We start from the raw sequence: 53,486 nt of genomic DNA, 5'->3' as shown, positions 1-53,486 counted from the left end.
AATTAATAGTTTAAATCCTTAACATTGTGATCTTTTAAGCGTGTTGAATCTAAATCTACTACAGAAATAAAAGATTGTGTTCCTTTCACACCCCTCCACGACAATTCTAAGAAGAAATCAACATCTAGTCCATCTTATCAGTGTTTAGACTTTAGAAGTAAATTCCCCTCCTCAACAAATGGCAGAAGGGTATAAGGCAAATACAATAATCTTTGGATTTGTGTTTTAGAACATAAAAAATAATTTTTAAACATTTTTGAACTTTTTTTTTTATTTTTAAGCCTTCATCTTTTGAAGTTTGATTGGATAAAGGGGTGTTTAGGATCGGACTATATACATTATTCGCAAAAGAAAAAAAAAATCTCCAAGAGCCAGATAATCAGGAGTCTTTGCAGGTCCAGGTAATATGAACAATAACCATAATCAACATTTCCAAAAGTACTCCCTTCACTAGGTTAAGACAACAGAACTGCAAAAAGTATAACCAAGTAACTGAACCAAAACAAAGCAAAAAAGGGGATAAGGATTACAGAGTTTCCCAATCTCGAACATTGATGCATCAACCTGACTTACTCCCTGAACTCAAGCACATCAACATTGTATGGGGAAAAAAATAATTCAGAATGATATTATTCACAGGTATTGCATGAAATCCCTACATTACAACTTGCTTTAAAAAAAGCTTTGATAAATCTCCACCTATGAATTTAATATTCAGTCTCCAAGACACCATCGATGAGACCAAACTCCAAAGCCTGCCCAGGAAGCCAAAGAATGAGTACTGAGTATCAGTATAACCATTTAGAGAAAGAAATATCATGCAGTAACCATCAGGTTCACGTTAAAAAACCTACCAAGTGGTATAAACCATAAAGACAGATAGGAGACCCCATTGCACAAGTCCCACATAGGACATCTTCAGGCCCAAATAATCATCCTAAGTGGCCAGTTTTATGTACCAAGGAAATCCTCTGGATGGGTTCCTATCCAAGGCTCCCCAATGGATTCTACCACGATCAAGTCAGGGGAATGTGATCCTCTAAGATGCTTCTTACAAAATTTGGTAAGCAACAAGGCAAATGTTGATATTCCAAATAGACTCAGATCTGATTGTGATTCTGTGAACAAGGTGAGGAGGAATTCTGGTGGTGCATAACGTTTAAAATTGGAATGATTTGGATATACCATGCCCATGAATCAAAAGCCTCATCTAACTCAGTAAGGATCATCATATGAGCATTGACTGTTCAATCACCCATTATTTTATCATCCCCATCACGACTAGCCAAATCAATAACTATAGCCGAGCTCATGCAATAGAGGGCCCTATTCCTATTTCACTGGTCAAGTTTCATCCCAAAACTCCTCCATCCAAATATGAGTTATCGCAGCTTGAAATAGAAGCTTAAATGCAGTGTCACAGATTGCCCAAAGGGAAAAGGTCGCCTACTTCTAAACCAGATGGAATCTGAAGCTTTCTTCCAAATAAGAGGGAGAGTGGATGGGAAGGAATAAGTGGTCAACGGCCTCAGTATAATTCCAACAAAGGACACAAATAAGGGAAACAAGGATATGGGTGTGGAAGAGAACAGCTGAGTGGGAAGGCAAAGGATAAAAAATCCCCAAACCTAAAAGCGGTGGTGGGAACTCGACCTTTGAACCAGATAATAGAGGACCAAGCGACAGGGTGCTGGGTTTTGACAAATTCCCAAGTGGAGGTGGAGCTGAAAACCCTCTTCAAGGGAGAGGGCCACAAAAACTTGTCCAAGAGGGAGGGTTGTTTCTTTATTTTTTTATATTATTATTATTATTTTAAAGTGGAGATGAAACACCTTTATGAAGAAACCCGGGGGGAGGAGGAGATGTTGGCAACAAAAGCTTGTCCAAGACGGAGTGTTATTTCTTTTCTCTTTTCTTTCCTGGGAGAGTGGGTAGGGCTGGTGTGTGTGTAATCTGGGGGGGGGGAGAGCCTATAGTTGAGACTTGAGAGAAAGTGGAAAAGGGGAGGGAGGAGACCAAGGGGCCAAGGGTGGAGAGGGCAGCTCTGGGAATGCCAGAAGAAAAAACTGAGTGGGCACCCAAAAAATTTGTAGAAGATCCCTCGGGGATGATGCCAAGGATCAAGCCAAAGGGAAATGGAGGTCCAATCAATGATCACAGAGGAGGCAGCTCTGAAGGCCAAGGGAGAAGAGAAGGATTGTGCACCACAACGAGGATCCAGTGGTTGGGCAATGTTCCAGATGGATTAAAAAAATTTTGAGGAGATAGGAGTAGACCTAGTTGCCTGAGATAGAATCATGCTTGAATGAGATTTTCAAAGTAGTTTGAGGAGGCCAGCAATACTATAACTGCAGATTCTGTGGATTCCAAGGCCTCCTTCCAATTTAGGAAGGCCTATGTTTATGTTTTATTGATGATTGATATGTCATTTAATGCTCACAACAATAGAAGGGTGTACACCATTTTATCAGGCTTCCACCAGTTTGGGGTCTAAGGAAAGTCATATTGTATGCAGCACAAAACCTGCTTTTGCAGAGAGGCTGTTTCCCAATTAAAAACACACAAACACTATGTTGCAAAGAAGCAACCTTACCATTGCATCAAGGTCCACCTAAGTGTTCATAAACAAGTAAATCTAACTGAAATCATACCTTTGATCCAAATCCAATTTACAGCCAAAACTTCGGATGTATGTGGTAAACATGTATCACTTGCCTTAACAGAAACCTCAAATGTACAATGAGAAAACACATGATATTATCATCAGGTGCAGAACATGATTACCTCCGAAGATGAGAGAAAACGGTCCCGCTCAGTGTATTGCTGCACTTTCTCAAGAGGTTGACCGGTAAAAGCAGCATACATCATGTCAATTTTCTGCAACACAATCAGATAGAAGCTAAAGCAAGACAGAAAACATGTTAAGAGATATTAAGAAAGGTTGACAGACGAACTTAGTAAAGCATTGTTTGGGCCAACAACTTTGATTGTGTAACTAACTCTTTTTTTTTTTTTTTTGGGTGCAAGGGGGGGGGGGAGGGGATACTTCCAAAGTCAAAATTTGACAAGCAACATGAATTGTTGGAAAAAAATATTGACTAGCATGGTTTCATCAAGAAACCTCAAGTTTCCAAGTCATCTCAAGATAGAAAGACCAAGAACAGATTTTGACAAGCAGAAGAAATCATAGGAGAGCAAGTAAAATCAATTCACAATGATACTTCTAAACTGGGACTAGAGTCAGTGACTCAGTCAAAACAAGTTTGAGCTAAAAAAAGCTGGGGTATCGACTTTTAACCAAACGATTGTGCAATAAGAGCTTCCATGTCAACTGAAGTTACGAAAAAATAGAATAAAGTTGCTTAAATCAACAATTATTACAAGCATACAACTAAAAAATATTTCAAAGTGCAATAACATCTTACATGACGAGATTGAACAGCTTCATTGACTTGGCGTCTCACATCCTCCACATGACCCTGCAAACAAGCAACAATTCAAGATGTGAAGTTAAAAACAGAAGGTGTGAATGAAGTAAATGTCCCTCTGCAACAGGAGAAAACTGTATCCCAGAGGCATGAGGCATAAACAAACGACTTTGAAAACGAGAAAAGAAAGATCAAAGAAGTCTGAAGCTGCTTTGGAGGTTTTAACATGGATTTATAAGAGCTGTAAGCTGGAAGGGAAAGGAATTTTGGAAAAGAGACCCTCTCCAGGATTTTCATACAGCAGGAGAATATTGATATCAAGGGTAAAGTGAAGACAAAGATGCAGCTTGACACATAGCTGGAGGTTAAATTTCTTCCTATTCTTGGCTAAGTAATAGATAGTGGAGCTGTTGTTTCGACTGGTATTAACATGAACATTGATGTACAATAACAAATAGAGTTTAGCTAGTAAAAGCAAAGAATGGGATATATGAGGACAAGATCAGTAACAAAGATGGTTCCAGAAAAAATGCTTCTGAGTATAATAATCCAGTTCAAGATGAGAGTGTGACTTCTACATTTTACAGAAAGGGGACACCTCAGTGGCAAGGCAGAGAAGAAGATTTTCAGATATCTAATGGGTCTACATGACAAGCTTGGATTTAATTGGATTTTGGTCTTTAGTTAAAGAAAGGGAGAGTCAGTTTTAGTTCTAGAGAATTCTAAATTTTTAGTTTACTTGGATAAGGGTCTAGGTATGTGTAGGAATATTGAGCAAGGAAATCATTTCTTAGTTCTAGCATATATAGTGGAGTGTCCCAAAACTGCAAGCATACAAAATGGAGGAAGAATGGCTTGTTCGCATATTTGCAATAGGCACTTGGCACGTTAGCACACAAAAAGATACACATATCCATGAAAAATCTATATGAACCACATATCCATGACCACTAGCCTTATATAGGTTGAACCAGTGTCCATTTACATGCATAACAATCAATCAGACCAGAGAGTGAATGTTTACCCCACAGCCGCTCTGTGGTTGATGAATCATTATACGTGCATTTGGCATTGCATATCGCATGCCCTTCTCTCCACCTGCAAGAAGAAGTGCTCCTTGGCTTGCAGCAACTCCAAAACATATTGTGCCTACTCTAGGCTTTATCTGAACATTAAAGATGGACAGCCAGAAGATTGTATTAGATGTACAAGAAACAACTTTTCCCCCTAAATACAACAGCAACAAAAGTTCATTATGGTAATGAAAATTTTTTAAATTCCAAACCCAACATTCCCCCACCCCCAGGCCCCCCAAAAAAATTAAAAAAATGAAAATGAAAAACTGTCCCATAGACCAAAATGTTAATGCACACAATATTTTATTAGATGTACAAGCCCCAAACCTGGCCTGGTCCCTTCTCTTCATAAAGTAACAGTAATGGGTTTCATTAGGTTAATCTCAATTTTTTAAGAAAAAACCCTCCCAAGTAAAAATTGTCAACAAGTAGCAAATACATTAAATCCAATACTATCCAGCAACATAATCCATACTTATATTAAGCCACCTCTCAAACTCTCAAACAGCGGAACTCACTAATATTTAGCAGAAGGCAAAATCTAATGTTCCATCAGCTGGGACGACACATTCCCTGGAGTAAATATAATTTGTTTGGGTGTGTGGAAGTAGTTTCAGGCCACCATCTATAAGGTTTTAAACCCAGGCAGAAGCTTATAAAATATTCTGGCATCACTGGAAGGATTGGAACTGCATACATAGGGCAATGATTTTTCCAGATACGCAATAGTAGATGTGTACAAAGCATTGGAAGCAAAGGAACTGGAACAACGAGTGGGATCAAAGAAGACAGAGGACCGATCACTAAAAGATACAAATAGCTGCAAATTCTGACATCACCACAGCCAACTTTGTTCTCTCACTCTGCTCATGGAGTGCAAAAATGAGCACCCTTTTAACATTCAAAAATCATCAAAAAGGCCATCATGAACCAAGATCCGATTTGTTGAAGTGCGTATATTGGTTAGTTTTCCATGAGTATTCCATTACCAAGAGCTTTTTAATTGTTAATACAACAAAAGGAGAGATCTCCTCCATCATTGAGGTGTTGATTCAGTTTCATCTCTCTTTTTCATTACTGGTACTTTAAACTTTGATTCCATTACATGGTATCATACCTTGACTCAACTGACAAACATCCAAATCCATTCAGAGACAATGACTTATTGAAGCTTAGTGATCTTCTGAAAATACTTTATCTCATCTACTACAGCATTTCAAAGACTGCATGATGCAAGGGATTTGACTCAGCATAACCTTCACAATCATTGAACATAGCCTCAAAATCCTACATAAATACATGTCATTTACATATAAAAGCATTTTATGTAAATACTCGAAGTTTAAGCAGCAAACCTACGAAATCCTAATTTTTCTAACCAATTTTAACCATCTAAGAACTTTAGAAGATAATTCCCAGTATAAAAACCCTCTTTGAACCAACTGAATCAAACAGCTACAATTTCTATAAATCTGGCCAACTGACTAATTGGTGGTTCTTACAACGTGGTTTAACACCCTTCTAACATCCTGTTGGAACATCATCAGAATATCCCATGCAACCTAAAATATGAACTAAGGAGGGAAAATTCTTCAACTCTAGGATTTTGCCTCGTTTGAAGAGGTAGGCTTTAAGCATTTTAATCTTAAATCGAACAATCAAAATAAGCATTTGTTTCACCAGCAAAAGTTTTGACATATGCCTTTAATGCAATGCAACTCAGAAACCAGCTCAAACCATCCCACTCAATAGACATTCAAACATCACCACATCAGCAATGAATTTCAAACTGGTGGGGATTTGACCCCTATGAGAACATAGATATCTAGGAGAAATGGCCAAAATTCCACCAAAATTTAAGCCAATTTTTTATGCATAAATAACCATTTCAGCGAAAACACAGAACGGTCATTGTGGTGCTCCAAGTGGGGTTTTCCATGAAACTTCACAGAATGCCTCTTTAAGCATGACTACACATGCAATATTTGGCACTAAAGCGGGGTGCTTGGAGTTTCACCCCCACTAAAGTGGGTCACCTGTTAAAAACTCATCAAAATCTTGCTTTTGTCAGAATTCAAAATTTTGTACAAGCATTTCATTCAGTTGTTTGTGTAAACCAAATTATTTTGAACTCTAACAATGGTGAATTACATACTTTTCAGTTTCTGTGCATGGCAGTTTTGAAAGAACTGAGATATCACAGAAACCCCAGAAAGCCAGATCAAAAAGAAAGATTGGTAATGGTTACATAACAGTTACTGTCCGAATATCAACAATGAGAATTTCATCTACCGTGTTGCAATAACACAAGGAAAGCATACTCAAAGATGAACTTAATGAGTTTACCCATGACATGCAGTCATAAATTGCCAAGACAGAGTAAGTGCTTCCACCAGGACAGTTCAGGTAGACCTGATAAGAGATAACATTAAGCCATAAGAAGCAAAACTTCATTAAGAGAATGCACAAACTGAAATTATGAATCTAACTTCCTCATACTCTGGTGTATGTAATCCAACATACAAGATACAGAATAAAATAAAAAATTTTAAAAAGGCAAAAGAAATATGGCATGCTAAGGAATAAAACTACACGAGGATATCTGCATCTTCATCAATAGTTGCTAGTGTCACAAGCTGTGATATAACCCGTTGAGCCACTTGTGAATTGATAGGCTGTCCAATAAATATTATACGGTTCCTGAATAGCACAGTAGAAAGATCCAAAGGTCCTCCTGGAGTCATTACAGCTGGCATTATAGGTGGGTTCCCCTTTCTGGCATTTATTGGAGCATGGCTACTGTAATTACATGAAATGCAACTATTCAATAGGATATCAATGATTAAAAGAATGAAATTCGTAACATGAAGTCTAACATTAGAAATTGAAGAAACACAATAACCGGAAGTTTGATATCAACAATATACCGTAGACAAGTGCACTGTTTCTCTTGCAAGTAATACAAAAGCGAACCATCATCTTTTCATTTTTATATACTATAAGTAGTTAGCATCTATTTTTATCATTTTAGAAGTATATGAAAGTTTGTACTATTATGTTTTAGTCAGTTGAATTTTTTTATATTTGTCAAACATAGATGTGAGTTTATCAGTCCCAACTCCCAAGGATAAAAAGTACAGGAAAGCACCTTAGTATTCCAATTAGTGTACTCTTTGGAATATTTATTTACAAACCAGCAGATTTGATTCTTACCATCAGCTTGAGATGACTTTTGAGGACACTTAAAACCATTAACAGTGTCAGAGAAGCCATGCAGCCTTTAGAAGTCCTGGCTTTAAAGATAAAGGCAGATAACAAGAGGCAACAGAAGAAAGCCCAAGCTACTTGTATGTACACTAAGCCTGGCAAGTTGATGGATATGAAGATGATCCAAATGAATATGCTATAACATTCAAATGTGACAGACGAAACCAAGAGGAAGAATTTCATTTTGAAATCTAGAATTTAATAGAGCAACTCAAAACTAAACCATACTTAAGGAAATACAGCAGGAATGTGATAAAAATCAATGAACTCTAGGTGGAAGAATATATAAACCACACAATCTAAATTTCGAAAATCTGGCATAATAGGCCAGATAAAATAGGTGGATTACATCGCCAATAACAACCAAAAGAAGAGAATGAAATAGTGATAGTCTAACAATTAGCATCCTTATTTGCTCTCATTTAAAAAAAAAAACTGATAAATCACTTCCACAATGAATATAAAATAACACAAGTACGTCTATACAATTAGTAGAAGGCCATAAAGAGTACCTTGGATCACTTGGAGAGCATATCTTCTCATTTTGCTTCAAAGACAATCCATGACTGCTTCCAAATGGTCCTGGTAAAATGTAGTAGTTTATATAACCAATTAACACTAGGAGTCTGTGTATACATGCCAATATAAATTTATCCAAAAACAAAAAAGATAATAACTTGGTTTTGGTAAGCATTGCTATTATCGCTAAACACGTGACCAGAACACTTAAGCAAATGCTAAGTCAATTAAGAGCAGCTCCACGAAACCTCCCCGACGCACTAACAAAAAACAGTCGAGAGTTATACATTCAAATTGCAGGCCGGGTTTCCCGTTGAGGGTTTCCTACTTCTTTGGTCTAAGGAAAAGATGCATTCGTTAAAAACATGGATAGGTAACCTACAGAGAAAACCAAATCGAAAAAACTTACCAGGATGATTTGGTAGAGCAGAAACAGCTAGTTTGGATGAGCTTCTGCATAATAGGAGGAGCATTAGAAGAAAAATAAATTCAAATAAAACCTACCAACGGAATTGGATTAATCGACAAGCGAATTCAGGAAAGTAATACGTTGATGGAAAACAAGAACAACCTCCGAGTAGAGTGTGAGAGAAAATTTGTGTTCCAAGACGAAGCTAATGAGCCTGAAGGCGCAGATATCGCCACCGAAGCTACCATTCTCGATCTCTCTGAATCAGAAACACCCGGAGAGGCAAGGAAGAGAGAAGAGAAGTAAAATTTAACAGTCGAAGCAGATAATAATTATTACTCTTTCTCCTCTTCACATATACGGAAACGTAGGGATGTATCTCATGGAGATGCTAAAATACACTAATCTTTTTTTTTTTGGTAAAATCCCTAATAATTCCAAACAGTCTTAAGGCTCCAAACATTTTTTTTTTTGTTGCCAAATTTAACTTTTTTTTTTTTAGATTTTTTTTATGAGGTTCATCCGGGCCAGCTTGCGCGCACCACGATTACATCCTCAAATTAATGCCGCCGAATGGGTGCGAACCCAAAACCTCCCCGTGGGAGGTAGAGTCTTTAACCGCTTTACTAACCGCTTTACTAAACAGATGAGAAAGCGCTTATATTTGGACCTCGGGAAAAATTGAAAAGAATTAATAAAGAACAAAGAAAATATGATAGAAAAACAATAGACATACTGACAGTATATGGTATGCTAGGTTGACCCAAGAAAATGGACCTTGCTTGGGTCATGCGCATGACCATCAAGCCAAGTATTTCAGGAGTTTAGAGTCGAAATTTGATCTCAACCGTCGAAATTTAACAGTCGAGATCGAAATCTCAACTGAAATATCGGATCGGACGGTCGAAATTTCGACTTGATGGTCATGCGCATTTAAGGCACATGACCCAAGCAAAAGTAAAAAAAAAAAATGGTATTGCTTGGCAAGGTCTACCTCTTAACTCCTTTGAAGGAAAATTATACATCTCACATTTCCATCATTTTACACGGTGGCTGGCAAGTCTAGATCCTCTATCCTTAACCCCTCTTGATGATGTATGATAGAGAAGCGTGAGAAGAATATAGATGTTTACCCTATCAGATAGAAGTTTCCTAGCTCAATGCCCTAACTTAACTATAAATCCTCTATTTGTGTTTTTTTTGGCATTTTAAGTAATGAAATTTCAATGTTGTATGCATAGAGTTATCGTAGAGTGCTTGAAGATAATTCTAATTTCATCCCAAATAAAACAATGATACATCTTTTTTCTGTGTCTTAGTTCACCATGCTTTTCATACAAATCAGTATTACAAACTTTTTTTTAATATCATTTTAGGCCAGTCACCAGGAGTAAGGCCCATATGCATAGGTGATGGAAAGGGGAAGGAGGGGGAGAAGGTGTAGAGAGATGGAGTTTTGAGACCAAGACCTTCTTGGACTTTACCGTCACAAGGTTGTTTGGTTCGTAAGACGAACGCTTCTAAGTAAAAAGGTCGTGAGTTCGACTTTATTTGTTCCAAAAAAATGAAGTTTACTTGCAATCCCTTCACAAGAAGCTTATTTCCGCACAAGTGACAGAAAGCAAAATTCGCATTTTTTCACTTGTATTAGTTCAAGATCACCCTCATCCTTTATAAGGCAAATGGATTTTCACTTATGGCATGCTAACATCATGAAAGAATTAGAAGAGCTAGGCACATACGACCAAAGATAACATGCATAGCTTAGACCTTATATCTAACATGGCCTCAAACAGAGGTGATTGAAAAGCAAGAATCATATAGCTAACGCCATTCAGCTGATACAAAGCTTTTTATCTAGCATGCTAACATCATGATTCACCATTACTTTTGCTGACGGATCGAGTAAAGTTGCAGATAGAAACTTCAACTTCTTAATGGTGCAATCGGAAAAAATGAAAGAAACAGCCAAAGAGAAAAGCAACTTCAAAACAGAACTGGGTCTAGTCTTGCAGTTTGAGACGGGTTGGCTAGTAATCTGGCTTATAAACCTTGACAAAACCACAACAACTTTCTTCAATCATCGTCTCTCGTGCATAGAGCATTACTTAATAACCTACATCCTCCTATGTGACATCATTTCATTGATAGTTAGAACAAACAAGAAGTAGGGGCGTAAATGGATAACTAAAATCCGCTTTTTGAATTCGCATCCGCATACATTTAGGGGCATCCAAATCCGTTCAATTACTAATAGGATGCGGATATGATATTATCCTTTTCATACCAATTATTATCCCCGACCAATTATTATCCCCGATAAAATTATCCGATGAAGTTACTTATTTAAATTTATTTTTCTTATTTTTATAAATTTGTTATCAGAGATAGATAGCTATTTTTGTAAAAAATTTAGGAAAATAGTCACTTAAGTATCTAAATTCTTAAATTTCAAACTTAACCCTAAAAAATAAAGTGATAAAGATGTAAACATGTAGTCAAAAACTTGTACCCAATATATATTCATGTTCATTTAGAAGAATCTATTTAAGAAAATAATTATCCAAATTCAACTGAATCCGTCCGAAAACCAAAACCCATAATGTATTATCCAAATCCTGTTCGAATATAATAAAATGCAAATATAGTATTACCAATATCCGATCCAAATCCGGTCCGTTTACGCCTCTAACAGGAATACTCAGTGCAGCCTCGTGAATTGTAAAGCACCACGGAGTTGCATGGTTGGTCTTTAAGATTCTATTTTAATACTACGGGAGAAAAGTAATAAATTGAAGAATGTTGGAATATCAGTCAGAGGAAACAAGAAATAAGCTATGCTTCGACTTCAAATTGAATTAAACCGGCCGTAGGCCTTTCTCTTCGAAATAAGTGAATCACGGGGAATGGATCTACTGCTTTTGAAGTATTACTCCACAAAACCGCTTTAGCTGACACACTACTGCCTGCCGCTGCAACTCTATTGAAGAGAAGTGGTTGGGGTGCGAGGATTTAAAAAAAAAAAAAAAAAGAAGAAAAAAAAATCCAAAAACTACATTTACAAAAGTGCCCTTCAGACAAATGTATATACAACCTTTTACTTCAAACATCTTCTAATCCTCCAGGGTTTGAATCTCACCCATCATGATGCGGTTGCTAACGACGTTGAAACCCAGAACCGCTGCGCTCACCTTCTTCCCCTTCTTCCCCTTCCTCTTGCTTCCTGATTTGGCAGACCCATCTGCTACCATGTCTGAATCAAAGTCCCCAGCACCTGCACTCTCGGTATTTACATTTCCAACACCAAAACCTTCCACCCTTCGATCATTTCGAGACCGGAAGGCAATGTCAATCACATCAGCTGGCAACAGTTCCTTGTAGTTGAGAAACATGTCAATGAACTCATGATCAGGATCAAATGAGCCAAGATTCTCTCTCAGAAGTGTCTCAGCCTCGGATGTTGACTGCTTCAGACAAAATTCTAGGAAACTTGTATCTGGGGAAACAGTAGACCAACAAGATTCATGTTTGAGTCAGTACTAATGAAATATGAGAAGAAAAATTGACCAAACAAACCCAGGTATCAGGGTTTAGGTAACAAAATTAACTCCACAAAATAGTAAGAACATCAAAGCTTCTAAACCCTCCCATCTAGATGACCATTGTTAACTAGAATTCCATCACTTTGCACAGCCGAGAAGAATAATGAAAATCCATGCATCAGTGCCTCAGGCAGTCCAGTGAGGCATACCATGGACTTCCAATTTTCAATTTGACTCAATGAGCCCGAAAGGCACGTGAAGGCAGCATTGCATCAAATCCCCACAGGGAAGCAAGGGATCACACAAAATTATTCTACCTTCAACTCCAGTTTGCCGAGGAGACGTGATTTTGGATTAAAGTAACCCCTTGAGAACTGAAAACTAAACACACATGCCCATGCACATGTTCATGCACGCAAACAAGAGAAAGGACCTAACTTATCTATTCCAAGAAGACTACATAAAAATTTGTCAAGATGCAATTATTTAAAAATTAAAGATAATGCAACAGTACAGTACCCTTTGTCCCAGTAAGCCTCACAGATTCACTTTCACACCAATCTCTGAAATCCATGGCCTCTGCAGAACATTCAGTAACATTTAAAAGTCGTTAGAACAAAAACATTTATGAACATCTAGGGAAAATGGTTTATGGTTTCTGTCCAGGACTGTAACTCCTGCACAAATGGAGAGAATGGGATAAACTGATTGCCCAATGAAAGGCAGAAATTCGGCCTTTGTTAAGGCTTCCTCACACAATCACATTGCATCTCCCCCCACCACCACCTAACACCCCCCCCCCCAAAAAAAAAAAAAAACATGAAACACTTTACAGCAGAAAGGAGAAGGCTAACCTGACTGTTTGGATACGGTGTCCCGTTTTCCTCGTACTGAGGACTGGGAAACAGCAGAAGACGAAACAGAATAATCAGCTGATCTGCTACCTGCAGACTTTTGACGACTTGTGGATCCTGCTACAGTTCCTTTAACAGCTGTAGCTTTGGATCCCCAGCTGCTCTGCTTTGCAAGAGATGGAAAATCTGACCTGTTTGTAATGAAAATCTAAATCAATGGATAAAAGATAAAACAAAAAGAACCAATAATGAAGAGGGGGTTTCTTTGAAACAAGAATTATTATTCTTTCATAAGAAGTAAATATCATCCAGTAAACCATCATAACTTCTCCTTCATATGGTATGGCATAAATATAAACATTTCCTCAACTAATCCAGAGAATTGGTGCATCAATTCCTCTTTAAAAAACTTCAGCTCCTACAGGTTTCTACTGAATAGCTTAAGGATTAGGCCCCAAGTTGGTCCATGATCTCCTAAAAATTCTCATTTCTTCCCATGATCACCTCAAAATTCTCGTTTCTTCCCATCTGTTCCTCCCAGAAAGAGAGCCCCTTAGATGTGTATCCAAAGTTCCGAAACTGCAAGCCTTACATGCAGCAGTCATCATGTAGGAGCGAAAAAGACAGGCTACCAAGTCTGAGCATCCACGCAAACTCCAAAGCAATAATTCAGAAGACCTTAAAATTTTCGAGTTAAATTCAAAGCACAATAGGTCCTTCCAACCCAAAATTTCATAAATCCCCCCGCACCACCTCTCTGAGACAACTCATTTGCACATTAACATGAGGAAAAGCACATGGTGCATCAGCGATACAAATTACCTCCATTGGTACAGACACATTATTCTGCAAGGGGGGCCGATGAACCTTGGTTAAATAGTTTGAAGCATCCACGAGAGAATAAACTTAGAAGAGAACAGAAAAGCCAAACTGACAAGAACTCAATGCTATCAGCCCGCAAGGATTGGAGCATAGTTAGCAATATCCAGAGCTACTAAAGCACTTGATGCTCTGGTCTCCGGGAATCATAATATAAATAAAGAAATCTATGGGAAATGGAAGACAATTGGTTTCACGGGGAAATGGAGGTGGGTAAATTTTGAGCACCACCCTGAGTTATCCCCTAAAATTAATGCCATCCCCTGAGTTATCCAATTTATAAGTCAGGCCTCCTATTACTAACACTTTTAGTCTTAGTTTTTATTTATTCATGTCCAGTATAACCCCTACATTGTAAGGGAAGAAGATGGAGAAAGAGCTGAAGACGAAAAAAATATTCATGGGAGAACAGAAATCGGAAGAAGACAAGATGCGTCAAGCGTAAGATTGTTCGTTCAAGGCTATTCTTGTCTTTTTGAAAAAATTAACTTGCTTACATCAGCACTTAACTGTGATTCCTAATGACAAGGGGTGTCATTGACATATTTCTTTTCCTATAGGGGGTCTGATTGATATATTGGATGACTAAAGGGGTGGCATTAATTTAGGAGGTAACTTGGGGGAGTGCCAAAACTTTCCCAATGGAGATGGGACACAATTTTGTTTTCTTTTTCCATTCCTTGAGAGAGGATTACCACAGTTGAACTTTTAGTTTTTTCCTAGGGATTCTGTCTGATGGTGGACAATTACTGATGAAGAGTTATTAGCGATGCAGTTGGTGATTCCTTGATGTTACAAATTATGAGAAAAACTGCAGTGTTGGTATGAACCTTACCTAAGATGGAAAACGCACAGTAGAGCCGCTAGCAAAGGATGTGCTTCCAGGGATACCACAGAAGATAATACCTAATTCATGTAATTGTTGTACGTAATAAAATTATAAAAAGATTTGAGGTAATTCTTTCATCTTTAACACACACCCCCCTCCATTGCTTGTTCTTCGCTCCATTCCCGCTTTTGGTAGGGGGGGTTGGATGCGGGGGGGGAGGTTTTCCTTCCCTTGTTCCATCTCCACCCTTCGTTCCTGGCCGTTCGCCTGGTCGCTGTTCCCTGCCAAGATTAATGTCCTCTGGAATTGTTAAATCCTATGTTAATGAATATCAGTTCACCGCCAATTCATACCGATATGATCACACGGTTTGAAACCCCATTTAGGCTTGCAATGGAAACACCCAATTCAACAATAACCAAAAGAAAGAAAATGGCAACTTTGGAAAGTATCTCAAATTTAGTAGGGAGGAGTGGCAGATTCATAATAATCAGAACCTCAAAGCTTATGTAGGAATACAATTAAGGAGCCCAGACCAAATTTATTAATTGAAAATGACAGACTAAATTGGAGCAACAACTCAACCTTACCCAAATTAAAAGGGATCGGCTACATGGATCCTACCAAAGAGAGAACTACTACTACAAACCAACCAGTAATACACAAACTAACTAGGACTGGCTACACGGATCCTCGCCCTCCAAACGCTCTATTCAATATCATATGAAACAGATGAAACAAACTACAGATGTTTTTCCTCACCACATCTCCTAAGGTCACTTTCAGATTGCCTCTACGGTGTAGTCTGTGGTTGGAAACCAACTACGGGCCAATATCCAGAATCAAGGATGAACTGGCCAGCTTGGGTAGGTCAAGACTATGGTTAGGGTTTGACAGAACCTTGGTTTGATAGCAGAGCAAGGTAATGTTGACATAGAAGGGTATCACTGAAGGTCGATAATTCATCGATGGTAGTTTTTGCAAAACATGAAAAAAACTGAAAACTAGTGTTCAGTTGAAACTTAGTTGGCCCAAAGGAGGAAACAGTCCAGTAAGGATGCCAGGAGAGATAAACATACACCATACCTCCTCCCCCTTCCACCACCCTTCCTAATGCTCTGCCACCTAAGAGTGATATAAGGAGAAGTTTCCCCACCACCATCAATCCTGGGGGTTGTTATTACTGTCATGAAAAGGGTCACTGTGCCAGAGACTGTCCACAAAAATAGAGAGTTGCAGTATTTGACTCCAACAGGGACATGAAGAAGAGGTAACATATTCCCCAGTTGAAGAAGAATCAGATGCACAATTCTTGGAAGAGATCACCAAACCCAGCAACCTCAATGTGATGGCCAAGATCTTAGTATCAGAGACTGAACCAGGGGACTGGAAGAGAAGCAGCATATTCTACTCCAGGGTCAAAGTAGGAAGGCTATTAGCCCAGATGATTGTTGACAGTGGCAGCAGTATTAACACTGTCTCAGAAGGTTTCATTAAGAAGGCAGGGCTCAATACTGAGAAGCACCCTCAACCGTACAAGGTATCCCTCTTGAACAGTGCAAGAATAGAGGTCAGTACCAGATGCTTAGTTCCAGTCAGTCTTCAAATCTAGTGCGACATCATTCCCACAAAGCTTTCAGACATCATTCTAGGCAGACCCTGGCTCTAAACAACAACATCACCATCTCTAGCAGAGAGAACACATGTACCTTCTATAGTACAAAGGCAAGAAAACTGTGCTCCTACCTCTCAACCTTCCTGAAGAAGCAAAAAGGCAAGCTCTCTGCACCAATTAAAAGAGTACCAATAAAATAGAGCACCAACTCCTAATGGTCCCACCCAAGAAAATACAAGAAGAGCCTGTTAGAGATTTCAAGTGCCTCGAGCCACGACAAGCCACGACAAGCCACGACAAACCAAGACCAGTCCTTCAAGACCCACCAAAGCTGTCAAGAAGGTTGAACTAGGGCAAGCCCATATCAGCCATTCATTGGGGATGAATGATTTCAAGAAGGGGATAGCTGATGTAACTATCCAAGGACAGCCCAGGAAGAGGGCCCAGGCCCACTAGCAATTTGAGGCAAGCCCAAGGGGCTGAACCAACACAAGGGCATTTTGGTCATTAATCACCCCTAGTTCAAGTCATATTTAGTTTGAAATAGGTCCAGCTATTTTTGTGGAGTCCTTTTCTACTTTTCTTTGGTTAGTTAAAGAGTCCTAATTTGTGAGTTTTTTAAGAGTTTTTTTTTTATTGGGAGTTGTTTGTTTGAGGCCTAAGTTATCTTAATTAGCATGTAGTTTTTAAGATCTCTTAAAGTTTAATTAAGCATGTGTGTTTAGTAGATTCCAAATCTAGGGTGACTGTCTTGTAGCAATTTGATTATATTTTGAGTGTTCTGGTCAAGAGTTGGGGTCCTAATCCATTAGCAAATCAGCCAAAGTCTCTTTTTGAAGGCTATAAATAGCCCATTAGTCCAATGTAATTTTTAGTTTTGAGTTAATGAAATTTTGAGCTGAAGAAAGACTTGAGAGAAGTCGTGGGTTTCCCAAGGTGGGAGGCCTGCCGCTGGATCATGCCCAGTGTTTTATTCTTCTATGGCTGTTACAACATTGGATATTGCCTTTTTATTTTTGCAAATCAGTACCACAAAATGTTTCTCCTCCATTCATTTCCGTTCTGCCAATGCACAGAGTCTTATTTTACAGGTTGGTTAGCCAAGATCAACAACAAATTCCTAATGGCTTCAAACACACATTCCTATGGGAACCCACTTGGGCCTAGAACTTTGGTTATTTAACCTCATCAAGTGCAGCTTTTACCTTAGAAACACTAATTTTAGGTATACCCCTCCCCCCCCCCCAAAAAAACAAAAAAAAAAACTGTCTAAATGTGGAACACCTTCCAAAACCACCATACTCGGATTGCGTCATCAACCACGCGGTAAAAATAATCATTCCACATCTCCTCAAATGTCCTAAACCCTTCCTAAGATTCTACCATCATGACTTGTAACACATCTAACCTTGAAAGCCCCTCCCCATATAGGGTCTTCACAATTCCTTGCCCTTGCTTTCCACACAATATTCTTAGCTTCATTTCTAGCAGCTTTATACTCTCTTTAGATCTTCTACAGCTTTTGTCATTTACCAAGACTTAAGACTAGCTTTCCGAGCATTAATGGCTGTTTGGACCTGATGTGAACACAAAGAGAAGACCTACCAGAAGCCACAAGGGAGCTTATTCCTCCCCGATCCATGCACACCCCTAAGGGGGTATCTTCAAGTCCCCTTATCCATGTTTAACCACTCTGTTAGTTAATTGCCTTCAAGGCGTCTCCTCTAGAGTTCCACCCCCTCAACCTTGGGGCAAATAAGCCCCCTATCTTTCAAACATGCACAGTGGCAAACAAATCTATGAATACCAGCCTATTTGTGGTCAAACTCTCCCCTTGTAATAACTCGCAGTCTATACAGGACAATCTTCAGCCTTCCAGTTAAGAAGAAACCTATTTAAGAATTATGGTGTCCACTTCTTGATGTAACCTAGGGTTAAGGGTCTTGAGATAAATATCTCCCTTGGTTACCCCAAAATCCTATCCTTGGTGAACCAACAAATAAAGAACCAATCCTGGGAATTAGAAATTCTAAACCAACCTAGATGGGTTGATGGGGGGAGAAAGTAACCCTATTAAGCAACGAATCTAACGATGAAATTTGAGATGGGTAAGGTCTAGGGAGAGTCAGGTACGATTTGATTTAACAAAATAAAAATGGGTTGCGTTTGAGATAACCAGGCTTACCCAGAGATGGAAAAGGATGTCTAGATTAAGTTGGTATGGTTAAGGTTAACTAAAGCTTCATGGCTAGGTGCAGGAGGGGTTTTGTGAGGACTCGGGAACAGTTTAGGGTTTTAACAAATATTAAAACAGGCTGGTGGTTTGAGACAAATTAAGGTTATAACCAATCCCTAATGGGCGGAAACTTTGGAGGGAAAGAAATTCAACTCAAGGGATAGGGATCAGAGGGTAACAATTAGGGATGCAGAAAACTTGCATTATGTAGGTAATTGCCTTCCTTCTCTCTTTTCTTTCTCTCTTTTCTTTTTCTCCTTTTCTTTCTTCTTTCATTCTTTCCTTTCTTCTTTCATTCTTCTCTTTCTTCTTTCATTCTTCTCTTTCTTCTTTCATTCTTCTCTTTCTTTCTTTTCTCTTTTCTTTCTTTTTCCTGTTCTGAAATTGCAGAACTGCCACAAGTTCCAACACGGGAGAAATAAAAAAAAAGAGGGGAGGGTTGCCGCAAGGTGTAGAAGGGGCTGGGGAGGGTGCCACAAGGTTTTGGTGTGGTGAGAAAGTCTGCACAAGAAGAAGGGTGAGACAGAAGAAGGGGGAAGGGGGCTGTGGATGCAGTACTTTCATGGATTAGGTTATGGAAGCTGCAGTTGAAGAAGGTTGCTGAAATTGAAGAAGAATCCCTTTCTAAATCCGTTGTGTCCCTCCCAAGAAGACCACAACGTTGTTTGCCTTCAAACAGAAATTTGTATTCATCAAATCAACATCCTTTACAATAAAGTAGGGTGGGCTATATATAACCTTACAATTGGAGGGAGAAAGCCTCTTAACTTCGAAATGTAACTTGACTCAACTAAGGAATGCTTTATAGACGAGGATCCCTTTTACAACTCAATAATTAATAAATAACCACCACAAATAAATGAAAGTAACTTGCAAAATAAAAGATAATTATCCAAAAGGAATCTCAATTTAAAATATATTTCCAACTGGGGACTCCAACCCAAACTGGGACAAAAATACTAACTTAATCAAAGAAATCAAATTAGATACGGACTCACAAAAATAACTGGACAAAAATAACCATCAAAAGAAGTGGGAAAATGACCAAAATGCCCCTCAGAGGCCAGCCAGCCCACTAGGTGCGCCACTTGGGCTTGGTCTAGGGCCTAGATGGCTGGTTCAGCCTACTTACATCACTTCTATAGGTAACTAAATGCTTTATATACACATGATTCCTACCTTTAACGCTTGGCTATACATGAGACAATAACAGGAGATTAACATGGAGTCTCTCCTCCTCTCCGCCATCTTCCCCTCCCACTCCTGCCTTGCTCCCCTATTTTCTGGAACCAAGACGACTCTCTCCCCCGCAAAAAGGTTCCTCTGTAGCCTAAGCTCCCCCTGGGGAGCCAAGTGATGGCTCTTGAGGGCAACGGATAGGCTAACAATGCCGGTGGAGGTTACACTCACAGGTTGTTAACAAGTTGTTGCGGTGGATCTCAATGCTCAGCACTAGTGAAGTCGTCCCATCTCACGTGTCTCTCATTCATTAAGCAAATCAAACAATCCTTTAAAATGTTTGAATAAGATCTTTCACCTCCCCTTTTTCTCTTTCTATTTATGGCGCAACACCCAAACCTATTGGTTTTCAAATCTTCATTTTTTTGACATTTATGGTGGCCGGTGGCAGTACTCCCCCACCTAAATACCCAGCTCCTTTATTGCCCCTTTAATTCTTATTCTTCTTGTAGGGTATCCGAGATTCTTCTCCCCCACATTTCCAGCTGCAGTGTCTTTTTTTCTTCTTCTGTTTTCTTCTTGGTTGCAGTCAGTGTACGCTAAGGATGGAAGACAATCAGACTGGATAGCCCCTCACTCCATCAAACTCAGGAGGTACTTGCTCTTTTAACAAGACTAGTGAGGAAAACAAAGGTTGTTATGGAGTCTGGAAATGGTGGATCCCTCGAGTCGTCTCCACTACCAAAAAGGGTCTACATCTTCTGCTGCACAGGAAGAGAATCACCTGCTGTATAGCTATGCCATCAAATTTCACAAATAATCTACTGTTGCTATCTGTAAAAGGCTAGCTGAGGTATGGGCTCCCCTTGGTGCTATAAATGTGTTTTGTGCTGGGATTGATGCTTTCAAAGAATTGTTCATAACTGAACAGAAGAGAAATGTAGTGTTATCCCCTTCATCCTAGAGGCTAAGGCAAGTCTTACTCCACCTGACATTACAACCCATTCCCGAATATAGAGAAGACGAAACCCTTCCACCTAGGGCTGCAACTGGGCCGGGCTGGGCCGGGCTTTTGCAATCCCAAGCCCAACCCTATATGTTCTAATCTAAGCCCATTCCCACCCTGACCCTAGTTCAGGGCCAAGGATTATTGTCCTTGGCCCTAAGCCCTACAAGGCCAAGCCAAGCCCATTCCCGCCCTAATTGGCCCTAATTGGGCTGGGTCGGGATGGGTTGGCCCTGATTGGCCCTAGTCCTGACCCTAATTAGCCTTGATTGATCCTGATTAGCCCTGATTGGCCCTGACCCTGATTAGCCCTGATTGGCCCTGTCCCTAGCCCTGATTGGCCCTGTCCCTAGCCCTGATTGGCCCTGTCCCTAGCCCTGATTGGCTCTGATTGGCCCTGTCCATGGCCCAAATTGGCCCTATCTTGGCCCTAGCCTTAATTGGTCCAATTCTTGGACCTAAAATATCAAATGTAAATTCATAATAATAATAATAAAAGTATCATAAGTAAATTAAAAATAAAATTTATAGAAATATAAGATGATTCAAGCTCATATAAAATGATAAAATAGTCAATAAGTTGATAGTGTTGCTTTAAACATAAATAAATTCATACTCCATAATTCTATATTGATCTCTGAAATTCTCTCATTGCTTTGATGATGGAAATTGAAAACCTCTCATATTATTTCGGTGATGGAAATTGAAAACCCCTTCAATTAATATCCTTATTCAACAAAAAAAAAATCATATTCAAAACTTTGTTAACAAGTAAATCAACGATAATTTAGTATTGATATTTTTTTCGTAGTTAAAGAAAATTATATTTTAGTTACAAACATAGCCATCTATCCTTAATAAGTTTTTTTTTTCCCCTTTCTAAAATATCACATTGGAGGCAAAAGAAAGATGTCAATATTCATGATGAGAAGTTGGGGTGTAGATTTGTTAGATATTAATTCTCTATATACTTATGTTAATCTCGCCTTAGCCCAAAAATAAAATCAATGATTTTTTGGAACTAAAAATGACTTAGTTCGAAAAATAATAAATTATCTTAGTTCGAAAAATAATATAAAAATAAAAAGTGAACTCATAGTCTAATATGATCAAAATGACTGAAGGTAAAAGTCGAGACTTATAGTTATATCAATGTTAATGTAAAGATTAGGGTAAAAATCTAATACATGATCAAGGTCAAATTAATATTAAGACTAGAGCCACAATTAGAGTCAAGATCGGGCCAAAATCAGGTGGATGCTTACTACATTTGTAATGAAGATATAATTTATTTTTATTAATTTTTTACAAAACATGATCATATTTTTAAAATTTGACACGTGTCAAATATTCACCCATGTGGATTATAATTAATTCATCTCCATATGGGTAGAGGGTCCAGACTCAAATCAGCGTCAAAATCATGGGCTTAGATCAAGGCCAAGATTAGGGCCAATATCAGGGCCAGGATCAGGGCCAAGATTAGGGTCAGAATCAGGGCCAAGATCAGGGTCAGAATCAGGGCCAAAATCAGGGTCAGAATCAGGGCCAAGAATCGGGGCCAAGATCGGGGCCAGAATCGAGGCCAAGATCAGGGCCAAAATCAGGGCCGGGCCGGGCCGGGATGGGCTAGGCGGGCCAGAGAGTAATCCCAGGCCCGCCCTTGGCCCTAGTTCAGGGCTAGAATATTTTGGCCCTAACTCGCCCTTAGGGCCAAAATCTTTAGCCCAAGCCCTATTCGGGCTCAAGGCAGGCTTAGGGCGGGTCAGGGCCGAACTTGCACCCCTACTTCCACCCATCGCAATATGGGCTCAGCTTAGGGTTAGGAGCATAAGCTATGACTATTGTGGCTCCTATGAGTGTATAGGAAAAGCTGCAGCTGAACTGGGGAGGGTGGTGGAAGTGCATTTGTACCGTATTGTTCTTGAACTCCCTGGGAACTCTGCCAGCATCAAGCTCATGCTTGATATTAACAAAGGAGTGGGTTTCAAAACATCCATAAGTCCAAATGGTCACTGGGTCACACTCCAAGTCTTATATGAAATCAAGGTAATGTGCTTCAAGTGCGGAATTGTTACCCATCTCACCAAAAAATGCAAAGAGGTGGGTGGTTTCGATCCAGCGCAGGGCACAAAAATCAACAAAATGCTCTGGGCTCCTCGGATTTTTTCAAAGGTCACATGACCGAACCCATTGAAGGAGCAATATCAAGGGTTCACTCCACTCAAAATTTGGAGATCATGTCATGTATACTCCCCAACTGTGGACCAAATTAGCAAGCTCAATGATGAGGGGGATAAATCGGGAACACTAGAGGAAATAAGTGGAGACACAAGTGGTGATGGGGTTGAACTATCGAATATAGGATTCATAGCATCCACCTCTCTTAATGGATGAGTTGGTGTTGGGCAATGAAGCCCAGGAAATGGTGAATGAAAAACAAATTTTGGAGGTAAGTCAAGCTACTCAAGTTTTACCCGTTTAAACAGTACAGATTTGAGTGGAGAAGCGGGTGGAGAAATTCACCCAACCCCGCATGTCCAAAAGACCACAAAAGATGAAGAGCTCAAGCAGATCTACTGGCTCAATGTAAGGAGAATCAGGGAAAGGAGGCAAATAGTCAACAAACTAATATCAATCAAAAGCACCACAATGATCAATATGTGATTTTGGAAGATGAGGAAGAAAGGGAGAAACCAATCGATGTTGCAGGCGTAGATCTTACAGATCTTGTTGGTACTGTGGATCTGACTAAATATGCACATTATTTGAAGTTGTTGGAGACATTTGAAAGCAAGGGAGGCATCATCAATCATTCAATCAAGGCCAACACAGTAAACTTTTATTGCTCCTATGCAACTATGGACATGGGGAAGGAGAAAGCCCAGGAGCTTTCAGACAAGCACCCACCAAAGGGGTCACAGGAAGAAGGGGCAATGGAAGAGGGGAATGGGACCATCCAATGAAAGCTTAGCCAACCGAAAGCGTCAAAGACTAGCTGAGATCATGCCTTTCCCTGATCCTATTGATTCTTTTAACTACAATCTGAATATCACCTTGTTTGACTGCCCCCAACTTTGGGATGTTTTCATGCACTAAAGAGCTGCAATTGAGGCTTGCTACAACAACTATCTCGAGCAAAATGAATGCCAAGCAACCAATGCCTGCATAGACAGCCTTGAATGAGACTCAGGAGCCACCCACTGATGCCCCCAAGTTTTCCCCTACCACCTTTATAGCAATTTCTGTGATTGGTGCATTGTGTTCTTTATTTGTGTTCTTGGTATCCTTCATTGTCGGCTTAACTATATCCAGTTCATTCGTATGAACCATTTTCATGAGTAATTTCTTGAATCTTTATATGCTTTGTGTTTTGATCAGGATGTGTCTACTTTAGGCTTTTATTTCTTGTAAGCCTGTGATAGTTTTAAGTAGACTATGTCAAGTTTCCTCAGCCTTCTGCTTTGCAGTGTAATTGCAATATTTATTCTGCCTTGTGTACTTGTTATTCTGGGGAGTTCCTTTCTTCCATGTGCTTTCTTTATATTCTTCAAGGAGGAGAGGCTTCGGTTGTATTACTGCTGGACTATTTACTTACAAATATATTGTGCATACATCATGAATATACTCTCTTGGAATGTACGACGCATGAATGGTAACTTCACAACCCAATGCATTTCGAAGATGCTGAAAAAACGGAATCTAAACCTAGTTTTATTTTGTGAGGCCAAGTGTGTGGACCAGCAGACATTATCCTCACAAAAAACAAGTCTTTTAGAACCTCCAACCTATAGCATTCTCAAATAGCTATGGGAAAAGGGGCTTATAGGAGGAATTTGTCTTAAAAAATCCTTCCCTAGATGCTTCAGCACTCTATACCTGCCCATCATACATTGTCGTGTGAATCTCTTCTAGAGGGGAGCAATGGGCTATGAATTTCATATATGCTCCACCCACATAGGTTTGGGAGGATCTCAAACAATTTATCTCAAATCTCCACCTGCCAATGGGGGACTTCATTGAGGTACTTAGAACTGAAGACAAGTTGGGAAGCTCATATAAGGCATGCCCATCCCTTGCCTATCTCCAACAATGTGAGTGTTTGCCACTCACATGCAAGTATGCAACAACTAAATAACTCCTCAGACTTCGTGAAGGACTATTTTCCCTTTCGAACAAAATGTAATCCCATCTGGAATCTCAAACCCTCCCTCAATGGATGAAATTAGGAATGCCCTCTTTTCTATAGGACCCCATAAAGCCCTGGGCCATGATGGGTTCAATGCCTTCTTCTTTCAAAAGAATTGGGACCTCCTGTATCCAGAGATTTTCCATTTTTTGAATACCTTATTTCTTAATCTCTCCCTCCCATTCCGGGTCAACCACACACTGCTCTGTTTCATCCCAAAAAAAGAACAAGCCAATGGGGTATCAGACTATTGACATATTAGCCTTTGTGATGTTAGTTATAAAATCCTAAAGAAAAAAAATTGGCCCAAAGATTGAAACCATGCTTGCTCAACTTGATCACACCCTGTCAAGGTGCCTTTGTACCCAAAAGACAGATCAGCGACAGTATCATGATGGCCATAAGATATTTCCCTTCATGGGCAAAACAAGGGGAAGATTGGGTATGTTTGCATTAAAGTTTGATATGTCCAAGGCCTATGATTGAGTAGAATGGGGAGTCATTACAAAACTTTTTGACCTACTGGGATTTGACAGGCATTGGTGTAGGTTGGTTGAAACCCTAATCTCATCCATATCTTTCTCTACAAAACTAAATGGAAGCCCATACCTCTAGTTCTCTGGAACTAGAAAACTTAGACAAGGGAGCCCCTTAAAGCCCCTACCTCTTTCACATTATCATGAAGGTGCTCTCTAGGCTTCTATCAGAATACAGGTGCCTCAATCTTTTTCAAGGTATAAAAATTGCCCCAAGGGCTCTGAAAACCTCCCATCTATTCTTTGCAGATGACACTTTCCTATTCTGCAGGGCAGAAAATGAGGATGTGCGGATCAAAGCAGTCGTGGAGCTCTTCTTTAACATCACAGGATAGCAAATCTCACTTTGAAAAAATGGAGCCCATTTCTCCAAAAATGTTGAACGGGTGCAGAAAAATGCAATTCTATCCATCTTGGGCATTATAGAAATTACGAAAGATGCGGTGTATCTAGGTACGCACCTGTTCCATGGGAAAGGTAAAACCAAAAACCTAAACTTCCTCCTCACAAAGATGACCCACAAGATGGCCACTTGGAGGGCATCAACTCTTTCTTATGCAGGGACAGAGGTACTAATGAAATCAGTCCTCCAACCCCAATCATTGTACCACGTTCAGTGTTTAAAATTCCTCAAAACATTATGTCGAAAGCTGGATTCTGCGTGCCAAAGATTTTGGTTAGGTAAACCAACAAAATGAAGGCAACTCGCTCTCATCTCTTAGGACCGATGTTGCAAACCAGGGTTGGAAGGAGGACTGGGGTTCAAAAGAATGGAAAACATAAATTGCCTCCTGTTAAAGTAGGGAAGGACTTTACCAAAAAAAAAAAAAAAGTAGGGAAGGAGACTTCTTAACAACATACAATCTATGTAGGCACAATTACTAAATGCAAAATACTTGGCTCGACATGTCCCTCTTTGATCCAAAAGTGAAAAGGAAAAAAGGGATATTGGATCTGGAATAGTATATGCGGCATCCTCACCAATTTACAGACCATGATCATAAGGAAGGTGGGTGATGGGAAGAACACTTCATTTCGGTTTGATCCATGGGTACGGACAGCAACTGACCATACGGTGGGGAATCCTAATTTTTAACTTTGGCATAGAAAAGCTACAATGGAGGAGGTAGCACTTTGAGCAAGACAAACAAACAAGGAGTTGACCATTAACCCTCTCTTTTTGAATCGCTCCCCAATTCTCTACTACAACCAATCCAATCAATCTATCCATCCCCCTCTCGGGATTCATGGCTTTCCTTAGTTTTGACAACCAAGGAATTCTTTATTAAACTAGCAAGAAAAAGGCCTTGTTGAAACTACAAAACCATGAACCGCAAAATTAAAACTTAGGATGGTGGAAATTCGTTTGGCAATTAACACTTCATCCTAAGTTTAAATCTTTTTATGGCATCTCTTGAATGTAATCTTACCGGTCAAGACTGTCATATCTCCATGGACAAAGTCATCCACAATATGTGAACTATGTGGTGACTCTGACAAATCAACATGGAACACTTTCCTTTCATACAGCTGGACAAAGAGGATATGGGCGGCTGGGCCACTTGGGTTAAGGATGGAGCACCTATCTCACAAGCCTTTTCTTAACGTAGCAATTCGAACCAAACTCAGAGTTTGATAAGACTACAAAGCTGTGGTTTTTTTGGGTCTTTATGACAACATGCTATTATATGTGGACAGGAAGGAACTCAAAATTTTGTAATCATAATGATCCAAACCCAATAAGGGTCATGAACAATGTTCAAAGATGGATACTAGATCTGAAACTACAATCACAGAATGCATATGAGTTCCATATGCAATGATCTAATTTTACAAAAACCACTACCGTGCCTTTGCTCTACTAAATATGCCATTCACTTACCCACGTGCAGGGGTATCTAATGAACATCTAAAGTGGGCGGCATGGAGTTTGGGAGTTTTTTGGGGACAACAATGTTCAATTTTTTAGCAAAGGAAAGGTGCAAGCTGGGACAATTGTGGAGGATATGCTAACCACCATGATGGAGGGAATACAAACATCACGACAAAAGGAGTACAAATCAAGGAAATTTGGTGTGATGAGGAGGAGAGATGATCCCTACTACAAGGGAAGAACAGAACACCATGTCCTCTAAAATTGATCCCATTTTTGGCAGAACTGCAAAGCACTAACATAAATATATGTCAATTCAGATCCCATACCCTAAAACAATGGCTACTAAAATTAACAATAAGAAATGATGGGATAGGCACTACCATGACTAAGCATGTTTTCAATTGTAACTCTACCATTTAACTTTTCATATATTACTATTTATCTTTCTCCAAAAAAAAACAAGAAGCTTAGGGGATTACAATGAATTGATCATAAGCCATTGGGCAATCCAAAGCGGAGATACCCTCCTCATACCACTTACCAAATCCATAACCTCCATGCACAATTTCATGGCCTCAACAATTTCTCCCTACAATTCGTTCAAATTATTCATTCGTTCAAAGAAACTCAGTCGAAATTGGTCAAAGGCAGGTACTACGACTAGCATAGATTGTCCACTACAACACCAGAGTTAGGGTAAGAGGCATTTGCGAAACCGAGAAGGCACAGGTTATCAGTTTATTCATCCTTGGGAGCCGGTGTGGAGGTGACGGTCAGAGATACAAGTAATGCAGAGACACCAGCACATTTATAGAGTAAAAGGTAAATGCGGACTGAGTTATCAGCAATGAGGAACTCGAGGTTGAGGCTTACATCAACCAGCATCAAACCCCCCCCCCCCAAAAAAAAAAAAAGAAGAAAGGAACTGTATTTACAAGACATAGAAGTAAGGCTTTAAGACACACTGATGAGGACATCAGTGAGCAGTTCTGAGTTTACCGGCAACGCCGACGTAGAAATCATCCCACAACAACATCTATGTGGATCGATAATGAGTTCAAGAGGTTATCGATTGCTAGGATCATATGGTTCGATGAGAAACACTGGCTCATAGGCGTTTGTCATGTTATTTTCCTTAGTCTTAGTGGGTTGGGTAGTAGTTTACTATTTAAATATTTTAATTTCATGTTTGAGTCTTTAGGGCTGGGCCTAGAGTCTATTTTGGCCCAATTTTGAGTTATTTTGAGTTTGGGTTATATTTACAACTTAAGTTGGGGTTATTTTGAGAATTAAACAAGTAGGGTTGTGAGGAATCAATTTTTTTTATTTAAACCTTGTATCAAATTCGTTTTTGGCAATCAATCAATGAAAAAAGAATTACAAAAGAAGCTCACGCTGCTCTCTTTCTCTCTCTCTCTCCTAGCAGTACTAGTTCTTCCCCCTCTCTCCAAGCAAGTTTTCTCTCCTCCTTTCACCCTTGTTTCCCACTAGAAAACTTTCCCTTGCTCTCCTCTACGAAGATCTACTCTTTTTTTTCTCAAAAAAAGACCTAGTTTCTTTCCTGGAAATCTTCTTCTTCTTCCCCAAACCCCACGGTTCTATTTTTCTGGCAGAATAAAAAAACCTTCTTTTATTTTCTTCCTTCTTTGTTAGTCTAGTTGTCTTTTGTTAGTCTCCTTTCCCTTCTCTTTGTTTCTTTTCTTTTCTTCCTTCTTTGTTAGTCACCTTTCCCTTCTCTTTGTTTCTTTTCTTTCTCTCCCTCTCTCTTATCACCTACTCGCTTTCCTAGGATACGCCATTACTTCAAAATATTATTTTCTCCTTTCTTAGGATTCCCCACTACTTCAAAATATTTTTTCTTTCTCTTATTTCTGTTCCTAGATGCTTTCTAACCCCTGATTTGCAGCCAGGATTAGCAGGTAACATTTTCTCTCCCAAAATATTTATCATTTATTCTTTGACAGTAGTTTTGTTTAAAACAAAAACTTCCCAAGACTCCTTTTACATTGTTAGTTGTTGAATTCCTTGGAAATCTGATATTGACTAGGACAGCTCTATTTTTCTTTAAGTTTCTTAATACCCTTGCATTCAATTTAGTATTATGGTGCCAAGATCCCCATCCCCTAGTTTCCCTATTGATTCTTGTATTGTTGTGCTTACCGGTAAGACTTATTGTGTTTATTTCTCTACTTTAGATGTCTTACATGCATGATTAATCAGATTTCAAGTGCTGCAAATTCCTTTCTTTACTATCTGTCAAGAATAGGTGTTTAATTCTAAGAGTCTAGTAGCCCACTTTGTAGGTCCCCTAGTTTCTAGGGTTTCTCCTACATCACACACTCACAGTTTGAGTCTGAGGCTGCCTTCAACCTCTAAACGGCAAACTAACAACTTGCACAATAGATGCTGAAATCCACAGCCACTTGAGGGGAAAAAGTAAGAACTCCCATACACAGCTTTTGATTTATAATTCATGGTGGCCAAAAAACTCCCAAAATTTTTTTCTTTTTTTTTATAATGAGGCTAATGCCTCTTGGAACTTACAAAAATATAGAAGATACATTCAGGGTTCCAAGAGCAGGAAATATCTAACAACATCTATGTCAAAAGAATTAAAGTAAAAACATAACAACTAGAACCTCTAGATAATACTTAAGAATTTGAAAAGACCAACTGATAATCAACAAATAGAAAAATGTAATGAGCCTTAGAATACAAAAAAGTCAAAACATAGAAACTAGGAAATTAATGAGACATCCTAGTGGTTTCCTAGGAAGGCTGCTTGATATGAACCAGATCCAGAACCACCCAAATAGGGTCCAGGATGTTTACCAGTACCCTGCACCACTACCAGCAACACAGGATTTCGGCCAGCCCAAGGGTATTTTGATAATTTTCTATTTTTTCAGTTAAGTCCTCTTAGGGTTTAGTTGGGTCCAGTTGCATTGTGAGACCCTAGATCTACTTTTATTTTTGAGTTTTGAGTCATTATGGGTCCTTCTTAGGTCAGGATTCCTAAGTTGTAAACCAAGGATTAGATATCTACTCTTAGATTTCAATTTGGACTCGTGAAAGAATCCTTGTGGGAGTAAGCGTCCATAGTCAAATAAGAGTTTCAATTTGATTTGTCTTCCAAGGTCCTAGCACGAGTTCCTTCTATGGGCTATAAATAAGCCTCTCAACAATGTAACAAGGCAGATAATCTTTATGAATGAAATTGAGAAATGAGGAGCTAAGAGCTTGAAGTCATGGGTTCCCCTGGAGGAAATTTAAGGCGTCACTTATGAAAAAATTCTGCAGAATTTGAAGACACCATTGACTTTTGTATCCTAAGTAAGAAAGACACCCCACCCCTTATCCAGCCCCTCCCCTTTCATTGCTTCCCATCTGCAGCCCGCCCCATCCCTCCCAAATCCTAAACCAGCAAGTGCAGCCCTTCCCCCCATTGCAAATCATCCCTCCACCTGTACCCTCCCTCACCCCAATTTCATTAACCCCCTCCCTGGATCTTAAAACCCCATCCCCTCCTCCCTTCACTTTTTTTTCTCCTACTTCTTCCGTCTTACCTGCAGCAGCTTAGGATCTTTCCAATCCAAAAAAATAAAGACCAAAATTATTCCCAACCCTTTCAAACCTAGATCTCACCTATATCTTCTAATCCCCGTCTCCAATTCCCTCACCCTTTTAGGATTTCCTTCCCATCACCTTACTCAGACTCAATTATAATCCCCATCCAATTCCATCATCTAAACCCTAGAAATTCTGCAATTTTATCTTCTTCTTTAAAACCCTAAACCCTAAAACTTCAAACCCTAGTTCTCCTCAACCTCTCATCCAAACCATAAACCCTCTCAGGATAATCTTCATTCGACCCTACTTAGCACTCGACCCAAACCCTAGAAGCCTAGAATTAAGAAACCCTAATTTCCTAAACCCAAGACTTGAACTTCAGTTCTGAATTTAAAAGTACACTAAGCTTTCAGACTTGGCACTCTAAACCCTAGCCTCCAAACCTGAGCCGAACCAAACCCTACCCCCATTTCCAACCCTAGAACCCTTCTTTCCAGCCTAATTCGATAAACGAAAGGTATTTTACAAACCCAAGGAGACTGCAGATTCACTTGAAGAGGATCCTGAGGGGGACCTTGACCTAGGGGTTGCATCAATCTATTGAACCCTAGGGTTCACATCATGCTTGGTGTACAACAGACATAATCACAGAGTCCAAAATTGCCCCTGGAAAGCATAAGACCGATACCTATGGGCTGGGCCAGCAGAATGAAGATGCCCTGCATCAGTAAGCTATCCAGCTAACGATGCCCACAGATGACAATCAAGAGAATAATGGTTCATGCAAAAAACAAAACAAAACAAAACACAAACAAAAAAAAGAAGGGACCATTGTATAATCTAAGATAAAGTGCACTCAAGTTAATCAAACTAAGCAAAGATATAATCTGCGGATGAGAAAATCGTGGCATGTGGGCCAAAGCTGATATATTTGGAGTTATTACAGAACCCAAAACAATAAGCTGCTGCATGCACAACAATAGACAAGATAAACTACGCTAATCACGAAGGAGAAAAAAATCAAAGAATTAATTGCCAGACATCAACGTTAAACACACACACACACACACAAAAAGGAGAGAGAAGAAGAAGAGGGTAGCATCAGAAACATACTGTTCTTGTTTTGACTGATCCAGTGGACCCCAGAACAAATCATCCTCTGTCTTAGAGTTTGAATGGATTGGTGCATGGGAATTGATTTGAATTGGAGATGCAACCTTAGATGGGGATGACCCAGAGACAGGCCATGAAGAGCCACTTCCACGGATATTGCGGGTCGATTGCACTTTCTGGGGGGTTGGTACTTGGATTTGGTTCTGGACTGGGGTGAACTTTTTCTCCTGTTCTTTTAGGATGTCCCTTAGTGACGTTGGCTTAGTTAGCTTCCCTGAGTCAGTTGACCATGCTGGAGTAGGCGAAGGATTTGTAGCCTCACCCTTCCAGATTACAAAATCTCCCAAGGATGGACCTGATGGTGGAGTGGGTAATACATCCTTTTCTTGCTGCACTTGACGAGAACCCTTTGGTTTCTCAACAGGACTAGATGCAATTGGCATATCAGCAGAAGCAATGGGCGTTGAAGCCTTAGCAGCCACACCCTTAGCCTTTGCAGACTTTTTGCGGCTCTTTTTAGTGTCTTTAGCCTCAATGAAATCATCATTGTCAACAATCGGATCTGCTTGGACACCGACTGGAAGATTAGATACATTGTCAGAAACTTCTGTGTTCCTTTCATTAAACTTTGCAAGAACTTCTTCAGCCAATAGGTCATGTAACTGGCTCTTTTTGCTCACTGAGTTGACAGAACTTTCAGCTTTTCCACTGATAACCTGTGCACCAACTTCATCTTGATGATCGTCTCGAACAATCTTAGGCTCTGCATTTGCAACAACCCCAGCCCAAGCGGTTGGGGAACTCATAGAGTTGACGGATGTTGCATTCTCAGAGATAGTCATCTCCATCTGCGCCTTCCTCTGCTCTTCCTGTTGAATTTCCAGAAGGGATTTCGGTTTGAGACCAGGACCAGATTTCCAAGCCTTTAGTCCTGAATGCGCCAGTGTGCTATGCATAGTAACAGATTCAACTTCTCTAGGTTCAACCTTGCCTTCCATAGATGAAACTTCATTACTAAGGATGCTACCAGTTAAGGAGCCCATAGCTAGCTTAGAAGCCAATGTTTCAACAGTAGATACTCCAGTGGCTCCCGTTGTCACTGCTGATGTGCCATGAACTGCTTCTCCCACATCTATGTGCACATCAGGTTTTGTCTCTACCATCATAGCTTCAGATTGCTTCCCTGGTTGTGGAGGAGATGCCTTAGATATCCCCTTTGACTGGTCCGCAGAGAGTTGCATCTTTGAGGATTTTTGCTTTCTTGACTTCTTTTCTGAAGCCTTCTTTGCCTCACGCGTTTCAAAATTTTTAACTTCTTTTACAACTGGGGATTCAATTTTACATTGCTCATTTGGACCCTGCAGTTTCTCAACAACGCTAGCTGGTGTAGGCTTCACATCATTCATTTCTTCACAAAGGGATGCTTCAACCTGGTAAGTCCCTGATGGAGCACTAGAAGGGAATTTTTGAGATGCTGGAGGTACAGAGATTGAAACAGCTTCATGTGTACACTCTAATACAGGTTCACCACTTGTGGGTGTACTTTCGGAAAACTGAGATTGAACTACATCTGTACAACTGTCTGAAGGAAACACGTGCTCCCGCAAGGTAGGAGGCTTAGGTGAAGAATTGTCCATTGCTTCCAGTGAGGGTGAACTATCCACCACAGTTGGCACCAGCAATGATTCCTCCTGCTGAACGCCATCAACCCTTTCCAATAGTGTAGTACCACCCCAACCCTTAGGATGGGTGGAACTCCCAAAAAGCTGATGTGGCAAATGTAGAGGAGAGGCTTCGGAACCAACACTGTAAACAGTATCCTGTGGAATTTGAGAGGTCAAAGTAGCAAAATTAGCCAAACCATCTTGTAGGTTAGGAACTGGCATCTGCGAATTATTCTGAAAAATATCATGTGGAGGACGGTGCCCACGAAGGTCCAATGAAGCATTTCCAGCGGCCACAGCAGCAGCCGAAGGATGTCCATAAGATGGATCTGGAAAGTGATTATGGGGCTGATGTTCAGACAAAACTTGCGAAAGCAATTGTGGCTGCCGCAATAGCTGCTGCTGCTGCTGCTGCTGCTGTAGTTTCTGTTGCTGCTGCTGCTGCTGCTGCTGCTGCTGTAGTTTCTGTTGCTGCTGCTGCTGAAGTAATAACAACGTATCCATCAATGAAAGTTGTGAGGGCACAGCTGCTTGTGGATTTAATTGGAATTGGGATAATAAATACTGATGTTGTAATACACTAAGCATCTGTGGGTCTTGAGACAGACCAGAAGTGAGTAGTTTTTCCGGGGTCACAATACCAGTAGGATGATCTACATTTTGAGAAATTAAAGATGGCAAAGATGATGGATTCTGTTGTTGCATCCTCTGCTGCTGCATCAAATATGTTGTTTGGCCAGAGTAATGTTGATTGTGATGCATGTCAAGCTTATCCAGGCGTGCATCCAAGCCACTTTGGCCAGGAAAATTTGACCAACTGGAAATTCCATTCACAGAGGATGAAGAACTGTCGGGTGCACCTCCTTGTAGTACAGACATAAGGTCCACATTCTGAAGATGAGGAATCTGATGATGACCATCCACCAGTGAAGTTGGGAGTTTCAAGTGACTAGAAGGGTCAGGTCCAAGCTCTGCCTTGGGAACCAAGGATCCTCCATCTCTTCCAGGCCAATATGGATGAGGATTAGGAAGAGACCTCTGTCTCTCTAGTGATATTCTCTGTGCTAAGAGGTAATTTAGGTCATTAACACTTTCTACCCCTGGGGGCATTCCACCAGAACTATTCCCAATATATGTTTGCATACCTACAAATCAAACAAAACCATTTTTTGAGTCAGAAAAGGAAAATTAAAAAAGAAGCCGAAATACAGAATTGCCCAAAATTAAACCAGAATTTATTTCCATCACAGAGTCTACCTTCTGAAAAAGCAAACTTTTCTCGTGCTCGACCACTTATGTTACCAGACATCAGTGACTCCAAAAACCTATTCTCCGCATCAGTACCAGATTCATGTCTACTTCTGGATTCATTCTTTACAATATCAATCTCATTTGAACCCGCATGAAGCTTTCCAAGACTGCTGAACTTCGGCCTGCCTATTGTATCTGCACTTTCATTCTGCTTTGATGAACTGAATCCAGGTGGAGGCCTAGCTTTTGCTCGCAAGTGTGGCATAACATCCCCAAGCAATGAGAAAGGGGTGTCAGGTGAAGCACTCGCGAGGCGGACTTGCAAGTCTATGCTAAAATATCCAGCTTCAAACCACCCAATAAGGTCACTTCCAGAGAAAGGCCCTTGAATTTCACCCTGTGGATCTTTATAACACAAAGATAACTCCTCCGGAGAAGACTGCAGCATGACTTTCCGAGTCTCTCGTTCCCTGTCAAAGACTTCAGATGACTGCCTTCTAAGAACAGTGTCTTGGCCAACATCTGAAAGAAATCCCTCACCAACTTGCCAGTTGGATTCATCCTTGTAGTAAGAAGGCGAAACTGTTTTATTGTTTTCCTGTTCTGCAGCCATCCCCTTTTGTGGATGTGACCAGCCCATTTCAGAAGTTGCTGACCTAGCTTCAGTAGGAAAATCTCTCCAATCATGCAATGGTAAATGTGAGTGCTCCCCTAGGGACTGAGATCTCCATGGAATTTCTGAATGAGCAGAGGTATTTCCATGTGCACTCATTTCCCTACTGACTGCCACCTCACCAACTTTCTTAGTTACAGTGACATCCTCCCTAAAAGCTGCAAGAAGACAATGAAAGGAGGGAATATCCAATTAAACTCAAAAGAAATGGCGATTAGTTAGTCTCCATTAAAATAGAAATGGAATTTATGCATAAGAACTTGTGTATTACTAAGAAAAGAGAACTCATCTTCCTACCCTATTCTGAGACGTCAAAGAAAAAAGGAAGCCAAGGACACAGGCAAGACCCTGTAAATGGATAGCCAAAATTCGCATCCGAATTCGTCTAAGGGTGTCCATATCTGGAATTTTTCTTACTGGAAAATATCCGTATCCGTCCACTAAGCAACCGGATTTGAATTCAGATAATTGCATATCCGATCGGATAATATCCGGATAAAAATTTATCCAGATAGAGTAAAGTATTTAACATTTTTTTCTCTAAAAATGGAAGATAATCAAGATTCAGAAACCACTAATCAGTAACCGGATAATCGGAAATCGGAAATTATCCAGTTAGAGTAAAGTATTAAACACTTTTCTCTGAAAAAGGGGTTAATAATCGGATTTGGAAACCAGTAATCGGAAATAATAATAAAAGAATAACAATCACCAATCAGAAATCGGATCGGATTATTATCGGAGATCCGATAAAGTTCCGGATTCGAATTTCGATGCCTTATCTAAAATTCTGAAGGATTCAGATTCGGATAGCAGTTTTGTTAATCGGATTCGGATACTGGTGTATCTGAGCCAAATCAAATCCGTTTACAGGTCTAGTTCACACAACATTTAACAAGCCTCGCCTTAATTTTTAATTAAAAAAACAACAAATTAGATGACTATAAGTTGATAACCATCACCTCTATAGGTATATAGACTTTCCAGCTGGACATGGCAGCTCAAACACTTTGTGAAACGAATCAACTACTAAATCTCACCTCCACCCTTGTCATGGCTAATACAATGTGGAAGATACAACGATTTATGGAAGATATTACTGTATATAGAACTACCTTCTACACTAAACATGATATCAAGGGATGCCTTATGATCCTCCACTGTGGGTCAGAGCCGGATATGTATACATGACTTATATAAGAAATAGTCTCATTATAGTTTAAATGCCCACCTTTTGAACTGTCAGAATCTTCCTTAAAGTCATCAATGGAAGAAGGTAAATCTTCCCGACTACCTGCTGAAATGAAAATATATCAATTAAAATAATCTGAGTGATCAATTTCACTACAAACTTGATTGCTTGTATTAAATGGGCTGGAATCAGCAACATATAATATTGGCATTCAACATCTTGAGCACCAATGGGCTGGCTACCAAAGTAGTTCAAGTAAGAACTGTTTAAAAATGCAAAACATAACCTCTCTCCATGTACACCCAGAGGATATGTATATAAATTATAGATGCATCACAAAGAGGTACAATACCAAACTTCATTCGTCTTGTTTGCACCGAATCAGTAGAATTCCATCCAACAGAACCATCTTTAGAAACCTGAGGGATACTACTGCTCACAATATCACCCTTGTCAATTCCCTTCAGAATGACCTATTCAAGCAACAAAAATAATTAAAATTAACCAGAAGAAAAAATAACATAAACTTCACAAATGAAACTGTGTTGATATACCAGTTCCTCCACAGTAGGAGCAGAAAGTGCAAGAGGTTCTAATGCCTCTGCCTGCGTAAGAGAAGGGACTTCTATAAATCCATCTAACTGCTTTCCATAGGATCCCACATCAGTCATCCGGTATATATCAAGCAATTTTGTCCTATTATAACTTAAAGGGGATGATTCCCCATGAGCACTTTCCCCCTTGTCTGAGACAGTACCTAAAGACTGAGAATACGCAGAAATGATATTCACAGCGCTTCCACCAGAACTACCTTTACCACGACCAACAGAGAAGGTCTGAAACACATTTTCTCCTCGGCCCCTGCCGTAACCAAGTGTCGGAGTTTGCTTGTTTGGTGTCAGAGTTTGGTAATGAGGCTCAGTCCTCCCTCGATTTTGGGAGGAGTTAGATCGCCAAGGCCTATAATAGTCTCCCTCCTTCTCATCTTTCGCATGATTGTTCAAATGAAATAATCCTTTATCACGAGGCACTTCACCATCTCTGCTAGAATCTAGCCACTTGTCACGCCCTGATTCCTTGTCTTCTGGCCCCCAACGTGTGTTCCATTTGCTCTCACGGCGTTGTTCATAATTATTTTCCCTGTTATTAGAATCAGTCCACCTCTCAGGTGGACCACGGCGTGCTTCTCCAGAGTGTTTAATTGAGGGGCTATCCATCCACTTGTCCATCTTGCGTGCATCACCAATCTCTTTATCTCCCTCCCTCCAACGATCTCTGCGGATAGACGAATCTGTATCCCGTTCTTCATCACGCCAGCGGTCCCTACGACCAGATTCCATATCAGGAAAGCTTGGCCGATAAACATCCCTTTTCTTGTCATCTTGAACTCCCTCAGAATTCCCTGATAATTTAGAGGCACTTGCGCTGCTGGTGTGACCTGGACTTGGGCTGAAATTGGATTCCTGTCCCATAGGCAAACAGAAAGAATAAACAGTGAAGTAGATTAAGTTATTCCCATATTACACAAACAATTGGATGGGTCTTACATGGATCTCAATGAATGGCAATGTATGTTGCCGTAAATCAGGTTAAAACATGGATAAACTAAGAGTAAGATCACTCACCCCACCCACTGGTCCAGGTTTACCATCCACCGGCTTTGGTAAAAGCCACTGTGGTGAAAGGGGGATGAGACCATCCAATCCTTGCATTTCTGTAGAGTCAAACAGGTGGAGGAAAACACAAAGTTTGTTATAAAATATAATATTAAAAAAGGAGCAACATATCTACTTCTAAGACAAAGGTAACACAAATGAGACAACATCCAATCTGAATTGTAACTGTAGTTATGAAGTTTGACATTGGTTTGAACCAATTGCACTATAAAATTTACAACATCCTAAGCACATTACAACAAAGATCCACGCACACTGATCTACAAAGATGACAATACCATTGATAAGCGGCCACAACCATGGAAATGGCAAGTATCAAGGAGATTTGCACAGCCCACAATAATGTACAATGACAAGGTACTACAAAAGTCTCTCAAGATAACAAGGCAGTTGACTTTCATGGAAAACTAGTTAATCCATAGTATTCATGCCAATGTAGTTATTTGGATCTTGGGATGGTTTCACGTAATTCTCAACATGGTTGCATAGCAACTTTGCAACTAACACATGCAACAGCACATCAAACAAATGATGCAAGAATGCTGAAGAAACCTACAAGTTGCCTGCAGTTAGGCTCAGTGAATCAACCCAGCAAACCAACTATCGAGGTGACGTGAAGAAGGGTCCCTCTCCCCTGGCTGAAACCCTGGTTTGGGGCCCAAGGTCCTAGCAATGTGGCGCAAATAGAGCTGACTGGGGCATCTGGCCATTTTCTAGCCTAAAATTGCTGCTTATATTAATTTCAGTATTTTAGTTTTAAATTTTTTAGTCCAGTCATGTCTTAAAGTCTTAGTTTGAACTAGTCGTTGAGTTCTTGAGTCCTAAGGAGTCTTTCTTTAAAGTAGGCTCTTATAGACAATTAGGTCTTTTATTTCAAGTAGAGTAGTTTTATTTTATGTGGTGGTTATTAATCGTAAAGAGTATCCTAAGTTGTAAAGGAAACCCTCGTTAAGTTGGTATCTAAGTCTTAGTTGAGTCCAAAAAGTCTCCCAGTTAGATTCTTTCTTGATGTAAGGCTATAAATAAGCCAGTCTATCATTGTAAAATTAAGTCTGCATTGAAAAAAGACTTAATATTGTTTGTAGGAACAGGTCATGGCTCTCTTTGGGAGGGCCACAGTGGATTTAAGAGTCTTGATTCAAGTTGCAGCAGCCTTCTTCAACAAATCAGCAAGCCTTCTCCTACTCCAGCACTAAAACAAGTAATTATCCAGTCCCCAGCCCCCTTCTCCTCACTCCCCTCTCTTCACATCCCCTCCCTACCCTTTCCCCTTCAATCACAGCAACCCCAGCCCCTCCCTCATCTCCCTAACCAATTGCACAACCCCCCCCCCCCAACCCTCCCCCTATTTGTGCAACCCAGAGACCCCCTCCCACTTGCTGTCGCACCCGTGGCAGCACCCTCCCCAACCCCTGTGATACCCTAGAACCATTGCCTACCCCCTGAGACTCATCCAAACCCTTCCTCCACCTCTCCCTTCTACCTTGTGGCATCCCTTTCCCCCTCTCTCCTCCATTCGGCTACCCTCCCAACCCCTCTCTGACTTGCAGCAGATCTGAAACAATCTGAAACAAGGGGGGAAAAAAAGGAAAATAAATAAGAAAGAACAAAAAGAAAAGAAAGATTGAAAGATTGCCCAAGATCCATCCAAGAACCCACCTATTTTTTGTATCCAAGCATTCTCCATATTCCTAAAATTTTCCCTAAACCTTACCAAAAGTAAATCAAATTATCCCTTCCCTTGGCCTTCCCTACAATTCACATTTATATCAAAACAACCCCTTCCCTACAATTCACATTTATATCAAAACAACCCATGTCATTTCCAACTTGCCTCTAGAATCTTCCCACAACTTCTTAAGAGATTCACAACCATCCCAAAATATTTTTGACTTAATTGCTAGAAGATCCTGGGTGAACCATCCTAGAAACCCTAACCCTAAAATCGGGTCACATCACGAGGCTAAACTTACTTTAATTGCAAAGAAGAGTACCACCAGTTGGAGAACACATCTTTTTGTTTGAAACATAGGCCCCCAAAGAGAATTGAACTCATGAACTCTTAAGTCTTAACTAGGAGCATAAAACTTCCCAACTGAGCTACACCCTTACGGCTAGCAGAAACCTATGTTTATCATCAAAATGAATCTTCAGTAGAATCTAAAAATACTCTACTTGAAATTGATAAAAATCTGCACAAGGAATCAAGGGATCCAGAGGCTAAAAAAAGCAGGGGTGCATGTTTTCTGTGGAAAGCAAGAAGCAGATTTTGTTCTGAATAACCTAGCAACTCTCTATACCACCTTATCAGTCTTAAATTCAATAACAAACTTCAGCTAAACCATTGGTTAGGGGTGCTCTGGGAGAATATGACAATTCACATGTGTAAGCTACATTTACACCAGAAACCAAACACAAACAAATAAATAGAAAAATAACCCACACTTAAATTTTCAAGAAATAAAAAAGGAGGCCCAGTAACCCAGTTAACTAATCAAGTTTATTCCAGTGTTAAATCGAATTATGCAGGCATAAAGTGTCGCTGCCACCACCATGAAGAGGCTGTGTTTGGTATGCATTCTCAGAAGTCTAGGTATAGGATACATTCCAAGAAAGAAAATAGAAGAATCAAGTTTCAGAATGTGTTCCAGACCAAAAATATATTCTGAGAATGCATTCCAAACACAGCATTAGATTCTGACATTTTAGTACCCCATGACTGCTCCTTGACTCACTTAACTTTCTGACACAAATAACACAGAAGAAATGACTATCATCAGCAAGTGAACCTCCACAGTAGATGTACCTAATTGTTTTAACGAGTAATCCACAAAGGAAGAGACTCTCTATAGCACGTGAAACTTCACAGTGGATGTGTCAGTGAACCGACGTGTATTACTAAGAAAACAATAACAACCAACTCGATTTTCACAACACAAAAGCCGTGATGAGCTCCCCCTTACCCCTCACTGCCACCCACGGCTACCAATCTCTCATCTGAAACCATGGACTTCTCACCTTCCACTGCCTCTTCTACTTCTCATTTTGATCTCTCCCAGCAATTTATTCAAACCCTTACTAATGGTTCACCCACAGTATCCCCTCTCCCAAAAAATATATATATTTAAAACGAAAAGATCCCCTGGAATAGCAAAAAGGAAAGCTTATGGTTGAAAATTTCCTGGATCTGGACCAATTTCAACATTGTCAATCTACTTTTGAAAGATCCCAGGCTTGTTGGTATCAACTCATATTTCTCAGCAAATGGGATCCCTATCAGAAACTCCACATACCTTCACCTAATCGCTTTGTGGGTCACCCTTCCAAGGTGCCACTCCATCAATGGAGCTCTAATGCCTTAGCACCAATGGCTCCGTCGCTGAACTTCCTCTCTGCATTGGTGACCACACTAAAAGATGGATCACCTCACCTGAGCAATGATTTGTGTCGGCATCCTCCACAACTTCCCACCCCTTAGGTCATCACTGTCTTCAAACATGATGGGTTCTCCTTTGAACAACACATCCAGTATAAATAGCTAACCCCCCCCCCTGTTTCCTTCCCCACTGAATCTATTCCAGCATTACGGCCACTATTTGAGGTAGTCCTAGACATTTGGAGATCAACTACGAGCTAGTACCAGATCTTTAAAGAACATGAAATTTCGAACAGGGTCAAAACTTGGTTAATGGTCATTATTAAGGTGTCTGGAATAATTATGAAACAAATGTTGAGATGGTTGAATGACCCGTGAAAGTTTTATGAATTCCCACATCATAATCTGGGTTCTCCTGGACAGAGATGGTTTAGGGTGCACAAGACCAACCTTCTTAATTTAGACTCTCAAGAGCACATCAACAACAACAACAACAATAAGCCTTGTCCCAACTAAATGGGGTCGGCTACATGGATTCTTGCCCTCCAATCAGTTCTATTCGAGGCCATGCTAGATACAAGGCCTAAGCTATACATATCCTTTCTCACCACTTCTCCTAGGTTATCTTGGTCTACCCCTAGCTCTTCTGTTCCTTCAATATGGATTATTCCTTCTCCGTAAATGACATTTATAGGTCTCCGTTGGGGCCGTCCCCTCACGCTTTCTCGCTTATCCTTGGGAGCCTCCCCCCTCTTTGATCGTTTCTTCTTATCCATCCTGTTTTCCCTCATCCATCTTGCTCCTCTTCGCTCGGTTTTCTTTGTTCTTTTCGCCCACCTCGCCCGTCTCTGCTGGTCGCCGGTCCTTTTTCCTTGCTTTGGATCGCCGTCCTGCCCGGCGCCCTCCCTTCTCCCCCTTTTTTTCTTTGGGACCTCTCTTCCAATCACCTCTTTCTTTGTTGCCTGGTCCTACATCCTCGGATCTCTTTTCGTCGTTCCCCCTCTCTCCGCCCGTCTGCTGTTCCTTTTCTCGATCTCTGTTTGCCTTTTGTTCCGCTTCTCCTGTTCTTTTGGTTTTCCCCCTGGGTCTCTCATCCCTTCTCCGCGCTCCCGGGGCCTCTCTTGTGTCTTTGGTTTTCTCCTTCCGGCTTATGGTTGGATATTTGATTTAAAGGGGATAACAGGAAATGGTTGAGTATTGATTTGGAAATGATAGCAAGAGATGGTTGTATACTGATTTGGAGGTGATGGCAAGAGGTTGGATGCTAAGCCAGAGGCTAGGTGATGGATTTCAATGGGCAGTGAGCAGAGTCCTTTTATTTTGGCACAAAAGGCGTATACAGCAGAATGATAACAGGGAAGAAAAATGGGAAGAGAGATTAAAAGGAAAAATGATGGGTACTTTGTCTCTGATACCAACTTAGTGGAAGAGTGGATAAGAGAATAAAAAAGTTGCATGGAAGGGAAAAGCAATCACACAATATCACACTCTCAAAGAGTAAAAAGGCCATGGACAAGGCTCCAGCAACATTGCAGGGCATGTGGAGGATCAAACATACGCAGTCTTTTCCATCCTAAAAGATCTGTTTCTAGGACTTGGAACAAGTACCAAGAGCACTTAACAGATGTGCCAACCACAACCTTCTACAGTCTGAAAGGGTAAACTCAGTAAACTTATTTAGCTATTACCATTTTTCGGTTACATGAAAGTATTTAAAGGAACAAATAATGAGATTCTTAATCAGCCTGTGAAACTGAAACAATATACCCTGCAAACCTGAAGTATGTAATCAATTTAAAATAAATAAGAGAATTAAAAAACAACATAATAAATAACCATCCAAGTTCCCAACTGCTGTTGGACCAGTTCTTTCCCGACTTAGGTTTCCAAAGCCTCTCATGTCAGTCCAATCAGCCAAGTGATATGCATCTAAAACTTAACCTTTTTCCCAACGTCAAAATATTATATCAGCCTACCCAATATCATCATTTTTTCTGTACAAGGCCATGAAAAATATGAACATCATGTGCCCAAGGCATCATTACAATTTTGCACCACATTTGCAGAATTTCTGCTCATTTCATGCGTATATACTTGATAAGAACACAGTCTGATGTATGTAGCATTAAGACAAGATTTCTGGAATAACCCCTCCCCACCACCACCACCCGCCCCAAAAAAAATTAAAATGATCGGTAACCTTTCCAGGGAGACTCATGAAGATTATTCATCCTACAAAAAACAGAAAAGATGAAATGTTAAATGTCTAAAACTTTGAGATAATAACTACAATGGTTCATGCCCATCTCAATATCTAGAGAAGGATGCATGAATGGGAAGGATTATCTTTCACATGTCCTCCGCTGGGGCCAAAAAAAAGACAAGGTCCTGAAAACTGGGATCCAGAATCAAATTGCTATCTGCATCAGGTTGTCAGCCTAGCCAATCCCTTTTGGAAGTGATGAAAATTCAGCCCATGATTTTAAGTACCAGTATAAAGTGAGCAAAATTGATATCTAGTATGAACGCTAATAGAGCTGATCAGAAAGCAAGGATCCATGTGGCCAACCCCATTTAGTCAGGAGTCAGGACAAGGCTTGTTGTTCTTGTTGTATATTAAACAATATGATTACAATACTAAGAACTATGAAGATGATTGTTATCAGTCAGACAAGTTTAGTGCTTAGACCCCACACACCACACACACACACCCAAAAAAAAAATTCTAAAACTACATGGACATCATATGCAGGATATTTGCTAAACGGTGTGTCGGCAATGGTGATCTAGGTGACCCCTTGATACAGAACTGTTCATAGTTTATTGAAAGAATGATATTTATCATAAATTTGAATATTCAAGTGAAAAGTAAAGTTAGAAGAAAAAAATCTCGTAATGCACAGAATAAGCTCAATGGATGTTTAAACAGTTGAACCTGACAAAACAAACATAGACCTGTATATCATCAATCTGAATATTCAAGTGAAAAGGTAAATTTAGAAGTAGACCAGGTAAGGCATGGAAAAGGCTGAATGGAAGTGAAAGGAATATTTAGGCATTAGAATGGCTGCGTGAAATCAGATGGACACAAAGATGCTAACTGTACCAAGGTTTCCCCAAATTAAAAATTTCTCATAGGAATAACAGAAGAAAATTAATAGGAGATTTCATTGAAAGACTTTTAAAGAGTAAGGGAAAAAATGGTTATGTACTTGGAAACCAAATATAATTTTATAAACGTGAAAATATGGCATGAAATGTGCAATTTCCATAGTAAAAAATCAGTGATTCTCCCCCCCCCCCAAAAAAAATAGTCACTGTGTCAAATCCAGACAGTAACCTTTTCAGACATACTAGGAAACATTAAGCCCCTTATTGCTTAAGCCAATGATAACAGTAGGGACCAATATCCTACATCCAATTCGACAATACGGAACCTATAAACTAATCTGAAAAGAACAAGTGGAGCACAACAGCATTCACAAAAAATAATAATAATAAATAAATAAATAAATTTGAATCTCAATTATTCCAGTTCTTCAGCTACGCAGCAAACAAGAAACAAGGATTATAAGTGATCGGTATATATGAACTTTAAAGTAACTGCCAGGCAAGGTTAGGTGGCATCATGGGGACAGCATTTTGTCAAATCTATTTATATTTTGGGGAAAGTCCTGCTTGACACACTTGTCAAAACAGCCACTTCTGAAACAGGGATAAGACTACCTACATCTGACCCTCCTCGACCCTGCTAAATGTAGCAGCATTATGCACTCAGTGCGACCTAATAATTTGGGAATACCTAACATTTGGGAGAAGTAATCCGTCTTGGTACTTCTGTGTACTCATAAGCAGTGTTTTGGTGGTGACATTAAACTTAGAATAACATAACCATAATCTCCAAACCTTTTAATTTGTTCTTCTCAATAAAGCTGTTATTGGGGAAGGAGGGGATGGGGAAGAAAGAAAGGGTAACAAACCAGACAACTATAATTGGATTTAATGAGCACCCTATCAATATATCCTATCCAACATTCTAAAGCATTAGCCGTTATATAATTTAGTTTCGAACATACATGAATAAAGAGACAGCAGTAAGAGAAATAAAATAGCATTGCTTGACTTAGAAAAGAAGAAGGAAAAAACAATGGAACAATAGAACGACGGGTTTTTTGTTTTTTTATTTTGTAGGCAAAAAATGACAAGCTTGATATCTGATAATGGAATGTCAGGATATTACAATTTCAGGGCTCAGTAGGAAGAATCTGACTAGGCGTCTGAGATTAAGAAAGTGAAGTCTGGCCGTTATTTCCCAAACATGCATTACACAGAAATGAAGAAGCTAGTGAATAAAAAAAAATAAAAAATAAACGAATGAAAAACCAAGGGACGTAAGAACGAACACTAGATAATCAATCCCTTTCGTTTTATACAATTATACTGTATCTGTGAAGCAAAAATAAAAATAAAAATATCTTCCAAGAGATAAAATTTAAAGAAAAATCCAAATAAAAATGCAACTCTATAACCTCAGCACACGAAAATCGAACAATCAGAGTTTCGATAGCCAGCCGAAGAGGCGATAAATCTCACTCGTGAGCTAGATAGCCGGCCGAAGAGGCGATAACTCTCACTCATGAGCTAGGGTTTAATGTGAACAATGGGGCAAAAAAATTTTTATTTTTTATTTAAAAACAGGTGCGAGTACAAAACAGAATAAGAATCAGAGAAGTAATATTGAACTCCGCGAGTTCGGCTAACTGGGAAAGAAATGGATACACAGAGACGAAAGTTGAAAATCACCTTTCGTGATCTGCGGAGGAGTGTTCACAGAGATGGGATGACGAGTATCAACATTGCTCTTGCCAGCCATGATTGATCAACGGAAGTTAAGCTCAGAAACAAGAGAGAAAACCCTTTTCCTTATTTTCCTTCGAATCTTGACGGCTTGTTCGGAGACGGGAGAATGCGAAGCAACCAAGGGGTGAGAACGAATATAAGTTAGGGACAAAGTAAGTGAGGATAAAAGCGTATACACGAAATATCACCAACTGGCTTACGTTAGCGACGACTCCGAGTCTCCGAGTTATCATCTGTCTATAAGCGTTTCGCAATCCGAGTTCTTCACAAGTATGTGCCTTCCCCTTAATCTGACTCGTTGGTGCGCACTTCACATATGGCGTATTTTAAGGTGATACATCATTTCCTGAAGGGAGTTATTTGTACTTATAGCGTCTTTAAGGTTGAGACAAGTGCTCAATTTGGACCAGACGTAACCCTAGCTGCACCCGCACTGAGTAGACCACCCATTCAATAAGCGGAATTCCTAAAATACCCAACAGCAGAATTACCAGAATACCTAACAAAACAGATTTGTACGGCATCGATCATTCGGAGGACACTATAGACATTTCACTAACTTCCAATCATTTCTACATTTTAACTTTCGAGGTACAGCTTCCCTTGCTTACGCTTCAAGCGATAATTGAAATTGCAAACTTTACATCGATTACCATATTTTTATGGTAAGTCGATACAGATATCATGCCTTAAAAGTTTTCGGCCCCTGTGAAGGCACATGGTGTTTACATATAACATTTTTGTGGAAATTACATATACATACCCCTGAATTTGTAAGCTATTATGGTTACCCTCCTGGAATTTATTCAATTACATTTGTATCTCCTATGTTTCAACTTATATGTCAAATGTAATCCTCTTATTAGAATTATGAGGTTAAGTGGGTGTAATGTAATAGTTTGTAAGTTTGGGGATGTATGTGTAATATGCCCGGGTTTTTTTTCTTTTCTTTTTTAAACTAAAGTTCTTTCGATCCAACTTATGTGCATCTTAACTGCAAATGATTAAACGGTTGTATACGTATGTTTCTTTCATGTCTATGGTTCAACGTTGACTAACAGTATTCAGGGAAATTGTTAGAAAATCCTGGTGTTTCGTTTGAAATTGTAGTTGAATTAGCTACGTAGAGTTAGGACAAAATTGAATATCTTATTTTCTAGTAAACTCTTGTAGAATTTCCATGTGTATGAGACGAGAGTTTGAATACATTTGAAATAGTTCTACTATAGTTTAAAGTATGGTTACCGTCTATGAGTTAAGAGCTCACATCAATTGGGTTTGCACTGTTTGGAAGTTGATGTCGACTCTCAATCATATCATGTACACTTCCTCACAAGCAAAATCGTCCAAGACAAACAATAAGCTTTGTCTCATACTAGGTGAAACTTTATAGCAGTAAACCCTTTTGTGTGGATGTTTATACAATTTGATCACTACTATGAACGAAGTGAATACAGAGCTGACTTGTGGCAACCTACTAGAGCAATAGGGATGATCAATTTTGATATGCTTAATGCTGGAATGAAATAGGGGATTGGCAACAAGGTAAGTAGCATGATCAAATTTGTTTACCAAAAAAAAAAAAAAAAAGTAGCATGATCAAATTGATTTATACATTTCATGGTCTTCTTCTTCGCTCACAACTTTTACATTATTCCAATTGTCCATAAACAATACGTAATTCTATTTCCTTTTAGCCCCATCATGTAACGATTTAAAAAAACCCCCAACAACCTAATGAGGTTTCAACTCAACATATGCACGTAAATCCATGCTAGTACGAGTATGGTCAAATAAGTCAAAAACACTATATGAAATAATACAATTTCAAGCTCATGATAGGTATGAGGAGTTTTGGTTTAATGCAAGGTTACCGCCTCACTATAAGGTTCACAAAACCTTGCAAGGTTTTTTAACATTGTCTTCTTCAAACAAATTAGTTGTCATGCATTTGAAGCATTGTAGTGAATGATAAGTAAAACTAGGTCATGGTTACAAAATAATTTAATTGGTTCTAATTTAGGTTTTGAGATGGTTTTTTGCTTGATTTTCACTCTTTTTTTCTTTTTTCTTTTTTTTTTTTTTCAATATGTGATATCTCACGTTAAAGCTAACATTTCAACATGCTCGTACATTAAATTAACAAACACTTTGAATTTTGTTACAATAAGATTAGGACAGTCACATCATATAAACAACAATAAATCATCTCGTATAAATATAACGTATTGCTCCTATGACTTCTTACATAACTTTTGTGTAAGGCAAGATATTCCTCCTATTACCTCCTATAATCTGAATTTGAATACATTATGTTGTTTGTGTGGGTTGTTTATATTTAGTTGATTTTCATTCAACTATACTAAATGGTAAAATAGTCATTTGTTTGTTGTGAGTTTTTTTTTTTTTTTTTTTTTTTCTGTTTTCTTTTCCTTCTTTGGTTATTATGTTTTATTCTACTTATTTAATATGTTTTTCATATATCTAGATAAATGTATTTATACAGCCATATTCATTTTTATAATCGAATAGATTTTAACATATAATTAAAAGCATGGACAAAAAACAAGTTAGATAATGTTCACCAACATAAATTATTTTGTTGCAACAAAAAAAAAAAAAGTTTTTAACACTATGACTAAAGTACGACGTAAGCTGTTATATTATAGCATCGGGCATCTTGGTCGTCTACTTAAATGGTACAAAAAGTAAAAAATCACGTTAAAAGCTGGATTATGCCATTATTTATTACATAACACATCACAATATTCATTTGATGTACATTATTTAGCTATATGGTGCATTAGGCCATTACTTATTACATAAAACATCACAATATTCATTTGATGTACATTCTTTATCAAATGTGTGAAATATATACAACACCCTTGTATTTCAAAAAGTTAGTGTGTAACTTTGTTTGTAACGATTGATAACCTCCTTACGTGGGGAGGAAAAAAATATTATTTATTCATCACTTGAAAATTGAGGAATTGAAAAGTGACTTCCCATTCCATTAATGTAGTTCAATTTTAGGTGACTACCAATCCCTCAATCTTTTAGCTTTTGACTTCATTATTGTGTCCAGTGATTACATTTTGGCCTCCACTTTAGGGATCAAACTATAGTTCAATAGAAACATGGCATTAGGGGTGTCAACGGTGCGGGTTGGGCCGGTTTCGGGCTGAAAAACACCCAGCCCAAACACAATCCATTAACAAAATAATGGTTTCGGGGTAGTTTGGGTTTAGTGCGGTTTGATTTGGAGTTACGGATTAGACTCGGCTTTACTAGCTGTTTAGGGAGCACCATTTGCCTTTGATTAAACAAGATTATTGTTTGACTCTATTTCCAAGCCCTAGCAACATTTTATGCTAAAAATACTAATCTTATATATTTTGGGCCACTAAGTTTTAAATGCACTATTTGATATTCTATCTACTATAAGAATAATTATATTTTTGGTTGTTTTAGAAAACACTCCATTTGTTGTCCTTATAAGCAACATTTTACCCAGATCAAGTCTTTCACGTCAGACCATAATAAGAGGACATCAATAAAATTTTGGTAAGCGACTATGAAGAACCCTAGCGCCCAGAAGCTTTCGTTCGCCGCCGCAACTTTTTGAGGTGGAGAGACCTCCTCCTTGCATCTCATCTCTATTTCCCTCCTGGCCTCCTCTCCCTCTCTCCGCTTCTCTGTTTTTTCTAGGTTTTTTTGTTCACTGCTGCTCCGTTCCCTCTCCCTGACTCTCTCTTTCTCTGGTATTACCCCTGTTTTTTAGGGTTTAGTTTTTATTTTGTTTGGTTGTTTTTTTCATTGCTATTCCCCTCCCTCTTTCCGACGCTTTCTTTCTCGATTTTTCTGTTCTCTCTGGATCTCTCTTTTCTGCTCTCTCCGACTCTCTCTTTCTCTGTTTTCCCTGTTTCTGTCTTCTCCATCTCCCTAATTCAAAGCTTCTCCATCTCCCGTGACCGATTCTCGGTTTTCACTCCTCTGATTCAAAGCTTCAGAGTATAAAAAAGGAAAAAAGAAAGCAAGCAGGATGGTCAGGATGGTTGATGCAAGTCTTGGGCTATTTTTCTATTGTTTTGGAGTTTTTTTTTTTTTCGGATCGTTTTTTGCTGCTGGTGGTATTATGGGTTGCGGTTTCAAGCTAGGAGTTCGGAGACAAGATCGGGTGCTTTTTGCCTCAACAACTGAGTTGGCGCCTTTGTGGCGTGCACTGTTGTGGCCTTTGTGGCGTGCGCTATTGTGGCCTTTGTGGCGTGTGGTATGTAAGCCCTTGGGGCGTGTGTTTTGTCTGCACTTGTGGCGTGTTCGGTCTTTGCCTATGAGGCATTTGGAATGTAAGCCTTTGGGGCATGTGGTTTGTCAGCCTTGTGGTGTGCTCAGTTTTCGCCCTTGAGGCGTGTGGTATGTAAGCCCTTTGGGCGTGGTTATGTTTGCGTCAGTGTCCGCCTTTGTGGTGTGTCTCTGCAGGCGGTGGTGGTGGTTATGTTTATCATATCCATTATGTTTTTCTGGCTATGTGGTTGTCACAACCAGGTTTATGAGGGTTTATTGGGCTCGGCCCATCCTTTCGTATTTTACCCAAAACCTAAAAGGCTCCAAGTGATAGCCTCTTAATTTAAAATTTAGTAATACACAAAGGATAATTGGCAAAAAATATCAAAATGTAAACAAGAACCCAAGTGAGTCTTGACTTATAGCTCAAAAAATTTAAAGTCACCCAACTAAAATAATTAAAGAATTAACAAGCTTTATCAAAATAGTAATAACGAGTTTTATACATGGGACACTTTAGTGTGGGTGAAACTGCACGTATCTCACTTAAATGTCAAATATTACTGGTGGTCCACTTCAAAATTATAAGTTACCCACATATTTGGTTTAATTCAGTTAAGTTATTCAAATTTTGAATGTAAAATGACCATAATAGATTTATTTAATGTGTTATGACTAAACTACTATCCTATACCCAACCCTTATGTGGGTGATGGGACACCCATCTTCTTCCCATACATCACCCCCTCTTCCTACCGGCCACGACAACCCCAACCTTCACCCCTTTGCTTTAGTATTGATTCTAATGTTACACAGCAACAAATGTTTCCATTTGGGCTTATCAACGTTTTTAATCAACTTTACCAATATTTACTGAATAGGAATCAATAAAGGTCTTTAACACATTGTTAGCCTTTATAAAACTGTAAACCATAGGGGAGAAGACTGTAAATTAAAAGGACGAAGCATGTTGCAACATGGGACATAGGCTTAAACTTTAAGATGATTGACTCTTCATGGCAAAAAATATTCAAACTTTGCATACTTAAAGATCAATAGGAAACGCTAGTTAAACCTATTGCTAATCAAAAGACCAGAGATTCGAAGGAAACAATATAGGTCATTTGTTTTAACTTTTTTTCCTCCCTCCCTAGGGGGGTGGGTTGATAAATCTAACTAAGATTTCAAGGACCTAGAGGCCTGTATTTCAATGGATCGAGCATTTCCACTAAATCAACTAGATATTCGAACGACGAGGTCTAGAAGCAAAGATCAAGAGGGAAAACTCATTAAAATTTGCAGAAAAAAAAAAACTATAAAGCACAAACCACAAGACATGAAATAGAAAGACAAGGATAAGGAAAAACTATAAAGCGACAGACCACAAAACTATTTTTATTTTTTAATGGAAATGCTTGAAAGTAGGCAAAGACATCTATTAAAACTCATCAACCTTTAGAAGACATGAAATAGAAAGACAAGGATAAGGAAAAACAAAGTAAACATTAGCAGTTATAGAAAAAACAACATGAGCACATAATAAGCAAGAACAAAGGCAATCAAAAGATGGACATGGGTTTTTGCAAAGAGAAAGGGTTTTACAAAATACCTAATTTCAGGTAAGGGGAAGGTTTGGGCGGTGTTGGGTAGTTTTCAATGAGGTAAGGTATGGGAAGGAGATGGGTGACACCTAAGGGGTGGGTACAGGATGGTAGTTTGGTCATAACACATTAGACAAGGGCATTGTGATCATTTCACCTTCAAATTTTGAATGACTTAAGGGTATGTTTGGTTACATTAATCCATAGATTTGAAATATCTGGATTCACAAATGGGAGACTTACCTGTTTGGTTGTGTGAATCGTTGGATTCATGAAATTTAGGGATTCACCCTTTTACACTAAAAAGGCGAATCTATAAATTTGTCGGTATGAGATTAATTTAAATATTTCATTCTAAAGATTTAGGCTAATCAAACAGTTAATTTTATGAAACATGACTCCATAAATTTGAAATCTCTATATTTTATAAATCTCCAAACTCTAGTAACCAAACAAAATCAAGCCCAAACTATTAATCATAGGCAATCTGTAAATTTGAAGTTGGCCACCATTAATATTTAACACTTAAGTGGGGTAGCTAGAGTTTCACCTTCATTAAAGTGGGCCACTTGTGCAAAATTATTTTATCAGTATCATATCAACACTAGTTGGTCTCTTTGCTTTATCTGTTGGTAAACAAGGCGGTCAAGCTTTTAACTGATTTTAAGTTGGACCAAGTTAAGCATTATGGTCCACTCGATTAGGTTCAGTTATGATTTTGGTTGTCTAATACCTCAAAGACTAATGACCTCTTTATTTCAAATTTAGTATTACACTAGAGAC

General features: G+C 39.4%; 2 protein-coding genes across 3 annotated transcripts; both read right to left on the bottom strand.

Moving 5' to 3' along the window:
• Positions 1-429: 429 nt before the first annotated feature.
• On the bottom strand, positions 430-9,060 carry CLPP6 (CLP protease proteolytic subunit 6). Its single transcript, XM_089156253.1, has 9 exons — positions 8,862-9,060; positions 8,700-8,743; positions 8,284-8,353; positions 7,099-7,303; positions 6,851-6,916; positions 4,453-4,593; positions 3,426-3,479; positions 2,785-2,877; positions 430-755 (listed from the first exon to the last, which is right to left on the bottom strand). The coding sequence occupies exons 1-9, from the start codon at positions 8,945-8,947 to the stop codon at positions 708-710; spliced, it is 807 nt and encodes a 268-aa protein (XP_089012379.1). The 5' UTR covers positions 8,948-9,060; the 3' UTR covers positions 430-707.
• Positions 9,061-11,289: 2,229 nt separating this feature from the next.
• LOC149014728 (GYF domain-containing protein) lies at positions 11,290-46,945 on the bottom strand. 2 transcript variants are annotated; one of them, XM_089156472.1, is made up of 10 exons: positions 46,759-46,945; positions 38,529-38,617; positions 37,458-38,366; positions 37,256-37,376; positions 36,943-37,008; positions 35,045-35,869; positions 32,124-34,932; positions 13,096-13,286; positions 12,761-12,820; positions 11,290-12,195 (listed from the first exon to the last, which is right to left on the bottom strand). In XM_089156472.1, exons 1-10 carry the CDS (start codon positions 46,826-46,828, stop codon positions 11,813-11,815), a joined length of 5,523 nt encoding a protein of 1,840 aa, XP_089012598.1. In that variant the 5' UTR covers positions 46,829-46,945; the 3' UTR covers positions 11,290-11,812. The 2 variants fall into 2 exon arrangements, with proteins under 2 accessions (XP_089012598.1, XP_089012599.1); XM_089156473.1 differs by having other exon boundaries at positions 36,943-37,005.
• Between the last annotated feature and the right edge of the window lie 6,541 nt (positions 46,946-53,486).

The sequence above is a fragment of the Hakea prostrata genome, chromosome 5, assembly GCF_041222555.1.
Source record: "Hakea prostrata isolate BN-2017 chromosome 5, UWA_Hpros_2, whole genome shotgun sequence".
NCBI classification, from domain to species: Eukaryota; Viridiplantae; Streptophyta; class Magnoliopsida; order Proteales; family Proteaceae; genus Hakea; species Hakea prostrata.
Note: the sequence above shows the minus strand (reverse complement) of the source record. Positions and strands in the feature narration are given on the sequence as shown.

Excerpts from the sequence above, each read along its gene's own strand:
- CLPP6 (XM_089156253.1), bottom strand. The coding sequence starts at position 8,947 with ATGGTAGCTTCGGTGGCGATATCTGCGCCTTCAGGCTCATTAGCTTCG. Across the intron at positions 3,480-4,452 it reads AACCACAGAGCGGCTGTGGG|GGTCATGTGGAGGATGTGAG; the intron begins GTAAACATTCAC and ends GCTTGTTTGCAG. Across the intron at positions 2,878-3,425 it reads AAGCTGTTCAATCTCGTCAT|AAAATTGACATGATGTATGC; the intron begins GTAAGATGTTAT and ends ATTGTGTTGCAG.
- LOC149014728 (XM_089156472.1), bottom strand. The coding sequence starts at position 46,828 with ATGGCTGGCAAGAGCAATGTTGATACTCGTCATCCCATCTCTGTGAAC. Across the intron at positions 37,009-37,255 it reads AACAAGACGAATGAAGTTTG|CAGGTAGTCGGGAAGATTTA; the intron begins GTATTGTACCTC and ends TTTTCATTTCAG. Across the intron at positions 12,196-12,760 it reads GAGGCTTACTGGGACAAAGG|ATACAAGTTTCCTAGAATTT; the intron begins GTACTGTACTGT and ends CTGTTTCCCCAG.